General features: G+C 37.7%; 2 protein-coding genes across 9 annotated transcripts in view; both read left to right on the top strand.

The window, feature by feature from the left end:
* LOC306989571 (serine/threonine-protein kinase H1) overlaps positions 1–13974 on the top strand; it is a 15442-nt gene extending 1468 nt beyond the window's left edge. Inside the window, exons 2-10 of one of the 5 annotated variants that reach the window (XM_079595418.1) lie at positions 320–356; positions 501–710; positions 865–1049; positions 2836–3601; positions 9529–9859; positions 10093–10886; positions 13119–13165; positions 13296–13413; positions 13599–13974. In XM_079595418.1, the coding sequence (XP_079451544.1) occupies positions 994–1049; positions 2836–3601; positions 9529–9819 (1113 nt within the window). In that variant the 5' untranslated portion in view covers positions 320–356; positions 501–710; positions 865–993 and the 3' untranslated portion in view covers positions 9820–9859; positions 10093–10886; positions 13119–13165; positions 13296–13413; positions 13599–13974. Of the gene's footprint in view, positions 1–319; positions 357–500; positions 1050–2835; positions 3602–9528; positions 10887–13118; positions 13166–13295; positions 13414–13598 lie in introns of all 5 variants that reach the window. The other 4 variants (XM_079595417.1, XM_079595416.1, XM_079595414.1 and 1 more) reach the window with 4 other exon arrangements.
* Positions 13975–15396: 1422 nt separating this feature from the next.
* epc1a (enhancer of polycomb homolog 1 a) lies at positions 15397–56016 on the top strand. Of its 4 annotated transcripts, none has more exons than XM_079596391.1 (15): positions 15397–15808; positions 37470–37625; positions 38735–38894; positions 44156–44301; positions 45990–46196; positions 47755–47903; positions 48560–48707; positions 48890–49048; positions 49786–49875; positions 50270–50418; positions 50502–50872; positions 52088–52194; positions 52275–52413; positions 52500–52830; positions 54357–56016. In XM_079596391.1, the coding sequence occupies exons 3-15, from the start codon at positions 38795–38797 to the stop codon at positions 54427–54429; spliced, it is 2169 nt and encodes a 722-aa protein (XP_079452517.1). In that variant the 5' UTR covers positions 15397–15808; positions 37470–37625; positions 38735–38794; the 3' UTR covers positions 54430–56016. The 4 variants fall into 4 exon arrangements, with proteins under 4 accessions (XP_079452517.1, XP_079452515.1, XP_079452514.1 ...); XM_079596390.1 differs by lacking the exon at positions 15397–15808 and adding an exon at positions 20068–20429; XM_079596389.1 differs by lacking the exon at positions 37470–37625.
* The last annotated feature ends 16073 nt before the right edge of the window (positions 56017–72089 follow it).

Here is a 72089-nt window from a genome sequence, read left to right as displayed (position 1 = left end):
TTTGTTAAAAAATGAAATATTAATTATATTTTTCTAGCATATAAGACAGTGTGCAATAAATATACACTCTAAAAAATGCTGGGTTGTTTTAACCCAATTTTGGGCCAAATATGGACAAACCCAGCCATTGGGTTACATTTTTTAATTGCATTTTTGATCCAACGTTTGGGTTTGTCCATATTTGACCCAAAATTGGGTTAAAACAACCCAGCATTTTTTAGAGTGTATATATAATTTTTTACATCATATTTTTATTTACAATTGTGCCATGACATTTGCCCTTTTAATAATCATGGTTTCCTCTTTTAACATTTTAAAGGAGTGACAAGATCAAATGATGCCCACATTATTCAGAGGTAAGTTTCTTTTAGAGTTTTTATCAATATCTCATGGATTTTATATGCATTATATTTATATTTTCTACAGATAAACCCCTATATAAAAAGTGTCATTTTCAAACTTTACTGTGACTTTAAAAGTATTAATGGTTTCATCCACAGGTGATCAACTGCCTTTGTTTTAAGCGTTGTTAAAAGGCCCTGAAACAGCCCGTGGATCAAACACCCATCACTCAGGTGTGAGTTATTGCACCTGTGCTGAAAATGCACCGGTCATGTGCAAGTGCACTACAGCTGCTGTTCCCTGCGCATGATCCTCCAAACCAGCCCTGCGTGTCCAAGAGAAGGATCTGTGACGCTTCGTTCAGTTAGGCAAGTGTCAGTTCTTTAACACCATCTGGATGGATTATGTCCATGCTTCTCACCCTGTAAGGTCTTTATAATGGGAAGTAGTTCTGGCAAAGTGTTACCTGAGCCCTCCAAAAATGGATGTTTTTCTCTTATCAACTCTGTTGTGAACTTCAAGAAACAAGAGACCGACAGGGAAAAGTGTGACGAGAAACAACAAGCTTGGCTTTGGAGGAGGAGAAGCGGCAGAAGAGCTTCCCGAGAAGGAATATCAGGAGTCAAGGAACTGGTTCGTCTGGAGGAGAGGATGAGGAATCCTAATGCAAAGTTTCGTGCGAAGTTTGATCCACGAATCACAGCGAGGTACCGATGAGTTCAGAATAGCATACTACCATACTGCAAAAAATAGAATGAGCATGTGTGTAGAATGGACACTTTATTGTGTGCACAGTATCTGAATTGTCTGTGTGTATTTGTAATGGGACATTTTAGTTGAAGTTTAGCAAAAAATGTTGTTTTATACACTGCGGTTAGTTTGCGGTTGGTAAGATTAAAAAATTTTTTTTTGAAAGAAATACCTTATGCTCACCAAGGCTGCGTTTATTTATGCCGTAAAAACAGTAATGTTTTGAAATATTATTACAATTAATGTTGTAATATATTTTACAATAAAAAATGTATTCCTGTGATGCGAAGCTGAATTTTCAGCAACCATTACTGCAGTCTTCAGTGTCACATGGTCAATCAGAAAGCATATACTTTTTTTTTTTTTCAGTGTAACACAAACAGAATTTTGCAAGAATGTTTTTTCAACAACAAAAGTGAACACAACTGTCAAGTTGTGTAATTTGACGTGCATTTTTAATTTTCATTGTTACAAATTAGTAATAATCTCAGCTGCAGTTTGTTAAATCTTTTTCCTTAATCAGGACTCACTTTTTGTTCGGACTGCCAGTAAATAAGACACTGAACATTATAGAATTAACATTTTAATGTAAATTAACTAGATGCCTCTCAGTGAATTAAACATTGATGTAATGAGGTGATGATGTGACTAATATAATGAGTTCATTTGACTGACATGTCATTGTCCACTTGCAATTCTTAGATGAATAGTAGCCAGTATTTATGCAGTAAACAGAAAGCTAGTATTCCATTCCTAACATAACCTTTATGAAATATTCTTGACAATGCCATAAACTTTATTACTTTAGACTGGATGACAGAATTAAGATATCAAACACGACATGTCAATTAAATATCTCTGCTATAATGAATTGCTTTATCATATTTATTAGTCCACCAGTGCCACTCTCAGCATTTAATATCAGGCTAAAAGTAATAATGAAATGTAATTTATGAAATAATGAGATGTAATTTAATTTGATGCATCCAATTACAGCAGCACAATAGTCTATCATAGCAGATGCTTCAGTGTTCAACAGGGTTATTATAGCTAACTAAAACTAAAACCATAAAAAAATATGTATTACTTGAAATAAAATAAATAATTGAAATAAAATAAAAAATAAAAATCACTTAATTATAAATCACCATAATTGATTGTATAACTTATTTTATTTCAGCTAGTTGCCACGGACACATTTATAATTTTAATTTAGTTTAACATGTACTTAAATAAAACTATTAATCAGGCACATATTTTAAAAAATGACAAAAACAAAATTAGACTTTAAGTAAGAGGAATGTATATTGAAAAAATGATATATTATGCTTTTTTAAATGTTAAACGTTCTTAGTTACAAAGTATAAAGTCACTCCAAAAGGAATTATTCTCTATATCAGTGTCACTGTTTCTGAACTCCCTGAAACGCCTCCACTGTAGTCTTGAGTTTTCTTCCGGGAATATGAACCTGTCACAATATTCCTCATTTAAATAATTCCTGCCAAAGACATATGCAAAATAAAAAGCGTGAAGCCTGGTTAAGTTGTGTTAGCACTGTGTTGAAACTCACAGTTATGGTAATAGCTGTGGCATTTCTGAAACGCATTCGAACCGGTTGACCAATCACAACACACTGCTCCAGCCGACCAATCACAACACACTGCTCCAGCCGACCAATCAGAGCACATTGCGCTATTCAGAAGGTCAATGATACTCAAATAACAGTGTGTATATCTGCTCTAGGTATGACATCAAGGCTCTGATAGGCTGTGGGAGCTTCAGCCGTGTGGTTCGTGCTGAGCACCGGCGCTCGCGCCAACCCTTCGCCATCAAACTTCTGGAGGTCAAAGGTCGTGAGGGTCACGAGGCCTGTCAAGCAGAGCTCGGCGTCCTGCGACGGGTGAACCACAGCAATGTCATCCGCCTGGCTGAGGTGTTCGAAACGCCACATCGCGTCTACCTGGTTCTGGAGCTGGCCACGGGAGGAGAGCTCTTGGAGCGCATGCTCGCCCGAGGAACCTTCAGAGAACGGGACGCCACCAAAGCCTTGAAGATGGTGGCCAGCGGGCTGTGCTATCTCCACTCGCTAGGCGTCATCCACAGGGACCTCAAACCTGAAAACCTACTGTACTACCACCCGGGACAGGACTCGCGCTTGATCATAACCGACTTTGGGCTCGCTTGTTGGGACAAGACGCCGGCCTCGTTTCAAAGCAAGGAAGATACAAGTGTCTCAACTCACGACACTAACTGCGGCTCGTCCTTTAGCACTGTAGACTTCGAGAAGAGCCGTCAGAGTAAAGATTGGGCTGTGAGGACACTCTGCGGGACACCGGAGTACCTGGCCCCTGAGATGCTGGCTCAGAGACCCTGTGGCAGCGCTGTGGATATGTGGGCGCTGGGCGTCATCACTTACATCGTGCTGAGCGGATCACTGCCCTTCGACCAGAGCAGCCGCCCGAGGCTCTTCAGGGCCATTCTCAGGGGCAGCTTCAGTTTCCATGGTGACGTGAGTGTCGCAATACCTTTCCTCACAGTTATCATACACACATCCAGTGGCCTAAAAAGTATTTGGACACATAAGACTAGGGATGCACCGATAGGATTTTTTAAATGCCGATAACGATTTTAACTATTGGCTGCTTTACAACATTTAGAGGTTATTTTTGCAAAAAACAAAAAAAAACAAATCTTAAACCAACATTATTTTATGATTATGCAACAGACGTTATACATTATACTACATTACTCTGTGCCTTCACGCAGTTAATTAATAAACTACCGGTTTGTTATATCTGCCTTTTTCATGCTATAGCTGATACATTGTTGCATCTCTGCTTAAGACACACTTAAAATGATCTGAATCTCATTGCATTAAATTACAAATTATCAAACCAAATGCAGCTTTAAAGGGCACCTATTATGGAATTTTGAAATTTACCTTTCATGTAGTGTGTAACATAGATCTAAGTGAACAAAAACATCCTGCAAAGTTTGAAATATGAAAGTGCACCGTATATAAAGTTATTGTCTTTCAAAAGTGAGAGTCGACTCTGAGTCATTTTTATGAATCGTTAGAAGACCGAAGCTTTTTCTCTGACTAGATGACGTCAACTTGTCAAGTTATTTGAATACGATACGCCCACTTATTGCGCTCCAAGGCCAGGGAAAACATCATGGCGACGAGACGCTGTGTTCTGAAGTTCTCAAAAGCAAACTTTTTTCATCTGCCCAAGGAGGAGCATTTGAAGACTAAGTGGCTACAATTCACTATACCACAGAAGTATAGTCCGAGCCTTGTGCTTTGTTCGCGTCATTTTGAAGACGATTGCTTTTTAAATGCAATCAAACTTGGATTCGCGAGCCGGCTGATATTGAAGGAAGGTTCAGTTCCAAGTGTATTTGCATCAGCTTCCTCCTCCGTATCACAACCTGTAAGTGTTATTATTAATTTTTGCTTTTATATTTTATGTAGCATGCTTAATAATTATTTTGTTTGTTGTGTAAGCACCGTTTAGCTTCTAGGTCTTCAATGACAATTGTATTGAGATATGTGAAGTGTTTGTCGTTGTTTTCGGAGTTGTCTAAAGAATAGAATAATACCTCGTAGTAACGTAACTACATTTTTTTTTTGTAAAAACGTTATGTTTATGCATCGGGCTAATGCAAACAAAGACTGATTGTGCTTTTACAATATGATCTCTGGGCTATGCTCGCTAACATAACATTAAATTCTTTATCTTATTTTTCGTTTTTTACTACAAACTATAAAGCAGTGGACTATAATCATTATTATAATACAATTTAATTGATAAAAGCATCATTGCACTCCGTGTTAAAAATAAGTATTATCTCTGTAAACACTGCTGGGTCATCTGACCAATCACCGCAGATTAGCGTCGCGCAAAGGCGGGGTTTGAAAAACGAGTCGTTGAACGAATCATTTGGGAGTCGGTGAGCAAATCAGGTACAAATAAATGCATATTATACGAAAACAAAAGTGTTTTTTGTCATTGCATGCACGTAAAACTGTTGTTGGGGACTCCCACAACAACATTAGGAACATTTTAAATGTCATAATAGGTGCCCTTTAAGTGAAGTGTTACCAAATATTATATCACGATTTAAGAGACTTTTTCAAAAACATAAACAAATCTTACCGACCCAAAAATGTATAAGTTCCGTTTTAAAGCCATAATGACATTTAATACATTTTTAACTGACCAACTGTATCCAGATACTTTTTGGGGCAAACTATGTTATTTTCTTTGTGTACTTTGTTCATAATCTTCATAATCAAAATTGAGCTTGTGATGGCCTAACAGCACTTAGACACCTGGAATGAACCAGAGCAATGAAACATTCAGCCGAGTGTAAAGTAAAGGGCAAACAGAGTTTGTGTGTGTGGGAAGGTGAAATCTGGTCACCTGTGTAAACAGCCACCAGCTACCTGACTTATGTGTCGCCCACCCACACCCGCGTGTGTGTGTGTGTGTGTGTGTGTGTGTGTGTGTGTGTGTGTGTGTGTGTGTGTGTGTGTGTGTGTGTGTGTGTGTGTGGCTTTACAATGCATCCATATGAAGTTGTCTTGTGTGCTTATACAGGCAATCACCTCTTTAATAAACATGTTTTAATTTCCAAATGTAATTTATTTTTATATGATTTTTTGTAGCACATAGAGTCCATCTTGAGATAGTAAAAAAAAAAGAGAAATTAAAGTGATTAAATAGCTGAAGCTTAAAAAAAGATCCCCTGGAAAACATTAGTAGATTAAATACAATGTTATATTATTTAATAAACAAAACTGACATACATTGTTTTGGTATTAAATGCTAATTTTATAATTTTTTTAATTCACATTTTAAAAAATGACTAAAAGGTAACACTTTATAATGGCCTAAGCCTTGTTACATGTAGTTACTATAGTAATAACTATAAAGTATGGATAATTACATGCAACTAACCCTAAACCAAACCCTAATCCTATAGTAAGTAGTACATGTAGTTACACAGGGACACCTTAAAATAAAGTGTAACCAAAAATACATTTATTTTCAAAAATATATGAAAACCGCTGGTTTTAAATACTGGTAAAGAATAAAACCTACAATTGTAAGAACTTGGTATGCAGTTTTATTATTGATTTGCTTTCAGTTTCTGATTTATTCATGTTTCCATGGATTTTTCATTTGCATTCTATTTTTAAACCCTGCGTCTACTTATATGTCCTGTATATTAATGTTAAAGTTAATCAAAAGTTCTCGCACTGTGCGCTGAACACACCTGATCGTTTAGCGCAAATCTGTTTCATCTCTCTCATTTAATACTACACAGATGATACTCACACTTATTAAAGACTCTGGAGAACGCTACACAACAAAGTTTAAAAACAACTTAAAATAAGGACTGAGCCTTTTTTTCATTAAAGCCTCATTGCAGAATTCATTTTTTATGTGCGCCTGGAAGTGAATTCAAATGCTGCGCTTTGGTGTGTAATTAGAAACCAGTCGGCCATCCTTTATAGGTTAAACACATGCAGGCACGGACCCATGTTTCTGCGCAGATATATATTTAACCACATGAATACACAATCACTCTGCAGGACAGAATGATAGATTGAACCGCAGAACACCAGAGGTAGTTGTTCGGCTCTCACTATGTTTTATTGATGTCAGATTTCTCTCTTTTTCCTTGATGAAATTGTTGGATTCTTTACTTCAGTTGACATAGAGCACAGCAAGACTAATGCACCTTAATGTTTTCTTGTAAACTCGTGTTTTTCTGCGTTTCTGTGTGTTTGAATGAAACTTGCTCTTTGAAATCCATTTGTCAGCAACATACTTGCAATTGTCAATTTCATGGCTGATTAATTGTCATTACTGTGTGTGTGTGTGTGTGTGTGTGTGTGTGTGTGTGTGTGTGTGTGTGTGTGTGTGCGTGTGCGTGCGTGTGCGTGTGTGCGTGCGTGTGTGTGGTCCTAAACCCTACATTGTGGTGACAAATGTCCCCAGAAGTGTAGCAATAGCACTAATTTTTGACCTTGTGCATTCTGAGAAAAATTTATACAAAAGCTGTCACTGTACCCGTTAAAAATTTTATATGTACCATTTAGGTATTAATATATACATTTGAGGTACAAAAATGCACTCTTTATGTGTACTTTGTACAAAATATTATAATGTATTTTAAAAGTATACTTTGAATGCATTGTTACAATGATCATTTCCAGCACACAGTTAAAATATACCTAAAATATATTTGTAATAAAGTGCAAATAGATAGAAAAAAATATATATTTTTAGAAAATATACTAAAGTACAATTATTTTTAAGTGTGTTAAAAGTTGTGAAAATAGGTAAAATCATGATGCTAATATATTTAATATATTTAGAGATACAATTTTTGTTAGTATATTTGCAATGTACTATTGACAATATTCAAATACAATAAAGAATACTTTTTTTTCACTAGGGAGGTGTACCTAGTGTGGGGACTTTCTGTTCCCCATGAGGAAAACAGCTTATAAAAATATATATATTTTATATATTTTATATATAGCTGTTTTTTATATAAAAATGCAGAAAGTTTTCTGTGATGGGTAGTGTTAGGGACTGGAATATACAGTTTATACTGTATGACAACAATCATTATGACCGGAAAGTCCCCATAAAACATGGAAACCGTGTGTGTGTGTGTGTGTGTGTGTGTGTGTGTGTGTGTGTGTGTGTGTGTGTGTGTGTGTGTGTGTGTGTGTGTGTGTGTGTGTGTGTGTGTGTGTGTGTGTGTGTGTGTGTGTGTGTGTGTGTGTGTGTGTGTGTGTGTGTGTGTGTGTGTGTGTTGTATACGCTACATTGTCATGTGACCTCAATAGGTTGCATGTTTACTTCAGCATGTGGCATCCAGCTACTGTCTCAGTCCATGCAAATAATGAGTAAGGAAAAAGTTTAAAATCATGAATTCAATTATTTCTACAGTAATTTTGTTTTTATTAGGTGTATTCTTAACATCATGTCCAACCCCCCCCCCCCCCCCCCCCACCCCAGTGATGTGACAACTTCCTGTATTTTGCTTATCCAATCAGAGTCAGAATCATCTTTTGTAAACTCTTTTTGATTCACACAGATCATCATTTATTCTCGCTTGCTTTTCTTGTTTTTCTTTCTGTTATACCATAAAATAAATTCCTCTGAGAGCTTCTCAGATATCAGAGATGGTTATTAACTCCTACAAATTAGCGGTGAGTCTCAGATCTATTCAAAACCGGTGACATTTATTGACTAATGTCTTCACATTCAGACTGCGACGAGGCGAAAATGCCAAGTTATATATCTAATGCAGCTTAAGAGGCAGAAGCGTCGGTGACAGGTCAGTGGTGGTCAGACGCCGGCGGTCCGGTCTCCATTCAGTGCGTGTGTGTGTGTGTGTGTGTGTGTGTGTGTGTGTGTGTGTGTGTGTGTGTGTGTGTGTGTGTGTGTGTGTGTGTGTGTGTGTGTGTGTGTGTGTGTGTGTGTGTGTGTGTGTGTGTGTGCTCAGTGACATTTACAGCCATAGATGTGCTGTTGGTTCTCAGATCTGTGGTGATTTGATGCTGTTCGAAACACAGACTGAATGCAACACCAGCAGTGAAAGGAAAGTAGTGCTGGTTTTCATGCTGGAAAAGTGTGGGCTGGAGGGTTTGATTCAGAGATCAGTATAAGGATTCTGATAAAGATATTTCATTTCTTGGAGTCTTTTCAAGGTTATTGAATCATGCACCGATCTGTAAAACATTCTCTCCAGACAATTGGTGTTAATTTAAAATGAACTTTTTTATTTGAAGGGGTTATTTTAAGGAATACAACTTTCCTTGAGATAAAAGATGCGTTATGAAAATATACTTTTACTTTCACAACTCAAAACCTTCCCGGCTAGGTTTGCTTGTTTATGTATCCACTAGCGGATATAAAAATGCTGCACACCCCTGTTAAAACGTGTGTGTGTGTGTGTGTGTGTGTGTGTGTGGGGTGGGGGGGGGGGGGGGGTACTATTACAAAGATAATAGTATTAGTTCAGGTGTGTGCACACTTATGCAGTTATGTTATTTCAGTGGCATTACATTTTATGTTGTCATTTTTACTTTTAATATTATTTATCTCTGTTTCATTGTTTACATCAGAAGAACCAGGGGTGTTGAACAAGGGTGTGTGTGTGTGTGTGTGTGTGTGTGTGTGTGTGTGTGTGTGTGTGTGTGTGTGTGTGTGTGTGTGTGTGTGTGTGTGTGTGTGTGTGTGTGTGTGTGTGTGTGTGTGTGTGTGTGTGTGTGTGTGTGTGTGTGTGTGTGTGTGTGTGTGTGTGTGTGTGTGTGTGTGTGTGCGTGCGTGCATGTGAAAAATACCTTGATCAATATTATGTATGGACTTTTATTATACTGACAAACTCTCAATCTCTCTCCTTCAGCCATGGAAATCAGTATCTACATTGGCCAAAAGCTTCATCGATCAGCTCCTGACCCTTGACCCCGAGCACCGTATGACCGCTGAGGAAGCTCTCAAGCATCCGTGGCTGGTCAGCATGGCAGCCTGTTCCTCTAACAAGAACCTACACCGCTCCATTTCCCGAAACCTCCAGCGGCGGGCGTCACGGGCCTCCTCTCGCTGCCCCAGCTCGGGCTCTACTGCTGGGTCACGGACATCGATGAGGTCTGGGTTACGGTTACAGCGACAGGTCACAGTGCCTGAAGTGCCTTAGTACAGGCTCAAGTTTTGGACCCTGTGGACAAGATTTCTATGTGAGAGGCCTAAAGTGCTGTCACTCATTTCACATGTGAAAGAGAGAAAATGAAATGACTAATATTATAATTGGACCTCCAGGAACAAAATTAAAGGATCAAAAATGTACATGATCCCTGAAAACGTGTAGATTAACTTTAATGTAGAAATACAGACATTTTTTAAAGGTATATCATCATCTATGCACCCATACTAATATATTTATGATGCATTTGTGCTGATTTCTCTTCAGCAGATCTGTGATCTCCTACTCATGATGAACAGCGAAGGAGTTTAAAGTCTCCTATAAAAAGAAAAGCACAGATCAGCACCTCTGCTCGGTTCTCCCACATCCATCCCTTCATTAATCAGATGAGGAGGAGCTGATTATATAAACTCACTATTCTATTTTAAAATGTACATTTTTCACCCCTGAAGAATCACGCACCGGACTAAAACGCAAACGGAAAGGGAGTGTAAACCTCAAATGGTCTGATCTGCAGATTTTCCGTCCTGCTTTTCTTCATATTATCAGAAATTAAGACTTTTATTCAGCAATGGATGCATTCAATTAATCAGCATATAATGATTCACGATAGCTACAGCACTAGCCTCGAGTAACGTACCTTAACGTTATTGCTTTTATAAAACGGTTACTACACAAGGCAAATATTAAAGCCGAAAAATGTGTATCTATGCTACTTTTATGAAGTAAATTCACTAAAAGCCTTCCTTCCGCTGGAAAAAAAATAGTCCCTGACCGTAAACATCAAGAGAAGTTACAATATTTCACCAATAGATGGCGGCAAAGACTGTCTTTATGAGCGAGTCATTCCAGTAGTTCAGCAGAGAGATATTGAAAGTATAAAATCAAACTTGTGATCACGGAGAAGGAAGACGCAACTGACAGATGTCTATAGGCACGGGAAAACCCATTAACGTTAACTGTTAAAAAGACAAGATATCGCAGCCGACAATAAAAACGGATTTTTTAAATTATGAATATAGGACTGACCTGAAGGAAAACTATGTCTACTGTAAATGCAGGTACACTCGCTTACTCGATCTCTCACAATAATACTCTCTAGCTTCAATGAACAATATCAATGAGAACAAACATGTGTTTACATTGCTAAGAGCGGTTGCTAGGGGTGTTGTGTAGTGATACATAGAACCGTTGGGTGAAGCGGTCATAGCCGTGTTTTATCGTCAATAAAACACAGCTATTGACCAATCCGAATCAAGGATTGGAACTAAGCGTTTTATAAAATGCAGTAGCATTCAGATGTTTTATATTTTTATTTGGAGTGTCCAAACCTATTGTGGTCACGAAGAACAAAGCAAATAATCTTGACAATGATGTGGAATCAGTCTGTCGAACTGACATCAATGTAAGAAGATGGAGGATTGTGTTTTCATTGTGTTCAATGACTTTTGCTCTGTTATAAAGGTGACATGTTTTAAGTGTCTGCAGACATTTTGACTTGATCTTTGACACATTAGGGAGTTTTTCCTTGCCACATCACTGATGCGATTAAGTCACTATACTTTATGTAAAACTTCCTTTTTTAGAGTTATGAAGTAGTTTTATGGTGAAATATGGCAATGCCCTTGTAGAGAAAAAGAAAAAAAAGGCAGTGAGTGCCCTCTGTTGGACAAATATTCAATTGCATGGACTTTTGTTTTGTTTTGCATTACATAAGAAAATGATGTCTCTTTATTCTAATACATGCATCATTTTACAATAATTCTGATGTGTGATAAAATGCTGTTAGGACCAACATTTCCTTATGCTTATTATATTACTGAGAAACAAACAGATACATTTTAATTTTCTCACCATTAGATGTAGCCTAATCATCATTACATTTGTTTTCTTCTACCCATTTGTTTTTAATTAATTTTGCATCTGTTTTCTTTTGCTCTGTTGGGAAATATTTAAACATCTTCAATATACAGCTTCATATAAAGCTGTTTTGTGCATTGGGCCGTTCTGCTCTCAGCTCAATATCTGTTAATGGCGTTTGTGATGACTACTAAAAAACATCCTGACCATTAAACAGAATTAGCAATAAAATAACCATGAAGACCTTGGCTGCTTCTGAATTCCTGTGCTTTATTTACGAATGTAGGAATTCAGTCTGTCAATTAAGCCATGCATGAGGAAAAATTAAAAGATCTGCTTGATAGTTTTCTGCCATTTTTACTTGGCTCCATCATAGTCATTTTAACTAAAACCAGTGTTTTATGAATGCATTAATTAAGTAAAGTAAGGGATTACTCTTAATTTTACTGAAATTAATTACAGTTACTTCTGATGTAATTGCATTAAATGCTGTATTGACTATAGAACAATTCTTTCTTTACGTTTATCAAAATTTAACGTCTAATGTCAAAATGTATGTTTTTAATGTAACCTCCCATTAAATATGTTTGTCAGTTCAAGAATAATGTGATTATTGTTATATTTTTTAAATAACATAATATTTAATTATATAATTGTATATATTTATTTGAAAGAATTAAAAGTGCAGTCCTTGAGCGGTTGATGGGATTTAGTAATTAGTACAGTAATGACACTGTTGAAGATGTAATTAGTAGCTAAAGTAATTAATTACTTTTTTTAGAAGTAAAACTAAAGCTAAAGAAAGCCTTTTCATTATTTGACATTAAATAAATGTCAATTATTTCACGTTTCCAAGGCAATATTAATTATTTTCATTTAGTTTAACTTGATTTAATAATATACACTAAATCTGAAATCAAAATTAATAGAAACTACTATATAGACATATTTTTTAAATATCAATAATGATAATAATAAAAATGTCAATATAATATAAAAACATTTAAAATATGAATTAAAACTCAATGACACTAAAACAACACTGGATCCTAAGGCCTTATTGAATAGAATCTGCATCTCATACGAGTAGGCTATTTTCCACCATTATTTTATGTATGTATTTATTTATTTTCAGTTAGAACTCAATGTTGGGTCATGACCCTATAGTTGAGAACTGCTGGCTTATAATAGATTACAGGTCAAAGGTCAATGAATGAACGAAATGAATTGCTTATGTTGTTGAATTAGATAACAGCATCTGCTAAACGAATAACTGTAAAGGTCAAGCAAAATGTAAAAGTCCCAATTCTGCTCTTTGACCTTCGCCCGCTGTGTTGCTTCCACTTCACCATATGGCGGCTCCCAGCTCCCACACAGTGCATGAGTTGTATAAACCCATACTTTAATGCTGCTTTTTGGCCATTTCTGGACAGTTCTTGTGCCCATTCCCTTCATTGTATGGAAGACAACTCCATGAACAGTGAGTAAATAATGACCGAATGTTTATTTCTGGCCAACTGTATCATTAAACTGTAATAAACTGTGAATTAAAATGAACATGACATTGATGCAACCCACTAAATCCAATTATTTGTTATGTGCGTCTGCAGGATGAATCTCATGAGGAAGTGGAGACAATGCGCATGTCTATTATTGACCACTAGAGGGCGTAAGGAGATCAATGTCTTACAATCACGTGACGGCTGCTATTCTGCATCACAACAAGGAGTGAGTGACCTAGCCTACTGGAGTTCATGTTTAAATAAGGCAAGCCAGAACAGATTCAGTGACAATTAATGCTAAACTAAGGGTTATTAGGCTATTTATGCATAAAAGCTTTTGATAGCACATATAGATAGTCAAAGAATCTAAGTATACTTTGCATATGAACATGTGCCTTTTGTGGATTTCAGTAGGCCTATGAGTAGGCTACAGGAAAGAAGAAGATACAAAAAAAATGTAAAAGAAGAAGAAAAACCAGAAAGAGAGACTAGACAAAGAAGGACACAGAGAAGACGGCTTGTTTGGGAGGGAGATAAAGCATTTTCCCCCAGCGAATGTGTTATATAACTCAGAAGCAACCTCTTAAATGAGAGTCAGACACCACTGCATTAGAGTCAGACAAACTGGAGCAACACTGCTGTACTGTCAACTTCACATATACTGTTGGTTGGTAAAAGCTTGTTGGATTTAACTATGCAGCCAGCTACATGTTTTTATGATAATTCAAAAATGTATTAAAATGAAATATTCAAAGCACATGAATCAGCGTTTCACACCCATCACAGAGGAAGAGCAAGTTATTATAATTAAAGATTACAAAGAACAACTTTTTTGTGTGGAATAACATGCACAATGAATCGTTCCTAATAAGATCAGGGACAGAAAAATAAAAATAAACCTACAGTTGTATGATTTTGAATTAATTTAAACAAAGAAAACAAGTATTTACGATTATTCACTTTTTTTTTTTTAAATAAAAGAGAAGGCAGTCTTAGCTAACAGAAAAACACTTTAAATCAACACTGACCCAACCATTCATAAAAAAAATAAGTTTTTCAGTGTGTGTTTTGGAACCCATGTCAATATTAGGCTACTCACATTTAACTCTAGTGTCAAACAATTACAAATGTGTGGAATTGAAGTGAAGAGTGGTAAATTACAGATCATGTCCTGTCAGTGGGTGTAAAAAGTCATAAAGGCTTCACTACTACATGTTGAGGCAAGTCTGTGATGATTGCTTGTTCTGAGACATTATTAAACTCTGAGTCACACTGTACCAACCCAGCGAGAGTTTTCCTTCCCAGAAAATATTACATACTTTTCATTCAGCGTTTGATTCATTCATTCAGTTTTATTCAGCTCTGCAAATTATGCACTATACTGTATATATATATATATATATATATATATATATATATATATATATATATATATATATATAAAACAGCACTTATATATATAGTCGCATAATCGCATCTAACATAGAATATTGTGTATATATATATTTATATATATATATCGCATCTAACATAGAGGTTTGTGTATGTATATTTATATATAGCTACACAAATTTTTCTTAGATGTGATTAATCATGATAAATCGATTTGACAGCACTTGAGCACTATATATATATAAATAAGTGCTGTCAATTTGATTAATTGCATCTAACATAACAATTTGTAAATATATGTCTGTGTATATATGTGTGTGTGTGTGTGTGTGTGTGTGTGTGTGCGTGTGTGTGTGTGTGTGTGTGTGTGTGTGTGTGTGTGTGTGTGTGTGTGTGTGTGTGTGTGTGTGTGTGTGTGTGTGTGTGTGTGTGTGTGTGTGTGTGTTGTATTGTATTGTATATATTCACATATTTACACACTTTTATTTTTTTTGCGGTTAATCACGATTAATCGTTTCAACAACACTTATGTATTTTTATTTATTTATACATATTATATATGATTATATATTATAATATATAATACAGTAATCTATCTGATCAATGTGTCTCTTTCCAACCAATGAAGATGCAAAAATAATTATTAAATAAAATATCCAAATAAAACACTTAATAAAAGTGATAAATACTTCTAAAATGTCCACCTAAATGCCTGTGTGTGTTTAAAGTTTCCCTGTATGAAGCGAGCACTCTTCCTGCCTCTCTCAGAGCTCGACCAACCCCGCTGCTCTCCACAGGTGATCGCTGTCTCTCTCCAACCAATGAAGACGCGAAACTTATTAACCCTTTAGTGGAACAACCAGGTCTTTCCAGGACTGTGGACTGAGCTGGACTTCATCGTAAAACAAACGTTTGGTCGGTACTTTTGCCAGCAGTCTCGAGTTGAGTTTAATTTAAAGGGAAAGCGCAGTGGATCTGTGCGCGCTGCGGCCGTCGGTGATCTTAGCGCGCGGATTATTATATCATCATCGGGTTTATGAAGACGGATTTTCTGCCGCAACAATGATCCAGATCTCATTCCAAAAAAAGATGATTGTAGAGTTAGACATGCGTTTGCTGTATGTTCTCTTTTCTCCCCACAACTCCCCAATCCCCCTCGTATGGCTTTGGAAATCTGGTCTTGACATGTTTAAGATGAATTATCACCACCCACCCTAGTGGAAAAACTGGTGAGTTACTCTTTTCAGTGTTATTATATACAACTTTTTTATGAATAGTAGAGGTCGACCGATTCATCGGTTTTGCCGATTAATCGGCACCGATTGTTGACTGGTGGAACTATCGTTATCGGCAAAAATATATACCGATAGTTTTTCCTGGTTGCGTCCATTGCTGGAGCAGCTGAGAAGCGCACGCTGTCATTCATTACACAGTGTAAGAGCTGAGAAGGGTCTGCTGGCACGATGCAGTACAAGAGCGGCCTCTAGAGGTGTAATAAAAACTTGTGCCTCGTGTTGTTCATTTCGACACGTGATTCTGCGTGCTGCACTGAGAGCACATGCTGCGTGGAGAGCGCTGACATCAGACGCGCGTTTAAAGCACCGACAGCTCAAATGTATGTAGCCTATACAGTACATTTTGTCATATCATTATAAAGTGATTAATTTGTTGACTAAATGCTGCATTAGTAGAGACAGTAGGCATTTGTTTGCCTTCGAGGCTGAGAGGACGCTAACATTAGTACCTCAAGCGGTTAAAACACTGACAAACATAAACGTAAGTCCGACCCGAATGTTTAATGTCACAATTGTTACCTCTATTTGCATTAGTTCATATCCAGCTGGTCATTTTTATGCATTAAATATGCAGATAAGTTGCATATTTAAAGCTAGAGACGTAAGCAAACTGATATGTTCATACAGCCGACAGAAACATAAACGAATCAGAAAAGCATTCGATTTCGGTTATTTATTTTTTTCATCTTCACTTTAATACAAATTTAGTTACTTTTTAATTAATTAAGTTGGCTTGAAAAGAACAGTTAAATAGTTACATTTTGAATGTAACTGGTTTTATTTGTTATTTAGAGTATTACTTTTTGTTTCAGTTTGAATGAATGTCTTTTATTGACTTAAATAATTATTCACATTTATATATTTATTTCATTTAGCATGTTTTCATGGTTCAATACAGTTTTTTTATAATAAAGTTCAGCACTGTTTTACTTGGAGTGTTATGTTTGTTTTTATCCAGTATCAATTTTAAAAACTATCGGTTCATTAATCGGTTATCGGCAAGTATGGCCCAACCTAGCTATCGTTATCGGTGAAATCCACTATCGGTCGACCTCTAATGAATAGATTAAAGGATTGGGAGATTTTAGCTCCACGTCAGATTATGTTGATCCTGGTTTGGTCAAGAGCTCTTTTTAGGTTTTTAGCCTGTTATTGTGTATTTTCTACCCGATAAAATGTATAATAAACCAAACGCACCACCTTCTGTTTGACCTCATTACAATGATTACATTGCTGTTAAAGATGGACCTCTTTCAATAAGGGTTGTTCTTGTGTTGTGCCAGATTTCTTTTTTTTTTCTTTCTTTTTTTTTTTTTTTTTGGGGGGAGCTCTTGTACTTTTTTTTCATTGTTCATATGCGTAAAATGTAAAGTCACAATGTGTTTTATACATATACTCCTACTAAACCAGCTTAAAACAGTCTAAAACTGTTGGTCTCAACTGCCTGATGTGTTTTAAGGGGGGTTTAGCTGCTCAGACCAGCTGGCCATCCAGCTAAACCAGCTGAGAACCAGGTTGGCCAGGCTGAGAGACCAGTTGAAACTAGTTAACCATTTAAGATGTTTTTCTTTTCAGCTGGAATATAGGCCTACATGCGTATGTGTTCTTTCAGCATTCATTGAGGACGTGTTTGAATTAAATTCCTCAAAAGATTTGCACAAAAGTGTTGTAGAGTTGCAGTCTTTAATTGTATTGTTTGGAGATATTTGTATGATTATTCACAATATTTTATTGTTTATTAGAATACGCTGAAATATATTGTCTGGATTGTAGTTGAGGCCTCGACTACCAAACTGACGAAGGATCCTGTATATTTTAGAAACTTCATTTTAAATATCATTTATATAGTGCAATGGTCCTAGTACTGAGCCTTGTGGGACTCCATACTGAACTTGTTTAGGCAGAGCTTTATTGCTCTATTTGCTGTTTAATTGCATATAAATAAATGACCTTAGAATGCAATTAACTAGAAATGTAGAGGAAGTGATATTTGAAGCATACACATGCATCATCATTTATTTAAATCCATCTCAAAGCAGTGTCAATAAACAGCAGATTGCTATTATGGCATCTTAATCATTAATGTGACAACATGCCCTATAATAAGGGCCATATGTAGCCTATTCAAAATTTATGTTACAATGTGACATTGAGATGCTTTGGGTTGTACCCTAAATTATCTCTAAATCTGTCTATTTCACGAGTCTCTCATACTTGTGATTTAAAAACCACCGAAGTTTTGCAGCCCAGACTCTTAAACTTGGTTGGCCTTTGAGGGTGATTTTTACGGTAGGTTTTATTGTCTTCTTATAGTCTAAATGACAGGGTGGGATTACTTGAAGCAGCATATTGTTTTTGGTTTCTTTGCTTGTTATCTTTCTCAAACCCAGTGAAAAGGACAGTTTGGCCTTTCAGGCGGCCTGCTTTTTAAACTGCGTCTCAGTTTCAATTCCTCTTCCTGCTAAGAAGCAATTTATGTTTATAATGTCATAGTTCAACAAGCAAATGTTTTGTGGGGTGTGCACAGAGTGACATTATCCCGTAGTTTATGACTATAGCATTTAAAAACACTGTGGCACACTGCTGTAGCTGAGGGTTATGCTATAGTGTAAATAGCTACAGGTTTTTTTAGACCAATGATCTATATATTTGTTACATTTATTATTATTATTTACTTAGAACTAGATTGCCCCAATTTTTTTTTTTTTTTTCCGCTAACAGATGAGCAATTGTATATTTAACTTTCAGCATGCCCACATCCGCCCTATTTTCACTTCTCTTTTTCTCACTTTCTGATATCTTGACTATATGTTAGTTTCTGGTCTCTTCGTTAAAAATAATGGCCAGTGATTTAAAATTGTCATTATGTGCACGATTTAAGAACTTTAGTCATCAGGATGAGATCGTTTAGCTGTTTAGGCTATTACTTATTTAATTAGTGCGCAAAAAAACTATAGTGTGGAATTATGTCAAAATGTCATTCATATAAAGATTTGCAGACATAATAGTTTTCTATTAGACTTCTGGGTGACACTATTTTAAAGTGTTACATGGTAGGCTACTTAGCCTACTAATAACAGTAAATTATGCATAATTACAACTAACCCTGACTCTATAGTAAGTAGGCCTACATGTAGTTAATTAATATTAGCCTACACCGTACAATGTAACTATGTCACCTTAAAATAAAGTGGAACCAACTTTTGTAGTTGTCACGTACTCTTAAGTTTGCAGCCTTATGAAACTGTTCTGTGTGTTATTTCTCAATGGCATTACACCACCATGTGGCAGTTTATTGAAAGCCATTCATATGAGTTTACACACTGAAGATGACGTGGCTTTAGCCGCCATTAAAAGTTATAAATTGTGTTGCTTGTTTCCATTTGAGCCATTATTGATGCAATTTGTTCTCATGTTTGTGGAAAATTCTGGAAATTACTTTGTTTTTCTTGTAAAACGAAAAAATGTATTGTCCAAATTTTGTGTAATTTAATGTGGTGACTGCGTGGCATGTTTTTTTGGGGGGGAGACAACTTAATAGTGTTTTAATTATCTTCAAGCCTTTTTCGAACCGTGTTTGTTAGTTTCTAGTATGCATTTATAAACAGTGAAGTCATCTTCATTTCATTGGTTTAACTTAATTTGACCAAAAGAGGGCGCCGTCTCCTAACACAAGATACAACTGATTGTACCATAATTGACGAAACACACGTTTGGAATATAAAGATGCTCTCTATACAGTTATTGTAAAGTTTCAGGCTAAAAGAAAACAAGTCTATTTTGAATTGTAAAGTGACAATGCATAGGCTACGCCCCAGGAGTGTGTTTGTTCATATTTGCAATAAAATTTAACCTGCAACCTATACCAGTGTTCAAACAGCACATATGCCTATGTTATGATGAGATATTGTGCGTTAATTTAGTTACTGTGTCGATTTAATAGGCCTGTATTTAACAGCTATGGAATTATGAAAATTAATTCAGTTGAAGCATGTGACATAAATGTATGACATTGTGTAGGCAATTTTTTGGATGGTTAATAAAGCCCCTTAATAATGAAATAATATCTGATACTAGTCTAATGTGTGTGCGCGTGCACATGTTTCGTGACCGCGCTCGCGTGCACGAGCCGTGCGGGAATGGCTGAGGTGCGCGTTCACGAGAGTTTGTGAGGGAGGAGGGAAGAACGCAATCGGCTGAGGAGTTTTTAATGTCCGCCATGTTGTGAATGGCGCACTGAGGCAGCGAGAGAAAACACACACACCCGCCTCTGCTTTTCCTCGCTGGATCTCTTCTATTCCATTATTTTTTCTCATTCTCCAACTCCATCCACCCTCCTCCATGAGATCTGTGGCGGTTTTATGGGTGATTGTGAGGGGATCGGATAGATTTATAGAGTAAAATGAGTAAACTGTCGTTCAGGGCGCGGGCGCTGGACGCTCTCAAACCGCTGCCCATCTACCGATGCGAGGATCTGCCCGACCTGCACGAGTACGCGTCCATCAACCGCGCCGTGCCGCAGATGCCCACAGGCATGGAGAAGGACGAGGAATCGGTACGATTTTAACCATGCAACTTCCGATTTTCTGCGATACAAACTTGTTTTTTTCTGTCAGTCTGCGCAGGTTTGGATGCAACAAAATGGCCGACTGTTTGTGAACCGTTTTACACGGTGTTGTGGACCCGTTTTGCAGTTTGCACCGAATTTAAAGTGTGGTATATACAGTTGGATTCATTTGATGGCTATTAGTGGTGTGAAAGTAGGGTTGTGTCAATCCGTTCGGACCCGAATCGTGCAGCAAAACACAAAAGGAGTCATGTGACCGTGGAGGTACCGACATTTTGTTGGATTTTTTTCTGTAGTGGCGACAAACGGCAGCCAGAGGGCGGGAATTCCCGCTGTCATGGGAAATCTGGAAATATCAGCGAATTTGAAAGCGATAATTTGGTCAAAATTTTAAATTCTGTAATCCTTCATGTTATTCCAATTCCTTATGACTTAATTTCTGATGTGGGAAGCCCAGACGGAGAATAGGTTTTGACAGCCTCAGTCCCCATTCACTTCCATGCTTTTTCCCATACAGTGAACGTGAATGGTGACTGAGGTTGTCATGTTGACTAACGTCTCCTGAGTTCTTCTAAAAGTTATATGGTTTGAACAACATGAGGCTGCGTAAATAAAATAATTTCTTCATCTTTTTATTTAATTTAAATTGAATTCGCAATCTATTTAAGAATTGTCTCTCGTTTTTTCCACGCTTAGAAAATGTACTATTTATGTAGAAAACTATATAGTTATGCTTGTGAAAATATGTATGTTACATATACAGAAAATCCTTGAATGCATGTAATCATGAATGAATGAAAAATGTATTTGTCTCTAAAGATGTGGGGACCTTGGAGAGTGAGGCTGAGCTGAAGGGCCTGAATGAGATTCTTTGCATTGTTATTAGGCCCCGGGGCCGCTAGCATCAGTGACTGGATTTACATGCATCTTAATCAGAATTGAATCACTCCCCCAATAACGCCAGTGCCTTAACCAGAATAAGCCAGAATTCTTGTTACTTTATCTATTAAAAAAAGACCCCTGGTACATGCAAATATTGATCTGAATTCAATGAGGTCATGTGAACACCTTGCATTTTTACAAACATTAAAAAAGAAACACCATGGCCTACATTTTCAATTTATTGCATTATTTTGTGTATTGTAAAATATGTTAATGAAAAATAGTGAGAGAATAAATTCCTGAGTGAGCTTCTTTAGTTTTTCCAGAAGAGAATATTCTTGGTTTTCTAATTTGCACTGGTTGGATCTGTGTATCTTTTATTAGAATAAACTTCAGAAAATGTTTTGCATGTAAACGTGGTCTATGACAGCGGCATGTCAAGTGTCTCTTGTACTTGCTTGATGTGGAGGTTCATAAAGAGTGGCTGTTTAATGTTTGAGGCTGTTTGGTTGGTTGGAAGGATACGTTTTTCTTCTTTTTAAATTTGGTATGCACTGTTTGAAGAATTCAATTAATGCGAGATTTTTTTTTAATAGAAATACAAAATAAGCTTGAGGCCCTTGTGAAAGATGAAGCATGCATGCGGGTGTCAAGAGCCTTTTCACACTCGTGCTCTTTCGTTTGAATGGAGAGGCCTAGTTTTTAAGTGTGCTTGTTTTAAAGGGTTATCCTAGTTCATCCATACATTTAAAAATTGTCATCAATTACTCTCCCTCATGTCGTTTTCAAACCCATACGTCTTTTGTTCATCTTTGAAACGCAAATGAAGATATTTTAAAGGAAATCTGAGAGGTTTCTGTGTCTCTCCATTGACAGGCCACACAACTACCACTTTGTCACTTCAAAAATTTCATGAGATCGTAAAACTAGGCTAATCCACATGAATTGAGCGGTTTAGTCCAAATTTTCGGAAGAGACTGGATCGCTTTATATGACAAACATTGAAATTAGGCTTTTATTAACAGAAGTTTTGATCAGCGAACATGAACAGAAATCTGTTCGTCATGTAGCCTAAAGTGATCGAGTCTCTTCAGAAAATTTGGACCTAACCAACCACTCAAATCATATGGATTAGTTTTACAAACTCTATGAACCTTTTGAAGTGTCATAGTGGTAGTTGTGTTGCTGTCAATAGAGGGACAGACAGCGTTGTCGTGTAAATAAACCGCCAAAATGCCTAGCCTAGCCTGTGTGTTTAGTTGAAAATTGTGTACTGTAGTGTAAACCTTGGTTGAACTTGGCACTAGTTAGGGTTGTCACGATACTTGATTAAATGTTGTTCAATAAAACCATATGATTACTTGCTTTTGAACCAATTATTGCCTCGTTGTTATTATAGGCTATGTATTTTAAGCCATTTGAAAGGCTATTGTTAGCTTGGGTCTATTTTTATTACCACAAAAAAAAACATTACTCGTTTTGTTTAATCACGAAAATAATCGTTAATGAGTGACAGCCCTAGTATGTAAGTGTGCATTTTCTCTACGAGTCAACTTATAGCCTAGCCTTAATACTGGTGGTCTGGGTGACCTCTGGCTCTGATTTTCAACAAGCCCTGGTGATTCTTGGAAAAACAATTGAAAACCAGTTTTGTTTCGTTGTACCATTTGTTGTATTTTGGTGGATGCTGGCAGGCTCTCTTTTTACTACGGGCAATATTTTATGTCAGCAGACGTTTCAAGCCGTTTCAAATCTTGTGATGACAATTTCTCTGACAGCAGACTTTAGGACGTGTCTAACTGGTTAAAGCTCTGACATACAGATTGTTAGGAATGTGTGGCAGAGTGGGTTTCTCCCAGCGGTTAAATGTTTGGTTATCCATAAAGGCTGGATTAATCTAATTTACTGTCTGTTTAGTTCTCTAGCTGTTATGTCAGCGGGCACAAGTTTTTACAACTCCCTGAAGATGTTTTTCAAGCACTGCCATTAACACAAACTTTGTCCGAATATAGCCATATGTTTTGTTCAGTTTTGTGGCTTTTTTTTGTCATTTAAATGCCCAAACCACCATTTTAGTGGATTTACTGTGAATACTGGGAGGTGGTATTAAGATTAAGTGCAAGAACTTCCTCTCTGAACAGCGTGGGAACTCCTTGAGACCATAAATAACTCTATAATTGTGCTTTTATTAGCGTGTGATGACTGTGCTCTTGATATGCTGCTTTTTCAAAGGTTACCAAGTAGCTTGTTTGCAATAGTTGAGTTCTTTTTAAACCTCTATAATCATTCTGTACAAAAATGTATTTTAAATGTCATATTATTTTTGTTGTTCGGGCAGAAGTTTATCAAGAGAAAGGGTCTGTCTGACATGATTAGGAACAAACATCAATAATACCATAATATCGTTATATAATAATGTATTTCTCACAGTTTTCCGTTGCTCATTTGACCACTTCTTGAACAGGTAGCCACCTAGAAAGGTGTAGCCTTGTTTGTTTCTAGAAACATCTCAGATGAATGCAAATCAGCATCAGCATAGCGGCTTTGCACTCTGTTCAATCACATCCATCATTATGTGATTTTAACATTATAAATTAATTAGGCCTATGTATAAATACTGCTCTCCAGTCAGGGTTGGACATTTCATGATGCGGGCAAAAATGCTCCTGATGTTTCCACAGTTCTGTTTTTGTTTTGTTTCTGAATTAATCCGTGTTATTTAACAAATCGGGCGAATCACTGATTTACTGAGCCATTCATAAAAAATAATTTGCTTTGTTCCTGAATGAAGCGTTCGTTTTTAACGAATTGAAGGATTCAGTGACCCAACCATTAACACTTCCTGCTGCCTACTGGTGGCTTTAGTTTACCATCTAAAAGTATGCCGATTTCATTTTTATTTTATTTTATATTTAAAACATTATTCTCATAACATAATGCAATTGTAATAGCAGTCCAAATGCATTAATAAATATCACTTTTTGTCAGATTTTTTAATAATTTAGCCTAGTTAACACTGATTTCATTTGATTGGTAACACTAGCCAGTAACTCATTCTCATTAATGAAGTATTCAGAGGAAAATCTGTTGTTTTCATTTAGCACATCTATTTATGAAAGTTTGGTTTAATTAAATTAATTAGGCTTAAATTCATATAAATTAACACAATACTGCATGCATGGTATCACGATACTACTTCAGCTGGTTAAGTATTGTAAGACTTTTTTATGGTATTGTGACAACCCTACAAATAATAGGAAAAAATACAATATAAGAAATTAAATAGTGCATTAATATTTTCAGATACAGAAGTGTACAGTAACTGTAGCATTAAAAAAATGTAATAAACAGATGTAAAAAGCAAACAGTACACAGACTTTCACCTTAATTAAACCCATTAATTTAATATAGGCTATAGCCTACTGATTCTTATTAATTAAAGCTACTGAAGTTATTCAGTCAAGAGCAGTGGGTGTTTGATTAACATTAGTGACAGACAGCAGGTTTATTAGGCGGCTGTCAGTTTCAGACTTAAAGGAGAACTCCGGGCAATTTTTAAGTGAATCTTGATCGTTAGGCTATACCTTTGTGAGTACTGTCTATAGAAAAAAAAACGAACCGGATTGGTGCTTGCAACACGGAGCTGCTAATGCCCAGAGCTCCCACTCAGTTATGGGGGCATATTCATAAAGTGTGTTTTTGTGCCTCTTAACAGACACAAAATGCAATTAAAATGTCTGTCCAACATGAACAGGGTCCTTACATGACAACAAGATGCGTTTAGCAACTTAGCCATTGTTTAAATTCACCTAAATAGTGTTATACCATACTCCCGTTGTAGCTGGAAAAAGGTAAATAGAAGTGTGCAGGAGGAGGAGTGTCGTGTGTGTGAAGAGTGATGATCGGAGTTGCTCACAAATGAAGAAGAAATGGTTCTTAACGTAACTGGAGAATAGGCTATAGAAGATTTTGAACACATGGAAGAGGCTTTTGAGTTTGATGGTCGTCCTTATTTATTCGAACCCGAGTATACAGACGAAGAACTAGCCTCACACTCTTCAGTCATCAATACCTTTTCCCGGCTACAACGGGAGTTCCCACGAGACTTCAGCGCGAGACTACAGCTAGCCGTCAAACACTATTTAGGTGAATTTAAACAATGGCTAAGTTGCTAAACACATCTTGTTGTCATGTAAGGACACTGTTCATGTTGGACAGACATATTAATTGCATTTTATGTCTGTTAAGAGGCACAAAAACACTCTTTATGAATATGCCCCAATAACTGCCGCTTTAGCTGAGTGGGAGCTCTGTGTTGCAAGCACCAATCCGGTTCGTTTTTTTTTTTTTCTATAGACAGTACTCACAAAGGGATAACGATCAAGATTCACTTAAAAATTGCCCGGAGTTCTCCTTTAATGGATGGATCTAATAAACTGATACACATCCGAACTGTTTACATTCACTTAAGATACAAACAACTGTTTATGTATGCTAAACCTTGTGTGTATTTGACAGTTTAAGCGCAATAAGATGCGAAAGAACTTATTTCATTACTCTGTTTGACAGATTTTTTAGTGTGCGCTTCATGTTAAGGTAGCCTAATTAATTTTAAGATAAATCACGGTCGCACCACATGACTTTTTTTAAAGGCTACGGCCAATTCATCTAGGCCTAGATGACAAAAACACTAAAATGTAAATTTGTATATGAATTTGTATGTACACAACATCCTTAATGTTTGAACAATTGCAACAGGTATTATTATTTTTTTGTATTTTAAAATTGGCCTGTCGATAATCCTTATACGTCATTGACCCGTGTACACACTCAGAAAATCTTATGTCAGAATGGCATGCAATTTTTTTTTTAACTGGCTTTAAAAAAACAAGCAAATAATAGCCTAAGCTTTTGTGATGGTGAAAAACTGAAATGTTATGTAGGCTAGCTAAGCATAACCCTGCCGCTGTGTTGTTAACTGGGATGTGAATGTACATCGCGCTTTACGGTATGTTGGAACCGCCAGAACTGCAACTGATAGAAATGAGCACTTTAGCACGATACTATGACAGGGCTCGCAAAATCGCCCGCCCGACGTCCCGGGGCTATTGTGTTTTCCAGTCGGGCTACCAAAATGCATAACCGGCCTGCCCGACGGGCTATCTAAAATAGTGTTCGCTTCAGTCTTGTTATAATCAGATTCAGCGCGTTCTTCGTCTTCAATCCGCAGTGGCGCCGAACAGAGCGCACGTCAGAAACAGAGGACAGGGTGTGTGTGTGTGTGTGTGTGTGTGTGTGTGTGTGTGTGTGTGTATGCATCTGAGCCTCATTGGTCTGTCACTGCTCGTCAATGTCAGAATATTAGAGATTACCAATCAAATCAAAGTAGGCGGGATTTATATTCACAGAAGCTACTGAGCGCGAATTTGAGCAGAGCGACTCGACGCTTCAGTTTATGGTCAAGTGCGATAATGTAAGTAGCTAAACTAAATATTTCACATTTGACTTTTTTTTTTAGGTCATAAATGTTAAACAAATGACAAATTATCAGGCAAACGAATTTACTTGTCTAATTTCGCCATTTTGAACTGAAAATAGGCCTTTGTAACGTGACTCGTGGAATGTAATTCGTTTACGGTCATTGTGAGGGGACGAGAAACAAAGCCGTTTTCATCTTGTTAGGCACAATATTAATAACGAATGTGTACATGTTGAGAATTAATATAGTACAATTTGTAGCCTTCAGTAAATTAAAAAAGTTCAGCTTTAGGAAGGGAAGAGACAGGGCAAGATGAGGAGACAGAGAAAAAGAAAGAGTAATGGATAAGAAGTGAGAGCAGGTATTGACAAATACTGCCCGCTGACATGGTTTTAAAGCTATTTCTTATCCTTTTTTTGGCCTTCAAACGACTTGATCAGAGAAATAAAAAAATTGAACCCCCTAACAACCTTACATTTAGGACCTATTTGATTATAAAGCCATGTCTACGGCCCTGTATTGAGATCAATAATGAATGTGTACATATTGTGAATAAATTTAATAAACTTAGTTAGGCTACCTAGCTTTCCTAGTAGCTTTCAGTAAATGAACGTGTCCGAGAAAATGATTCATAAATCAACCTATCAGCTGACCCCAAGTTTACTTTCGTCATTGACAGACAAAAATGAAAAGCCTATCAGTCAAAGCTCAGCTTTAGGACGGGAAGAGCCAGAGCAAGAGAAAAACAAAGAGAAAAAGAGTGATGCTGATGAGGAGAGAAAAATAATCAGCTGTGTGACATGGTTTTAAAGCTATTGTTGTCCAATTTTTTTGGCATTCAAAACATCTTAAAATGCACATATGTAGATCAGAGAAATCAAAATCTTCTCGGGCCCACACATTTCACTTCAGAGAACCAGATGTATATTTGTATTGATGATTCTAATTTGATTATTTTATATCCAATTGTTGATATTTGTGTTTTGAAAAAGTTTTTGATTCATGTTTTGACTCCTAACCAATTTTCTACATTAAAAATTGTCTTTTTATGTGGGCTAGTAAAATTTATTTCGGGCTACCAAAATCTGAAGAGTGCCTGCCCGAAGGGCTACCAGCGATTTAGAAATTTTGCGAGCCCTGTATGATCTCTCTTAAAAGGCAGATCATGGAGACATTTTTATTATTTACGGTTTAATATCTTTATATCGCATTCCCCTAATGCACCTGAAATGTTTGTTGCCGCACTGCAAATAAACCCTGTGTGACATGGATAAGACATCACAAATCTCTCTGAATTTCCTTTTACAATGTCATTTTGAGTTTGTCTATAAATTTCTTAAAGACAGAAGTTTATTTTTAGACCTGTCATTTTGTCTTAGTTATAGGAGAGTAGAGAGGCTCTGTTATCACCTGAAACCTCAGTGAAATCTGCAAATTCCTCCTGCTTTGTCAACTAACATTCGTTTGTAACAGTGTTAGCTGTTACCCATGTGATATTTCATACACACTCCTAGGGGGCGCTTGTGCGCTAAAACTCCTTTGATTTAAACTGGTAGTAGGGTAGAGGAAGTCAGTTGTGTTTGGAAGCGGGAAGCATGGTGTTGTCCTAGCACCTCCAGCAAACACTTATTGGGAGTCCAGATTGAGAAACTTTGTTTCCAGGTCAATTTTGTAAGTTTTGTTTCTTCTATGTGGTGCATTTGTTTATTCATGTATAGGTCCTATATAGCTAATGCTAGACTTTTGTTCCTTTTTGTAGATGGACTCTTTATAGGTGACCTTATATTATGGTGTGAGGAATCGGTACGATTCATTAAAGCCCCACCTTTTGGATATTGAGGTTTACCAGAAAGAGAAGGTTTTCATCCATTTAATCCTAATGGATTAATAAATGTCCTGAGGGTAATGATTAACCACGGTGGATCGTAACTTTGTAGACTATTTGCGTTTTTTGAAGGTCAATGTTGCTAGCCATTGTGGTACTGGGACATCATCACAAACATCATTGAAAATTGACTTTCATTGCAGTGAATCTATTCTTTCCCAAGGAATCTGCAACCCTGAACTGATTATATATATAAGTTTCTTTATTGTTATTGTCATTTCCTTATTTATTTTTCTTTAATTTACTTTGAAGATTTTCTATATTCTTTTTGACTTACTGTACTGGTTTACCAAAAGTATTTTTCTTTTTTTTGTATATATATTCATGCTTGTTCTGTTTATGATTTCTGATCTATCAAATCATTACCGCAACAACTTTATATAAAGATATAAACATTTCATTCTGTTTTTTTGTATTTGTTTGTGACAACACACTGGGAAATATACATAGATAGGTGTTAGTAGCGTTAGGTAAATAGTTGGTGGGCCCCTCCTTTATTTCAGATATATATAGCTGTGGTCGTTTATATGGACAGTGGTTATATAATTGGCGCCCGAACAGGGACCCACAGACTTCATATACGTTGGTGAAAATTTCCCAGTGTTTGTCACAAAACAAACTCTAAAACCGTTAAAAATAAAAAATAAATAAAATGGCTAGTCAGGAAGGTCTGGATGAGGATGAGCCTGTACCCGATCCAGATTTCTCATCTGCACCATTTAGTACCCACAGAGAACCACTACGAGAGCTGATTAACACGTTCAGTGACCTGTACCTTGATTCAGAGGAAGAAGTGCTCATGGACGACCGTCCAAAGGAAGTCCAATTTCTACCTCCACCACCACCTGAAATTTATGATGAACCGACACACCACCCTTCCACTGCTGTTTCAGGTATGTTAGAACATCTCTCAGAACGTTTCACCAAACTTGAGGAGCAGATTACCGATATCAATCAACGGGTGAGTGAACAAGTTTCCTTCATTGATGTTGAATCACAACGCAAAGCTACAGAAGATAAATTGCTATACCAAATAGACCGTGAGTGTAGCAGAGTGAGAAAACATCTAGAACTGAGCGTTCAAGATCTTGGACAGTCAGTGCTAGACTGTTTGAAGAGAAGAGACCAACAATTGGATCAGAGATTACAATCTTTCCAGCCTTTTATATCCACCCCAATTCAGCCCATGAATACCAGTACTGTTTACAGATCACTGAGAGATCAAACCTACAGTCTTCAGCCAAATACTCAACCCGTCATGGACAGTTCGAATCAGTACAACCCACCAGTCAAACTTGAGTTCCCTAGTTTCAGCAATAGCCCGGACGAAGATCCTATCTCCTTCATTGAACGATGTGAGGAGTATTTCGCTGTACGACCTTTGAAGAATAGTGAAATTTTGGCTTCTTTAACTGCTGTACTTAAAAGTACTGCAAAAGATTGGTGGATGGCGGAGAAAGGGAATGTCCGTGATTGGAAACAATTTAAAAAATTGTTTCTGCAATCTTTTCTCAGTGAGGATTATGAAGAGTTGGCAGTAAGGAAGCTGATGGAGAGGAGACAAGGTGTAAGAGAAAGTTTCAGAGACTTTGCTTTTCATTATCGTGCCCTTTGTTTGAGATGGAAGAAGGACATGTTAGAAAGAGAGGTGGTGCAAGCTATTTTACGTAACTGTAATCCTCGACTTGCTAGCTTGCTACGTGGCAATATAAAAGATGTAGGAGAACTTGTAAAAGTAGGTACACAGATAGAACGAGATTTTTTTGAATCCAAGAAATACTGGAGTCAAGTTAATGGGGATGAGCAAAAGAAGAGAAATCCTTCAGATCACGATTCACACCGCAAACCAGCAGCAGCCAATACTAGAGTTGTCCAGACTTGCCAAAATTCTATGCAACACGACATCAGAAATCTTATCATTCCTATAACCTTACAAGACACCCATGTAACTGCTATGGTGGACACTGGCAGTACTTTGTCACTAATCCAAAAGTCATGTTGGAAACAGTTAAGCCGACAAGAGGTATACCTACCTGGTGGAGGACAAACTTTTCTTTTAGCCAACGGACAACGCCAAACCGCTGTTGGAAAGGTGGTGTGGAAGAGTAAAGTACAGGGTCGTCTAGTAGAGCTTACCCTGTATATAATGAATGACACTGACTTAACGGTACCCATCATACTGGGCATGGATTTTCTGTTGAAATCAAGAATGGTCTTGGACTTCAATAATGCTCAGTACGGTTTCTTTCCAATAGAAGCCGCTGAAACACCAGTCTTCTTTCCATTCCTTAATCAGGACATTCATCCTACCATTAACTTTTACCTTGCCATTCCTTTACAGCCTTGCAGTGATGAAACACTCCATTCTATACACCAACTATCAGAAAAAGCAGACACCGACATGCAGACGCAGCAAGAGCTGGAAAATCTGATGTTAAGCTGGCCTACTGTTTGCAACCAGGAGATTGGATATACCAACTTGATAAAGCACCGCATCATCACCACAGATGAACTACCTGTTAGAAAAAGACCATACAAGGTTTCTATCGAAAAACAGAGTTTTGTTGAAGGTCAAATCAAGGAGCTGCTTGATAAGAATATCATTCGACCATCTTGCTCTCCATGGGCATCGCCAGTGGTGGTGGTACAGAAAAAAGATGGAGGATCAAGACTCTGTGTTGATTACCGTGGGATAAATGCCAAAACTCATCTTGATGCATATCCAATGCCACAAATACAGGACATCTTAGAGTCACTACATGGGGCAACTGTATTCTCTACACTGGACTTAAAGAGTGGTTATTGGCAACTAGAAATGGAGTCAGATAGCATTCAAAAAACAGCCTTTATCACCTCCTCAGGGTTATATGAATTTCTACGTCTTCCTTTTGGACTGAAAAATGCAGCAGCATCTTTCCAGAGACTCATGGAACATATATTGCGGGAGTTGAAAGGTAAATGTTGTATGGTTTACATTGATGATGTTGTGGTGTATTCCAAAAATAAGCAAGACCATCTCCAACATCTCCAACAAGTTTTCAATTGTTTCCACAAAGCAGGTCTCACTCTCAACCTCAAAAAGTGCAATTTCATTCAAAAATCTCTTACTTTCCTGGGCCATGTTGTTTCAAGAGAAGGAATCAAAACCGATCCCACAAAGGTGTCAGCAGTTAGTGCATTTCCCATCCCACAGTCTCTCAAAGACGTTCAACGGTTTTTGGGTATGGCCGGTTGGTACCATCGGTTTATTCCCAGTTTCTCAGAGAAGGCTGCTCCACTTCATGCTTTGAAACAGAAAAACTCTACCTGGATTTGGACAGATCAGTGCCAACAGGCATTCGATCTTATCAAACTAGACTTAATGCAAGCTCCCGTTCTAACCTCTCCTGACTTCACTCAACCATTCCGAGTTCAAACGGACGCCAGTGAATTTGGTTTGGGAGCCGTTCTTACACAAGAATGTGCAGGGAAGGAACACGTTATTGCTTATGCATCCAGACTACTGAGAGGGGCAGAAAGGTCATACTCTGTATCTGAGAAAGAGTGCCTAGCAGTGGTGTGGGCAGTGGAGAAATGGAGGCCATACCTCGAAGGGAGACTATTTGAAGTATTAACTGATCATGCTGCATTAACATGGGCATTTCAACACCCCAAACCATCATCACGTCTCATCAGATGGACCATAAGACTACAAGGATTTCACTTCACTGTTAAGTACAGAAAAGGGCAGTGTAATGTGGTACCTGATGCATTATCCAGAGCTCCAAGTCTCACCATTTCACCTAACATCATTGCTGTAGCTCAAGCCTCTAATTCTATCTCACCACCAGTCAGTATGCCAGTAGATTTATCACAGATAGCCATCGCTCAGAACAATGACCCAGAAATACAAGAAATGGTTTCCAAAGTATCATCTCAGACCACGCAAGACACCTCCCGAGTTCATTATGTAACAGAAAATGGATTTCTATTCCGTAATGTTCCAGATGGCCGTAAAGGTCAAAAACTTCAACTTGTCATTCCTTCCATCCATCGTCAAGCTTTTCTTCATTATGCTCATGACAATCCTCTCAGTGGACATTTGGGAAAACTTAAGACCTTGCTCAGACTGCTGGAAACTGTATATTGGCCAACTATCAGAGCTGATGTTTGGAAACATTGCAAAGAATGCCAAGTTTGTCAAAAATACAAACCATCCCTGTCAAAATTATCTGGTCATTTACAGTCTATACCCATTGTTGAACCTGGTTACATGATGGGCATTGATCTCATGGGACCTTTTCCAAAAAGTGCCAAGCAAAATGAATATCTACTTGTTATCGTGGATTATTGTTCTAAGTGGGTGGAGATGTTTCCTCTGAGGTCTGCTAAAACTCCTCAGATAGCCAGAGTGCTGGTAGAGGAGATATTTACCAGATGGGGAACACCAGCCTACCTGGTCTCAGATCGTGGTGCACAATTCACCTCTCATCTTCTCGGCCTGGTGTGCAAGCAGTGGGGAGTCATTCAAAAACTGACCACAGCCTACCATCCCCAAACTAATCTGACGGAGAGAGTCAATCGAAATTTGAAGACCATGATTGCATCTTACGTTGGAGACCACCATAAGCTGTGGGATAGATGGATTGCTGAATTCAGGTTTGCTATTAATACAGCCTGCCACGAAAGTACAGGTTTTACACCTGCTGAAGTAGCGCTTGGACGAAAATTAAAAGGTCCAATGGAGAGAGCTCTACGTAAACTGCCTGACCCTAATGACCCTGCATATCCCATTCTTGACAGACAACAAGAACTCCTTACTATAGTGAAGGAGAATGTGAACCGAGCCCAAGCCAAGCAGAAGCGGTACTATGACCAACATCGTAAGCCAGTGCATTTCCAAGAGGGAGATGTGGTTTGGGTACGGACACATCCTTTGTCTAGAGCTGATGAGGGATTCATGGCAAAGCTGTCTGCCAAATGGAAAGGCCCAGCAAAAATCAACAAGAAGTTAGGGCCCGTTAATTATTCTGTTTCTTTTTCTGATCCAGACAGCACTGACACTTATCACGTGCAAAATCTTAAGATTTGTCATGGCTATGACAAATCTCTTTTCTGAAGGGAGGAGTATGTAACAGTGTTAGCTGTTACCCATGTGATATTTCATACACACTCCTAGGGGGCGCTTGTGCGCTAAAACTCCTTTGATTTAAACTGGTAGTAGGGTAGAGGAAGTCAGTTGTGTTTGGAAGCGGGAAGCATGGTGTTGTCCTAGCACCTCCAGCAAACACTTATTGGGAGTCCAGATTGAGAAACTTTGTTTCCAGGTCAATTTTGTAAGTTTTGTTTCTTCTATGTGGTGCATTTGTTTATTCATGTATAGGTCCTATATAGCTAATGCTAGACTTTTGTTCCTTTTTGTAGATGGACTCTTTATAGGTGACCTTATATTATGGTGTGAGGAATCGGTACGATTCATTAAAGCCCCACCTTTTGGATATTGAGGTTTACCAGAAAGAGAAGGTTTTCATCCATTTAATCCTAATGGATTAATAAATGTCCTGAGGGTAATGATTAACCACGGTGGATCGTAACTTTGTAGACTATTTGCGTTTTTTGAAGGTCAATGTTGCTAGCCATTGTGGTACTGGGACATCATCACAAACATCATTGAAAATTGACTTTCATTGCAGTGAATCTATTCTTTCCCAAGGAATCTGCAACCCTGAACTGATTATATATATAAGTTTCTTTATTGTTATTGTCATTTCCTTATTTATTTTTCTTTAATTTACTTTGAAGATTTTCTATATTCTTTTTGACTTACTGTACTGGTTTACCAAAAGTATTTTTCTTTTTTTTGTATATATATTCATGCTTGTTCTGTTTATGATTTCTGATCTATCAAATCATTACCGCAACAACTTTATATAAAGATATAAACATTTCATTCTGTTTTTTTGTATTTGTTTGTGACAACACACTGGGAAATATACATAGATAGGTGTTAGTAGCGTTAGGTAAATAGTTGGTGGGCCCCTCCTTTATTTCAGATATATATAGCTGTGGTCGTTTATATGGACAGTGGTTATACGTTAAATAAATGTTTTCTGCGTGTTGATGCTGGATATTCATCTGGTGTAGCTGGTTTTCTTCTAAATCTTAACTCATGTAGTTAACCCTTGAACACAGCTGTTTTTTGTTTTTCAGGATTTTGATCAACAATCCGTCATGAATAACTATGATGGTGGTACAATGACAATTATTGTTATATTAAATGTAATGTATCTGTGCTAATCAGCACTAAACAGAATTGCAATAGTTAGCAATGGGTTGGTCTGCTTGAACATTTATGAAATCGTCAATATTGTAGCAATTGTTTGGTGCAGATTTGTGTTCAGTTGGCTTTTACGTGGCGGCGTTTGTAGCTTGTGGTGAGGTATTTTCAGTGTCTCTAGTGGCAACAAGTGGAATTGCAAAATTGCTTTTTTTAAATGTTTGAATGAATTTCTTCTTATTCACATTTATTTGTATTTTCATCGCAGTTGCCAAGCATGATGCTTTATTTTCAGTAATGTGATTTGTGGTTATTGTTTAGACAATGTTGGTAGTCTATGCAGGGCCTTTTACGCTTGGCAGATCTGTCTGCTTTTGCAAATACAACAATCCAGCAAGCCGGTTTTCCCAGAGATGATGGTTTCCTCCTTCCAGCGTCATTCCGGTGTGTCGTCTAGGCTAGAGGTCATGGCAGCATTCCAGACAAGTTTGACCTGCTTGTTTCCCTCTAGTTCCCTGACAGAATGCCAGGACTTTGTAAATGACTCGGCATGTTCTGTAAGATTAGCATTGTTGCTTCAAACAGCAGTCAGGGCTCAACAACACTTAAGGATTTTTGTTTTCTACTGTCCGATCGGGCCAATGGTTCAATGTTAACATGTTTGGCGGCGCCATCAAAAAGTAATAAATAGATTGAAAGTAAAAAATAGATCAAATAAAGTAGGGCCAGTTATATTTCAAATCAGACAAAAAACATAAATTTTGTTTATGAAAATAACGTGTAAAACTGACCGTTCCGCTATGTTTCTGTCTATTGAAATTTGAAACACATTCTGGCTTCCCTATACATTACAACATCAATGATAATTTACATTTACGCATTTGGCAGAAGCTTTTATCCAAAGCGACTTACATTGCATTTCAAGGTACACATTTACTTTCTTATCAGTTCTTGATGAGTCCAAACGTGGACGTCAGTCACTCTTCGTAAACTTTGTTCAATGTGAGTGCCGTATGCTCAAACATGACAGTCATTTACGTGATCGTCTCCTGGGTGTTGATAGTGCTTGGTCACACCTGAACAGCACACATTGCAATCTGTGTTTAAACTAAACTAATTTGCGCTTGTTTTTAAGCCTTGCCATTTTAAACATTCACGCTCATCCGAAGCGTGCACTCAGACCAGCGCGCAATTATATTGAGTTCTCTTTCCAGTCTTGCTCTTGAACGTCAGTGAGCCAGTAAGCATGTCGAATGATTGGCTGTGGCGACACTGGCGAGATATCAAGGAAAAACACTAGTTTACGCAGGTTATGCCCAGAGACTTGATTCATACCACATGTGAGGCTGTAGTGTGTAAGCACCCATTCCCCATAGATGTAAAAGATGAACGGTGTGGCTACATTTCACCAGGCTCGATGCCAATCGCGTGCGATGCAATATTTCCAAAAACTGTCTTGGTTTTATTTTTGCCATTTGTTGACTTTTTTTTTTTTTTTTTTTTTTTTTTTTTTTAGGTAATAGCCTATATAATTTAGGCTAACCTTGTTAAAACAGATTTCATAAAATTGGTATCGGAAAAAGTATCGTTAAGGAACCAGTATTGATATCGGAAAAAATTTAACGATACCCAGCCCTACTCATGTACATTATCAGTGCGTTGTCTTAAAGTGACAGCAGCCTAATATTCCTGCTGTCTCCTTTTAATGTTAATCCAACAAGGAAATCACTCACTGCTCTTGACTGAATAGCTTTTGTAACTTTAATAAGGATTAATCTTTAACATGAAACATGCAGTTATTTTACATGTGATTACTTATTCAATTGCTGTACCTGAAAACTGCTTTAGATGCCTGAAAAGCACTGTTTATTTCATTTGTGTCTTTGCTTTATTGTATTTATTTGTGCTTTTGCTTGTAGATCGATTAGCCTATTTGTTCTTATTTTCTTTATTTTTATTCAACAGTAGTCCTTTTTTTCCATAACACCAAACCGTACCGAAACCATGACCCTTAAACCGTGATACAAACCGAACCGTGAGTAATTTGAACCGTTGCACCCCTAGTTAATACCACAAAAAAAGTCTACTGTGCGTTAAAAAAAAAGTCTACTGTGTTGCAGACTGGAACTTGTAGTTTAGATAGCCCTATTGCAATTAAACTGAAATGCACTGTTTTTTACAATGGCTTCAGACATGTAATTTATAATGCATTGTTTTTGTTTTTTTTACATTTAGTTACATAATGTGAATGTCAAACTTATGTCATTAAAAAATAATAATAATAATAATCGAATGAGTAATTTTTTTGTCAGCTGAACCCCTTAGACCTAAAATATTTAATTGAAATACTCCCTGAAAAGAACTACAAAATATGTCTGTCTGAATTCATAATCAGGATTTGCTCACAAGAGATCCTAGTTATAAACACTTGGAGATCGTGTTTTGGTCTCTTTCAGAGCTTTTTTTGTGTTATATGACCATTTTGTTCTCTCTCCCCTCATCTGTTTGTAATTATGATCCTCTAAGGTCAGTGACGGGGTCACTCTCGGCGGGGGGAGCATTTGCAATCCGAAGGTTATTCAGAGGACTGTGCCAAAGGAAGTCTGGCTTTTGTCTGCTGATAATTGCCTCCTTTCGAGAGACCTTTCAATGAGGGCTCGCAGCTGAGTCATTTAAGACGAGGTGTGTGTGTGAGAGAGAGAGTGTGTGTGGGAGAGAGAGCGAGAGAAAGAGAGTTGTGACTAATTAACTATTGAAAGTTAGTTTTTAAACTATGGCTGGCAGGAACACAATGTTAACTTTTTAAGCTTTCTACTGCTATTACTTCACCAAGTTTGTCTGAGCTCCTCTGGTGAAATGCTTCTAGGCTATCATGCGTAATGTTTTTTTATTATTATTTTATTTCCTTATGCCAAGTGTAATCATTTCAGATGAGCTCCTGGGGTGCATGACGTCAGGCCAACTGGCCAAATGATTTGGAGGATTTTTGGAGACTGCTCTTTTGTGCTTTTTAGAGTAGGTTTATATGATGGTTTATGGGCTACTTATTTAAGGGATGTTTCTGAAAACCGGTTGAGGTTATTGCATTAAAATGGTTTTGCCATTTTCTCTGAAACCACAGCTCATCTCTATTGTGGTCTGATCTATATTACAAATTCAAGAGGTAAAGAAAAGCACAAAAGTGTTGCGTAAATGTAGTTGTGTTGTAATGATCAGGTTAGATGCTCAAAGACAAAACTGGCTTTGTTTTTGAAGGATTCTTGCGTTGCCTCTTCTGAGTCGGCACAGGTTTTTGTATAAATGGGGTTACTGGGAGAAAATGAAGGCAGATTACTGCGGCATTTTTATCATCTTTGTGGAAAAAATATTGTGAATTGTTTGAATCAAGCTGGTCATGATGACGATCAAAATATGTATATGCTGCTTCTGCATATTGTCAAGTGTTTAGTAAATATCTTTGGCAAATGGCAATGTTTGAGTCTTTAATGATTAATTCAAAAAACTATTTGAGTCTTTAATGATTAATTTGGTACAATTTGAAGTGTTTATAAACCACCGTTTAGAACAATTGCAAAATTTTAATCAGAATATTGTGGTTCATTTTTATTTATTTAATTATAACTTTCGAATGGATTCGCTGAAATTAATTAGACTTTGCAATGCTAATAAACAATGCGACAAAATAGTATTTTGTACATTATTTTAAGACCCGTTTTTTTGTTTTTGTTTTCCTCTACTTTGTGAATGGGAATGTTTACTAAAGCATATGTCTCTGTTTATGGTTGCTATAGGAACACCATCTCCAGAGGGCGATTTCCGCCCAGCAGGTGTACGGAGAAAAGAGGGATAACATGGTGATTCCTGTCCCAGAGGCCGAGAGCAACATCGCCTACTATGACTCGCTTTACCCCGGAGACTTCAAGATGCCAAAGCAGCTCATTCACTTACAGCGTGAGTACACGGATGTAAATGAGCATATAAACGACTGAGGGATTTATTTAATGAAGCAGTGTTTTAGAGTGGTACCAGCAAGGGTTGTTATGAGGGACAGGTATTGAAGCGTTTGAATGGGATGAACAAAGTGATTGGAGCCTTTGTCACCAAAATCGGTCTGCCAATTCCTAAACAGCAGGTGTTTTGTATTGGGTTTTTTTGTTCTTTGTGAGTGTTTGTGGATTGCCGGCTGTGCCATCTGCCACGTCTTACATTTTGGTGCTTTCACCTCACCTCATCAAATGACCCTATCCTTTAAACTGTGTTTATTTGAAAGCATGGACTGTTCTGAGCATCAATGGTGGGTGAATTAAGGGAATTTCCCAGCCATAAATATTCTCAATGGCTTTTAAACTGTATCCTGCATCATTTATTTAAAAAAAAATTGTTTTTGTTCACATGACAATGGAATTACTAAATGTTGATGAGTAGGGCTGGGTATAGTTACCGGTTATTCGATATCAAGCGATTAGTTTTTTTTAGATTCCATTTTTTTATGAAATCTGATTTAACAAGATTAATTACATATTACCTAAAAAGAAAAAAACTTTGGATTTATTTTTTCGTTTTTTTACAGACTTAATTACTCTTAATTGGGGGGGAGAATATAGCCTATGCCTCGCGCTCAAGCTCACACATAAAGCTTGCTGGAAAGCACTGGCAAAAGTAGCCTAATGATTATGAATGTGTCGGGAAGAAATGGCAAGGAGACATTTTAATTGTTTATTGATAGTGTTTTCTGAGTCAGTGTTGGCTGTAAAGATGTTGACGTTGCTGTCTCATCTCCGCAAAACACGTGCGCGCGCCTAAAGAGAGAAATGAACCTTTAATTTTGATTACATAATCAGTGAGTATTTGTTTTTAATTAGAATTGGTTAATTTAAAAGTAGACATTTCAAGCTTTCTATATGCCTATTTCTCATGTCTGTGATGCAAGTAGCCTGTACTTTGAGTTTCGGTTCATTCACTCCGTTCTTCTTCCAGTCGAAAACGGAGCAACTTTTTGCTCTTACGTTTATTCCGTGCACTGTCAAGTGCTCCATCAGATTTATTGTGTTGCCGGTCTTGACAGCAATTATCTTGTCGCAAATATTGCATCGCACTCTGTTGGGATTGAGCCGGTGAAATGTTGTCACACTTTTTCTTTTCCACATCTTTTACATCTATGGGGAATGGAAAGCTTGCACACCACAGCCTCACGTGTGAGCCACATCTCTGGGCATAACCGGCGTAAACTATTGTTTTTCCTTTATTTTGCCACAGCCAATCATGCTGCATTGGCTCGAAATTTGGTACCGAACAAGACGGTACCAGTCCCAGATGAACGTTATAAGCAACCCAAACTCACAGGATATGCTGAGATGGAGTTAGAGACTGAATAAGTTAATGTGGAGCAGCATCGGTGAACTGAGACGCACGTAACCTACACGCATGCAAATAAATTAAGCACTCAATAACATTATCTATGCTGTAGTATGTTTTTAAAATGGTTTTAATACATTGTGCAGCCTTAGAAAACGGTCTAATAATGCGGTTCATGGATTCTCGTCCGTGGAATACGCCACTTCCGGTATTTTGTTACTCGGCACGGGCCAATTAATTGCAATCGAGGATTGTTTTTTAAATTGAGTACTCTAATTTAACCATGGAGACGTGACAGCCCTAATTTTATTGTAACTTAGTACTTCCCAGTAAATGATTTGTTGATATAGGCTACTTAATGTGTGCCATGTTATTCGTCTGGTTTAGTTTGAATAGGTTCGCTGCGTGGGGTAGTTAATATTTAACTGACATGACTTAATTTCTTGGCTGTTTCGTCTATCTTGAGTGTGTGTGTTATAGATGGAGTGACTGGTTGAGTTTAAGTGAGTTTGGCGGCCCCTGGGGTGTCTGTAATAGGAGCAGGAGGTGTCCTGCTGTCAAAGAGTGTCAGAGCACACGCTCTCACACACACACCAGACAAGAAGGGGGAGGGAAAGTGGAAGTGAGGATGAGGCACTGGGAACTGTTGTGGGAACACTGTTCAGATGGGGAAGTGTGTTTAAGAGACGTCTCTTGGGTTCTTTGAGGGCGTCTGCCAAACATACAGGATGATCAAAATGTGTCTTTGCATCGCTCACTTTTTTTTTTTTTTTGACTTTTCAGACACAGTCTGGTCTATACTGGAGCTTAATTTGGACAAAGTCTTATGTGCCATTTAGGAGCCAGTAAATCTGAAATCGATGCTGCTACCATAATAATAGACTATCATGCAACAAAGTGGTAGCCCATTTAGAGAAATTAGTCTGTGAAAGGTTGTACAGAAGAGAGGGATGCTCCAGTCAGGATTTTTTCAGCAGATACGACTACCAATTTCATGATTTTAAGGCCGATTCCCGATCTTTCACGCTTTATTTAAATGGATAGTTCACTCAAAAATGAAAGATTTGTCATTTACTCATCCTCGAGTTGTTTCAAATCATTCTGTATTTTTCTTCTGCTGAACACAAAATATATTTTGAATGTTAGAAACCAAACAGTTGGACTCGATTGACTTACTCGTACTGGTGAATGTTGCAGTGTTGTACAGTAAAAGTTGTGATTATATACTTAAATCTTTTTGTCTGGCTTTGTTTCAAAATCCTGCTACTTTGAATATTAAACACATGTTCCCTCATGCTCTTTTAAACTGGCTATTTTGGCTAGTGCTTGCAAATTATCTGTGCAAAAGGCTTCTGATGATGTGTAGATGTAAACAAAACAAAATTGTACCTTGATGAAACCTTCAAAGAATAAAAAAGTGGCCATGTTGTCAGACCCGAGGAACATAAAAACGTAAACGAACTAGGGATGCACCGAAAAGAAAATTCTGGATGCGCTTGGCCGAAACCGGTAATTATAAAAAAATTATCTTAAAGGGGGGGTAAAATACTTAGTTTCAGTCAATATCATGTTAATCTTGAGTACCTATAGAGTAATAGTGCGTCCTTCATATCTCCAAAAAGTCTTTAGTTTCATCATATTTATAATAAAAAAATACATTCTATCCGGTAAAAGCCGAGGTCCTTGATTCTGGGCGTGGGCGGAGCTATAGAGTCATACCGTTGTACTTACATGAATGGGGTGTTTTATCACTGGGACCGCGCCAGGTTTTAATTGCAACCGGTTTGCAAATCCAGCGACGACCTGGGCCTTGTTAATAAAACATTCGTCACTGAAATGACCAGAACACAAAACCGCACTTGCCACACTCCTTTGCTGTCCCGGAAATACAAACTGCATCCACTGTTCCAGTAACACTGGGTTCTTTGGGAAGCTGAACAAGGTAAACTTTCCCTCACATCCCAAAACACACTTTTTTGGAGACATTCTTGACATCAACCATTCCTATTTAGCGCTGCTGATGATGATTTCCGGTAGTAGCGCGTCAATGAGCGCGGTCTTTCTCTCCTCTGGTCGACGTGTGCATGAACGCGCTTTTCCGAGAGCAATGCTCATATAATGAGTTCCACTCTGGGCTACGTCATTAGATCTACGATAGAAAAAAAACAGCCGAAACGTGTTGCAACCCGGAAGTATGATTTTCAGCACAGAAATTCTCTGTTATTCGTTCAAAATAACTTTTCAAACTTTGGCCATTATTAGCATGAGAATCCATCTCTTTAACACTGTAAACAACTCTGAATACATGAAACACCATTGTACCCCCCCTTTAAATAAATGTTTTGTATGTGTGTATTATTATATTATTAGACTTTTAAATTAAATGCAATAATTTTGCTGAAACTGAAAAAAAAACTACAAGCCAACAAAATAACCACACTTTTTTTTTTAAAGTAACACAACCCTATATTAAAAAAATATTATATATCAATATACTATTCTTCATTCAGTTATATGCAACAGACTCGGATAACAGATTTATTTTTTGACTATCCTAATTATCAAAATAAAGTATAGTCCTAGAAAACTATTATTGTCAGAGCATGTGAGCAGATGGCAGGGAGTGGATCAGTGAACGAGTGGTAGCGTCATTTTACCAGCGTTGCCCAGCAAGGCTATACCATGTAACGGCACAGGGCTATTGCAAACACAGATGTACTACAGAGAAATTTCATATCGGCATTCGGCAGGTTATTTTAGTGGACTTTGCTTTTCCAGTGAGCGTGAGCAGTACATGAGTGGAGCGTTTGGGCCGTAAGCGACAGAGCAGGGCACACCATGCACACGGAGCGCAACATTGAGCAGAGAGCGTCGCATGCCCACATACCTTAAAAACTTCAAAGAATAGCCCAGGCTTTTATTTTCCCAAATCGCCGAACTGCACCGGCTGATTTCTGTAAATGAATGTAAAACTAAATGTATATTGCAGCACAGGGTGAAGTCAGTATATACATAACGACGATTTGAGACAAATAAATGTGAATTTAATATAAAACTATAAACCTATAGATTATTGGAGCATAAAAAAATAAAAAAACAATGTGACAGCCATTGGCTGTACAATACTAGTTACCGGTAATTTCCATCGAGCCTATGAACTTGTTGCCCGAAACACATCAACAAGAAAGAATGAAGGCTACCCTGTAAAATAACTGCAATTATGTTATAAAAAATGACCCTATTCACTATCATCATCACCGCAATCCTCGTCTACAAGTTCATTGGTGAATTCCTCCTCCTCGTCGCTCTCCTTCACTTCTCCTTCTCTGGCCGCCGCTAACTCTGCCTTGCTTGCGCTAACAGCTCCCGCTCAGATGCTGTCTTGCGTGCGCAATCTGCACCACAGAACTGGCTTAAACAGGCGATCTGACGGGGTTTAGAAGATTAAATACAACCCGAAACTAAAAAACAGACCAGGCCTCTATTTGAGACCGGCCTTTATTTATTCAAATCTGTATCCACACACCAGGCGTGTAAAAGAGATGGGCGTCTATTTGGGACTCGGCTATTATTTGAAGTTTTACGGTACACACGGAATGGAGAGTGGAAAAGCGGAGCTGCTCATGAAAATATGCTTTGCGAGAGTGTGAAACCTGATCACCGAACACTTGAGGGGCGGGCGGCATATTTTTGGCTTACATTTTCGGCCTTTTTTATCTGTTTCGGCCAAAAAAGAGAATTTCCGGCAGGTGAAATTTTGGTGCATCCCTAAAACGAACATCAACTTAAAGCTTAAATCAGAAAGGAGACCAAAGCTTTGTTTGAGCTTGTTTAACCTCCAGTGTCTCTCTCCACAGCTTTCAGTCTGGATACGGAGCAGCCGGACTACGATTTGGACTCGGAGGATGATGTTTTTGTGAATAAGCTGAAAAAGAAGCTGGAGGTGGAGGCCCTGCAGTTCGAGGAGATGATTGACAGATTAGAGAAAGGAAGCGGACAGCAGGTTATTAAAAAGATTCACCGCTTACAATATGAACTGCATATAAAAGTATAAAAAAACCTTGGGGATTTCAGACAGTGACGCTCAAAACTTTAAATTAAAAACTGAAGTGATTCTGTTAAACCTTTCTGTCTGAATTCTGGATGTCTGTGTGGAATCCTTAAACTAGAAGTCCAAATAGAAGTAGAACATTTAAAAGACGAACAGTTGTTAGCTAATGCTGATAATCTTAAAATATATATTTTGTTATTAAAGGGGTCCTATTGTTTAACTTTTTCAACTTTAGGTAGTGTATAATGTTGCTGTTTGAGCATTAAAAAGGTCTGCAAGGTTACAAAGCTCAATGTCCACTCCAAAGGGAGATATTTTATTTATCAGAATCCACTTTCCAAGAACTACAACGAACGAATGTTTGGACGTTTACAACGCGATTTTCCTGGGCTTTATGAAGTCATAATGTTCCTTATTTAAATAATCCACAAAAACTTTTCCTGAAATGGAGCAGTTTCTACTTTGTCTGGAAAATCTAAGTTGTGTTTTCTATTAACAGTTCTGATCTAAGTTTTATGTTGTTGCTACACTTGCCTGCTAGCCAACATTAGTGTTGTTTACTATATCTTTATTAAGGCTGTTCACTGCCCCTTAGGAAAATTAACCATGTTTTTGTGATCGTTACTGTTTGTATAAACCATAGTTTTCTGACACATATCATGATTAAATGGTGGATAACATCATGCCTATAATGTACAAGAAAAACATGCCACTCGTGAACGTCCTGTGAAATCTGTGCTTGCAAACTCCTTGCATGATATATCCTTTCTGGGTGCTCCTTTTTTAACATTGTCAGGGTCTGAATCTGGTTTGAAATTTCCGCCATCCTTTATATTTACTCTAGTCTAGAGCAGAACTCGCAGTTATGGAGAGGCGGGACATTTCATGAACACTCGCTAAGCACTGCCAATCCCACTGGGCCAGCTAACAATCACAGCACATTTTATATTTTGGAAGCAGGGGCTTCATCGAAACCAGAACTACGACCCCTTTAACTTTTTTCCAGAATTTATTTTTTGTTCAGCACGGATTAATTAAATTGATCACATTATTACAAAAGATTTATATTTCAAATAAATGCTGTTCTTTTGAATTTTCTATTCAACAAAGAATCCTTAAAGGTTTTCATAAATATTAAAGGGATTGTTCAAATATTAATTATTTACTCACCCCTATGTTGTTCCAAATCTTTGTTTACTTTTTATGTTGAACACAAAATATCTTATTTTGTGTTCAACAGAAGAAAAACTCATAGGTTTGCAACAACACAAGGTTGATTAAATGATGACAGAAATTAAACATTTGGATGAGCATAACATTGATAATAAGAAATGAGAAATGTTTCTTGAGCAGCAAATCAACATATTAGAATGATTTCTAATGGACCATGTGACACTGAAGACTGAAGTAATGCTGAAATTTCAGCTTTGCATCACAGGAATAAATTACACTTTTATAATATATTCAAATAGAAAACCAATTATTGCAATGGTAATGCACAGTATTACTGTTTTTACTTAATCTTACTAACCCCAAACTTTTGAACTGTAGTGTATATTTATTTATATTGGTCTGTCGTTATATTTATTCATTACATTTTTTTTATTATTATTAATTAATTCCGTTTTTCTGTACCACAGCTGGTGACCCTACAGGAAGCGAAGCTTTTACTGAAGGAAGATGACGATCTGATCAGAGAGGTGTTTGAGTACTGGAGCAGAAAGAGGAAACTGAGTAAAAATGGATCCCTCATCCCAACTATCAAGCAGGAAAGGCGGGACGGATCCAGTACCAGTGACCCCTACGTGGCCTTCAGGCGCAGGACCGAGAAGATGCAGACGAGAAAGGTGAGCGATCCTAGTCACAGCTGTGGCCCTATTGATGTTTTATTCTTAATCCTTTAATGCTGATCCTCTAACGGACTGGACAGATGAAAGCAACTCAATACAGCAGTCACTTTGATCGACCTGTCAGGCCTAAAAGGAGCCGTATTTGACACTTAGCTTTTTTCCTTGAAGTCCGCACAATTTTGTAGGTACAACATCTACTAACTGGTCAATGCTAGACAGCCATGTGGGGTGAACTGAAGACGGAGTCTGTTTGAATATTTTAGTGTGCTTTTATAGTACAACAGACTGTTCCAGACAGACTTTAATATCATGCTTCATTTCATTGCATGCTTTTTAAATGACTATGGAAAACATTTAATGCATTTACAAACGTTCTTGTTTTATAAAGCTATAGCTCTGTGAGCCCTTTATCTTTTTGAAGTCTGTCTCATAATAATGACTTGTAGGAGTTTGCCTTAAACAATCAGGCATTTAGTTGATGATCATCCTTCTGTGTTGTCTTTTCTCATCAAACTTTCCCATTATTTGAGCATCCCTGAACTGGGAAAAAAAAGATTCTTACATAGTAGTGACAATATCAGTTTTTTTTAGGATGACATTCGAATTTTAAAATGTGTGCATGTATTATATAAATGAGTCATCTCCAGGAAGAGTTGATGTCTTGTTTTACTTTTTATTTTATTTTATTTTTTACTGCAAATTTTATATATATTTACTTTTATTTTATTTATTTTTACTGCTTGAAAAATTGAAACTGCCAACCGCTTTTTACCTGATTCATACTTTTTTTTTTTCATTTATGTCCTTGTTTCTATTGTTTTGCTTTCTTTATTTTATTACTGACTGTTTAACAGAATAATTGCTTTAAACAGTTGTGCTCAAAACACCCTTTTACACACCTGGTCACTTCATGTGTTCGATGTGTGTAAATGCCCTCCAAAATGCTTTAGAGACCGATTTAAATCTGATCACTCAGTCAAACCTCTTCATGAGGTGGTTTGAGACTCATTCCAATCGAAACTGGATCGAACTTTTGAAGGCACATGTCAATTTTACTCCTCCCAAAATGGTAAAAAAGTAAATGTGTGAGTGTGTTGGTACACGCCTGGTACTGCAACATCACATTTGCCACAAATTTGGCCCGTTGGAGATGAGTTGCTGACTCTCTCGCCATTAAGCCGACGCGCATTACTGCCGCAAATGAAACTGAAAATTTAGCATCAGATCCTGAAGCTCAACACGGTCATCTTTGTTCAAGGTAGTGAGACTAAATATTCAGATCAGTAAAAATTCATGAAGTGACCAGGTGTAAACGGGACCGTTATTTTTCTGTGCTCTTTAAATTGATGTAAAGAATTGTGAAATTGAAAATGTATTGATGTCAACAACAGTAATTTTGACAATTTTGATTGTCGAGACTTCAATTCGATATAAATCAACGGTTAAAGTTTTATAAATCAGTGACTTCAGTTTCTATGTGTTCTTATGCAATTAATGCCTCTAAATAGCAGTTGTTAATATGAAGTGTACTCATTTTTCCGCCATGACTCCCCAGAACCGTAAGAATGACGAGGCGTCTTATGAGAAGATGCTCAAATTAAGAAGGGACCTGAGTCGAGCCGTCACCATCTTGGAGATGATCAAGAAGCGAGAAAAGAGCAAACGAGAACTGCTTCACCTCACATTGGAGGTTGTGGAAAAGAGGTACGTGGACAAACTCTCAGAGCTGCGAAAGTGTTATCAGTGGTGTCGAGTGCATGTGTTTGTTGTGATGAATGTACATGATTGAGCTTAACTTTGCTTTGTGTTTTAATATGCCTAACCTGCTTGACTCTAGAATTTTCCTTAATTGCTTCTGTAATTGTGTTTTACTGTGTGTGCATTCATGCATAATGAGAACGGATCATGTATTTTTAATTGGCTTAGGCATCATTGCATACCCTAATTAAGGGGCTTGTTTTTAATGGCTAAAAAAGCGATTATGCATCACCTTGCTTGTTCATAAAGGGCACATGATCAGGCTCCATTATTCATTTGTCATCTTTAATCACTGAGATCTGTTGGGAAATTTGTAATGCATATGTAAATATCAGGGATGTCCCAAGACGATATCAAGGATCGGTATCCGGGCAGATTAAGCTTCTTTTTTTTTATTAGCTTTTTTGAAACTCCTTGCCACATCTCTGTTTAAGTAAAATACAAGTATTGGATTGGGACTTGATATTGACAGATATTCAATGACTCAGATCGGGGGCACAAAAAAGTTTGATCGGGACATCCGTAGTAAATATACCTCTCAACAGTTTGAAAACACCAGTTGCAAAAATTAGTTTTTTTAAATGTCCACTCTTTCCCTCCAGGAACACCATGCCAGACTTTGGTTCAGAGGTGATGGCAGAAGCACTAGCTATGGTAAAACCTGTTTACAAGATTCCCATAATGCCCTTCTCCAGCAGCAGTCAGTACCGCCACCAGGACCACATGGACTTCAAAGACTACAAGAACAAGGTGGGTACATCATGTCTTCACACTGGGTCAAAACTGCATTGTTGAGAGAGAGAAAACCAAAACTGAAGCAAAACTGAAACTACCAGCTTGTGGGAAATGCACTATACAAATAACCTTGGGCTCATGTGACTTATATTCTGGAAAATACATGTACTTACATGCACCATATCTCTTTCTTTCAGCCTGAAAAGACAGAGGTGGTCAGAACAAAGAGGAAGTACGAGAAGAAACCCAAAATCCTGCCTCTCTCCGCCCCATTGCATACTGGCCCCTCCCTGTTTAACCCCAAAGACCTCAACCAGTACGACTTCCCCAGTTCTGATGACGAGCCCTTTTCACAGGTACACACACAGGGACTAGATATATCACAGTTTAAAGGTAAAGTTTTTAATTACTGTAACGCCTACAATGGCTTAATCAATGGCATCATTTGGGGGCAGAACTACATTACTGTTCAAAAGTTTGGGTCTGTGTTTTGAAAAAATCTCTCAAGTTCACCAAGACTTAAATTTATTTGATCAAAAATACAGTATAACGGTAATAGTGAGAAATATTGCACTTTAAAATAATATATTTTCAAATGTAATTTATTCTTGTGATTCAAAGCTGAATTTTCAGCATCATTACTCCAGTCTTCAGTGTCACATGATCCTTCAGAAATCATTCTAATATCTTGATTTGAAACAATTCTAATTATCAATGTTGAAAACAGTTGTGCTGCTTACCGTAATATTTTTGTGGAAAACATACTTTTTTTTAGGATTCTTTGATGAATAGAAATGTCAAATGAACAGAATTATTTTGAAATCAATCTTTTCTTACATTATAAATGTTGTTACTGTAAATGTCTTTACTTTTGACCAATTTAATTCATTATTTCTAAATAAAAGGATTCATTTCTTTAAAGAAAACCCTTAGCGACCCCAAACTTTTAAGCGGTGAAGTACCTGTATTTTACCTGGTTGCACATAAATTTGTGCACTTTACATCTAAATTAATTGTGCGTTGGTTTGTAAACTTTGGACTTCATTTTTTTATGCAATCTGTGCATAAAAGACATCCTGTTCCCGTTGTGCAGATGCATTCTGGGTCGTCAGAGGCCGAGGAAGAGAACGAGCCCGATGGAGTGTTTGCCTTCAGGCGGAAAGCAGGATGTGTTTATAACGCTGTAGGTGTCGAGCACTGACCTCAAATCTCATACCTTGAACTTCCTCTGTTCCACATCATTCCTCTTTCCTCTCCATTATTGTTCTACACCACAGTGTATCCTGATGTGCGTTATAGCCATGTAAACACTAAAGTTGCTAAGTTAACAAACAAGAATGCGATAATCCCTTCACATAGATGATCCCTTTAAATGCTGCCAACATTGGTGGCTCTCTAGGCATTGGAACAGAGCCCATGTTTACACCCTTACTGACACTGAGGCAGTTTTAAGACTTTGACCAAGTCACAATCCTTTATTCCCTGCATTGTATTTACTTTACAGCTTTATTTAACCCTTTTCCCTCTGTGTTTTGAAGGTCACGTTCATTCTCGTTTGGTTTCTGTTGTTCCTGCAGGCCCGTTTGGATCAGAGCGGTGACTGGCCCTGGTCTGGGGAAACGGAGGGAGCGTCATGTGACCCGCGGTTCCGTTACTCCCTCACCAGTCTCACCATTCCCCGCCGCTGTGTCGGGTTGGCACGGCGACGGCTGGGACGGGGCGGCAGGTCAGTCAAGTCTCTTTCAGTCCCATTCGGACTCCTTGAATTGTTTTTCATGTTTTCTTAATCGGATTTAATCTGTTCCTCAGGTTTCTTCTGGATCGGGCCTATTCGGATTTGAACGGATTATTCCAAAGTCTGGACTCAGAGCCGGACCTCTCTTTACCTGCTTCTCCTCTCCATACGGAAACCACTTTCCAGACTGTTACCTCAACCAACACATCCTCTTTATCACAATCCGCACCCTCTTCCTCTCAGACTTCGTATTCAGACCTGAGGCAAATCCTCAGAAACATCAAAACGTGCCGCTGGAGGCACTTTAAACCACGGACACTAACCAGCCAATCAGGCGCAGGGGATGCACTGTCCCGGAGACCGTTCAGGGGTTTGGTCAGGGGCGGCGCAGGGCCGGGTGGCAGTACACTGGGCAGAACAGCGGGCATGGGACCACCTGCAGTCGGTGAGTAAACTCAAACGCTAGTCTGCATGCAAAGTGCTGGAACTGTTTGTTTGCTCATGTTTAATTCATCATCGTCAATGAAAACTGGAAATAAACTCTGCATGATTGACGGTTATTGTTATTGAGAAAGATCAGTGTTTGCTCCAGCGATGCATGGGAATGTTATTTTGGGCCCTTCAGTGGCAGTGCCCTTTTCAGCAGGGATATATATATCGCATCAATATTATCTAGTTTAATTTCAGAAGTTTTGTGTACATATTTGCTACAATTAATTGTTAGCCTTTATCATATTAGCTTATTAGCATTAGCTTAAATTGGGCACCGGCAAACATTATCAGTGTTTTAGTAGTTTTCTCTACATTTGACTAAAAAAGCAAAGGGATTATGAGCTGTTTACAGAACCAAATATTATATAAACCATTTGATTTCAGGTTTTTTTATTTTATTATTATTAAATGCAACTTCTTAACTTGATTCCTAACTCTACTTAAGAGTCTATAAATGTCTGCCAACACTTTAAGCAATGACAATAATTTTTTTATTACAAAATATTTAAATGAGGACAAATCAGTTGACAGTTGGCTCCTCATTGTCAAAAGAAAACCAATAAACCAGAAGCAACTGTTCATCAGAAGCACAGCTGCATCTTTTCATAAAACCTCATTAAATGCGTCCAGCATTAAATGAAACTCTTTCAGAGGATGGAGAGAGCACGGCGTTTGCAAATTACGTAGTCTATTCTCCGGTTTCATATTTGTGTAATGCTCCAGTGATCAGCTGCGTTTTTTTATTTATATTGACATGGTTGCAGCTCACTTGTTTTCCTCTCTTTCCTCTGCATTATTATGAGAATATATTGATTGGTCAAACTTTCATTTAAATCTTGTAAAATTGTTTGCAAAAACAATTCTTGAGAGTTTATATGAAATGGAGTTTATTTGCAGAATTCATCAGTTCACATTTATTCTAAACAAATGTTTTTCTTTGTATTATTTCATCAAAATATAATGACTTTCTCCACCTCTTAGACAGCATTTCTGTTTATAAAATATAAATTCGTATATTACGATTAACATCATAACCCTAACTAACACAACCCCTGTGTTGCAAATATCATTGTGTTTTCCTTAATATTTCTCTTTCATTCAACAAGAGATGCTGTGGTATTGTGGTTCTGTATGTCAGATGTCTAATATTTACGTGTGTGTGTTCCAGCGTTCACAGCTGAGCAGTATCAGCAGCATCAAGAACAGCTGGCCCTTATGCAGAAACAGCAGCTGGAGCAGATACAACAACAGGCCAATGACACGGGCTCCAGTCAGGTGTGTAACGCAGAAGCACCAGTGTCACTCACGTCTGAAAGTGTGATGCTTTATATAACAATCTGCTGGTGTGCCCTCAGTCTCTTGTGTCCAAGACGTTGGACTCAGCCAGCGCCCAGTTTGCCGCCTCTGCACTCATGACCTCTGACCAGCTTTTGACCCTAAAGGTCAAAGAGGACGGCACAGGAGGTGGAGTCAACGGTGTCGTCCAAGCTTCAGGTTTGTGTTTTGGACGAGCGTAAACTCTTTCATTCGCATTTGCTCATCCTGAAATGCATTATAATTAATACTTTTCTCTTTGACAGGCGTTTACAAGGGGTTGAGCATCTCCGCCACGTCCTCTGCTTCTGTCCTCACTAGCCAACCAACGTCGACCGCTGCGCCGCCCACCTTCCTTTCCTCCACTAGCAACTCTAACACAAGCACCGCCCACACGGTCCATAACCCTATAGGCAACAACACAGCCAACTCCACCTCTCAGGTCCTGATCGGCAACAACCTACGCCTCAGCGTCACCACGCCCTCTATCGCCAGTCTGAATGCCCGACACCTTCCCAGAAGTCTCAGCAACGTGCCACCCGCTGCCTTGAAGCTCGCCGCCGCCAGCAACTGTCAGCTCCCCAAAGTCAACACTGGGTAAAGAATTACATGCATGCAATTTAGTTTCTTTTTGTAGACTTTTTGTTCGAATTAAAAAAATGATTGCTCACTATATTTAGCAACACAATCCAATGGAAGCTTGCTTTAAATTTAAATAAACCGTAAATAAAAAATACATTCATAAATGGTAAATCTAATTGTCTGTCCACAATGAATGGGAGAAATTGCTATGCTCACTATGGCAGCCTTTTTTTTTTCTCTTGACTAAAGATTCAGATGTATGGTAAAATGTCCCTATTTTAGCAGATTTAAAGGAACACTCCGACTTTTTGGGACTTTAGCCTATTCAACGTATCCCCCAGAGTTAGATAAGTTCATACATACCTTTTTCATCTCCGTGCGTGCTATAAGTCTGTTTGACGCACCCACCGCTAGCCTAGCTTAGCACAAAGACTGGATGTAAATGGTTGCAGCTAGCATACTAATCCAAATAAGTGACAAAATAACGCAAACATTTTCCTATTTACATGTTGTGATTTATATAGTCACAGAGTGTGCAAAAAACAAAGTCACATGAAACACAGACATATTTTAACCGTATAAATACTGGGAACTATATCCCCTGAATATAGGGCGGAGTGATAACCGCAGCGCACCTGAAACGCGCTCTGAACGAACTCTCTGCTCCTCACCACGGCGCGTCTCAGGTGCTGCGGTTATCACTCCGCCCAAGTAGCAGTGCTTCGCCTTCAGAGAATATAGTTCCCAGTATTTATACGGTTAAAATATATCTGTCTCATTTGACTTTGTTTTTTGTACACTCTGTGACTATACAAATCACAACATGTAAATAGGAAAATGTTTGCGTTATTTTGTCACTTATTTGGATTAATATGCTAGCTGCAACCATTTACATCCAGTCTTTGTGCTAAGCTAGGCTAGCGGTGGGTGCGTCAAACAGACTTATAGCACACACGGAGATGAAAAAGGTATGTATGGATTTATCTAACTCTGGGGGATAAGGTGAATAGGATAAAGTCCCAAAAAGTCGGAGTGTTCCTTTAATGGAGCTGTACTCCAGGGGAACTGCCTTGGCTTAAAAGTAACTCTCTGTGTCTCATCTCGAAACCCGTGTCCTCCGCAGGGTTGCATTTGTCGGCCGCACACCTCGAGGCTGCCTCATTTCAGTAAAATAACTATCATTCCAAAGTCATAAAGAAATGACAACAATGTACACTTCACAAGAAATAACACTCAATTTTAAAATGGTTATTTTTCTGAAATGAGACGGCCTTGATAACGTCTGCGGCTGCAAAAATGTGACCTCCGGAAAAAGAGACTTTGTTTAGATCCCATAATGGTCACATGATGTTTTTTATTTTTTATTATGCAATACATTTTAAAAGGTCATTGTTTTCCAAAATCTAAACTCTTCTTGCTTTTCTGCTTTCTCATGTTTACATGGGCGCAATGTTGGAAATGTCGCGTTAAGCAAGTACATTAGTCATGTTTTATTTGATCATTTACCAGTGTTATTGATCCGTTTTCCTGTTTGTTTGCAGGGAGAATCACGAGCAGGAAAAGCAGTCCCTCAACAGTATAGCAGAGAACACAGTGGCCATGGAGGTGACGTAGTGACTGGGTGGCGTTCTTTTTTTCATTTTTTTTTTTTTTTCATGCCCAGTCCAGTCTTCTGGTGCTGTGCACCAATTGGGTTTGGGGAAGCAAAAGGACAGCGGGTTTCCACAACAACTGTCTGAACGTGACACAATTTCGTCTCTTGTTTTTCTTTGTTTTCACCCCTTTTTTTAGTTTTGAACATATGCTGTTTCTGTTAAGAAAAGAGATGTGTAAATTAAGAATATGGCTAATATTCAATGTACAGAACTACATATTTGTAGAAGCCCACCACCACCACCCTTGTATATACGCTACTTGAATACAGAACTGTTGAGTTGTGATGTTTTGCACTTGGGGAATCAAAAAGAGAAAAAAGCGAATGAGGGGGGAGTGTGTGAGTGAACCGTGAGGTCAGGTAAAAGTGAGTGTGTGAATAATCGTGCATGGTGAGGAAACCTGCTGTTCTACCTATTTATTGTGCTGTGTTTACAATGATTTGTTCATTATGTTTGTTATTTTCTTTAGTTTTTCGTACACTGTGCCCCTCAGTTGTTTCCTGCGGTGTTGTAAGTGTTTAGGTAGCTGTCAATTCCTGAATTTCCCCGTTTCGACTGGTTCACACTGTGAATCGGATTGAACGTTAATGGTGTCATGCCATTCCCCCCAATCGTTTTTTATTTTTTATTCATTTTCCCCTCTTCTTCTGCGAGGGATGGGACATGTGGGGGATTGACGCCCTGTAGGTTCAGGGTTTATTGGGAGGGCAAATCAAAATTTTGGGGGGTGGTTATAGGAATCTTCCATTTTTATCATCCCAAATAATAACAAAAAGACAAGGGATGAAGTCTTCACTTTGGGAGCTTCCAAGGCTTCCGGGTCAACTAAGCACTATTGTTTTGAATTGTTTTTTTAGTTGATTTATTGCTGCTTTTTGTATAAATTCAGTTCCTTTTTCATACGATGGAAACTGTTTGGTTTGTCCCCGTTTTTATTTCTTTGTACAACAGAGTTATTTTTGTATCTTGTTTTGCATTTTGTTTTCTTGTGGTGAAGCGTCTTTTGCGCTTCTTTAATGGAAGACTTCATTCTTTGTTGCTAAACGTCACGCGCAGCGGCCGATAAGCGCCCGACGCGGCTGCATCCGAGTCATCATTCCGGTTTATGACGCAAGACCAAGGAGCAAAAGAGGTGGATGCCAAACTAACGTCATCTCCTTGGCCTTCTCCTCTAAACGCATTAATCCTGCAGACTCTGGACTACTTCAAGGCCTGACAAAAACCACAAGTTAAAGGTTGTGCCTTCCTTTGGGAACGTCCTGCTCAGTCTCTTCCGTGAAGAGGATGCTCCGGGTCAAGGCCGCAGTGCCTGCGGTACACACTTGTCCGGAGCTCGGATCTCCGATGCCCAGTCCACTGGCTGAACTGAATTATCTTCCTCCAGGGGTTTCTAGTCTGATCTGGATGGAGGCAAAAAAATGAGAAAATATGGAAAATATTAAAAAGAAAAAATATTATTGAATAAGTGAAGAAAAAAAAAGATATGTGACAATTCAAACATGAATCAGACAATAAAGCCCAGGTTATATGTGAACTAATGAGTTGTCTTTTTACTGTGTGAGTAAGTGTATGGATGGACAATAGTATTCAATACTGTTCATGAGTGCCATGTTTGTCTTGAGCAATCCTCCCACTGTTCTCCAGGTCCCGCACATTCTTTGGTTTTCCAGCATCTTCTGCATATTAGAACCCTTTTCAACAATGACACTGATTGAGATTCATCTTTTCACTGATGATAACTGAGGGACTCGTGCACAACTATTACAAATGGAGAAATCTTTCACTGACGCTCAAGGAAACACATTGGATTCAAAGCCAGGCGGTGTGAACATCTGCACAGGATGGTTGGGGGTGTTATTTTGTTTTCCAGGAAATAAGTATGTTATGTTGCTTCTGGACAGTACTTACATTTTTTTTTTATCTTTAAACAAAAGAAAATTTTCCCCCAATCCTCCTGTGTGAAAGTTTCCACCCCTGGCTTGATGTGTGTTCTCGAGAGCACCACGACGCATGCGTGTTGTTGACGCGAGAGCAGACATTGTGAACGTGCTTTGGGAGATTCATATTTTGTAATGGAAGTGATAGTTTTCTCACACCACTTCATACAATTTATGTCTTTACTACATTTCTAGGACTTGTAAGTAGCTTTGTAGTGGCGTAGGCTGTCAATGGAGGGACAGAAAGCTCCGATTTCATCAAAAATATCTTAATTTGTGATTAAAGATGACAGAAACTCTTACGGGTTTGAAACGACATGAGGGTGAGGAATTAATAAAAGATTTTACAATTTTTGGGTGAACCCTTCAACATTTAACGGAATTAGCTTCATTTTATTAATTTAACATTTTAATTTAAATACTCAAAGCATTACAAAAAAAAAATTGCCAATTGATGAAGATATCAGGAGAAAACTAATTTGCACAGTATCCCACCATAAAGATTGCAATCTGTAAAGTTCTCAGAGAGGGATGCATGACTTCAGGCTGATAGTTTTGTGTGCGCGCACTTGAAGATCCCGGAAACTCCCAATTTACACAACCTCACATTACACATCATGCCACAAGACCGGATCCCAGAGTGCATGAGGAGGAGTGTACGGGGCAAATGGTGGAGCATTGGAATTGAAAGCAGTTTATACGTTGACATCAACATGCTTGAATGCAATTACACTTTCAGTTTCCCTCAGCTTCTGACCATCTTTCGGGGCAGTTAGTCAACAAAAAGATGTACATTTTCTTCAATAATGCATGTTCCTGGTTTCAATGTTCCAATTTATGGTCCTATTGGTCTTATTCTTTTTTTTTCTTTTTTCTTTTTCTTATGAATAAGTCACATTTTCAACATTTTCTTGTTGAACATCATGTGAAATGCACCATAAAATGTGTTATGAATTGAATTGATTATTCTACAGGCCTTGGGGCAAGAGACATGGAGGACAGTCCTCTTTTAAATGAGTCTTGAATCTTGATTGAATGTCCAAAATGTGGAGTCATTGAATGAAAGCAGTAGGGGATTGATTTTCATCTTGTGAAGAAAATATAATATTGCACACATTGCAATCTATCAGATTCTGAGACTGTATTTTCTGTTTTCTCATCACTGTTTTTGCATCCCTTGCATAAGCTTTTTGTTTGTTTTTTTGTCTATTTTTTTCTTCAGAGATCGAGCGGGCTGAATTTCAGTATGAATGCCAAATCACCTCTCTGTGTGCCAGAAAGCCAAATATTGTTTTTTATCGGCCACAGTTGAGAATACTAAACTCGCCTGTTACCATAGAAACATATTTAAAAAATCAATTGAGTGTTTTAGGTTGAGTTTCTTCAATCATACTGTAGCTTTAGACTTGATGTTTCATTGTTCATATGATCATGTGCATGTGGTCATTGTGTTTGGATGTCAGATGGAAGAGTGAGCGAGAGCTGTAGAGTGAGAAGGTCCCTGTAATGACCCTGCTAGTTCTGTTATGGTCAATCATAGCATGGAAATAATCTGTCTGTGGTCTCAGCACAGCTCAGTAACTGTGACTGCATCACGCTGTATACATTTTTGGTATTTCTGTAAAAAAAAAAAAAAAAAGCATTTTATTTAAAAATGTATATAATAAAAATAATGCAATAAATATTTATATATTTTAATTTCAGCTAATTAGGTACTGATACCAAATACACAATAATATATTTAACAAATTATATGAGGAGAGGCCAATTAACATGTTTAAAGTAAGCAATTATATTTATTTCGAAATATTTTATAATGAAATAAAAATTCATATTTTTGTATTTTTTTTAACAAAATATATATTGTAGTTTTTTTATCAAATGTATAAGAAGAGAGGCCAATGAGCAAATATAAAAAAAACATTTATATTTTAAATAAAATATTTATTATAAATATTAAAATTATTTATTACATTACCATTTAACTCATATAACCCCTCCTTGTTTCATTGTGTTTGCCTGCAGCAGTAATGTGGAAGGCTCACAAGTTATTGTTATAGTCTAAAACAAATGTTTTTGAAATTGTTCAAATATATAATGCATCTACCCAGGTTGTTTTGAATGGTTTCTAGGGCTTTGGTTACTTTCTGGAATAAATCTCTATGATATTTAGTGTCTAATAACTGGGGTTCCTCCTTCGATGCAATTCTATAAGCCTTTTCCACTTTTTTTATGGTTGAGCAAAGTTAGGAGTTCCCTAAAGAACCTTGTTTATCTTAGTGTGAATGATCTGAAGAACATTTTTCCATTATAAAGAGCCTTTTGTGCAATGGAGTGGTTTTACAAGATGTAAAATAAGTCTTTGGTGTCCCCCGAGTGTGTGTGTGAATTTTTCTCTCAAAATACCCCACAGATATTTGTATAGCATGTTAAAATTTTCATAACCCTTTTTGAGGGTTAGCAAAAATGCAAAAACGCACCGTTTTTGTGTCTGTTCCTTTAAATGCAAATGAGCTGCTGCTTCCGGCACAGGGGGCGGAGCTTCAACAGCTCGTGTCTTTTTACCTCACACAGACATGCACTGGAAATGTCAGTCAAGCCTTTTATGTTCAAACCAGAGTCAGACAATGATGGAGAGACTCGAGGAAGTGACAACAAGTAGAAGCAACAGGACATTTCTGAATGGTTCGTTAAAGAATGTATGCAGCTGATGTGGAGTTAACTATCTTCTAGTCATTAATTAGCATATTCTGTCATGATAATCTATAAATCGTGGCGGGGTTTATGTAAATTGTAGGAGGAATGTCGTGTAGTCCCTATACAGCCGTTTGTTGTAGTCCTTAAAAAACGATTTCTTTAAAAGCTAAATCCTTTGCGTTGTAACTTTGCAGATGTTGTTTATGCTCAAACAGCAACATTACACGCTAACTAAAGTTAGAAAAGTGAAATCATAATCAACCACCGCTTTAAAGGAACACTCCGACTTTTTGGGACTTTAGCCTATTCAACTTATCCCCCAGAGTTAGGCTAGATAAGTCCATACATACCTTGTTCATCTCCGTGCGTGCTATAAGTCTGTTTGACGCACCCACCGCTAGCCTAGCTTAGCACAAAGACTGGATGTAAATGGTTGCAGCTAGCATACTAATCCAAATAAGTGACAAAATAACGCAAACATTTTCCTATTTACATGTTGTGATTTGTATAGTCACAGAGTGTACAAAAAACAAAGTCACATGAGACACAGACATATTTTAACTGTATAAATACTGGGAACTATATTCCCTGAAGGCGAAGCACTGCTACTTGGGCGAAGTGATAACCGCAGCACCTGAGACGCGCTCTGAACGAACTCTCTGCTCCTAACCACGGCGCGTCTCAGGTGCTGCGGTTATCACTCCGCCAAGTAGCAGTGCTTCGCCTTCAGGGAATATAGTTCCCAGTATTTATACGGTTAAAATATGTCTGTGTCTCATGTGACTTTGTTTTTTTGTACACTCTGTGACTATACAAATCACAACATGTAAATAGGAAAATGTTTGCGTTATTTTGTCACTTATTTGGATTAGTATGCTAGCTGCAACCATTTACATCCAGTCTTTGTGCTAAGCTAGGCTAGCGGTGGGTGCGTCAAACAGACTTATAGCACGCACGGAGATGAACAAGGTATGTATGGACTTATCTAACTCTGGGGGATAAGTTGAATAGGCTAATGTCCCAAAAAGTCGGAGTGTTCCTTTAAAGGTGGAACCATCAATGCTAATAAACAATCCTTATTTTAAGTGTGATTATGACACGATACATGAAGCGCTCCTACAGAACGGTCGTTAGCAGCTTCACGGCGAGAACTCGCACTTGGTTGAGATTATTTCAAGGTGAATGTTCGTGAAGGCTCAGGTGTCTTCTGGCACTTCATTCTGGAGAGCAGAGTAAGTGCTGGAAATGCTTATTGACTGTTTGTGTGCGATGGACTCCGTCCAAGTCTCTCAACGTGCGCTTTGATCCGAGGAGGAAAACGTGATGAGCCAACGAGAGCCTCGGATCAAAGATGCAAAGTGGTGTGTGTGTGTGTGTGTGTTTGAAATCTTTTCATGTGATTTCTTCAAAAAGATAAATAAAAATAAATAAAAGAAGCAGTTTTTTGCCACTCTAAAATGAGATTCTCATCAATACAATGTCATGACATGTAATTTCAGGTTGTCAAATCTAACATCAAATCCTTTGGAAAGTCGAAAACATTTTCGAAATTGATAATTGAGATCTGCACACTCGTATGCATTCAAGGATAATGTTAATGCTTTTGCACCACTTGGCATTGGAAGAAATGAAAGTGGAAAACCGCGAGCCCTCGCTGCATGCCTTATAAAACGCTCTGATCTGAATTGATTTACAGTTTACAGGTTGATAATAACATGCTGCTAAGCTAATAGCATGGCACTCTAATAAGCATAAATTTGCATAAATCCGTTTTTAATTACACTGAGCAATTTTGATCTGTTCTTTGGAGTATTTAACCAAATGTTTATTCATAACCTTTTCACTGAGCTTGCCACAATGCGGTATGGGAAGGAAACACGCAAGGCATCATAATGAAATGTTTAACTGTTCACTAGCCTTCACTAGCCACTAGACCTCTAGAATCATTATATAGGCAAGCTATAAAAATCCTTGATAAAAAGCCTTTTCGGTACCACCAGTGCAAGATTCTAGAGAAACACAATTTATTGAGCTTTGAAAATTTTAGACTCTTCTCAAACTTGACTCGTGTATAAGATTCTACATGGCCTGGCCCCTGCATGTTTATTGGTCTTTGTTTGTAATCGCCCTGCAAATTCTATAAAATCTACCAGAATAGCTTCTATTTTTGATTGTAACATACCTTTTTGCCGTTCAACCTTTAAACAATCTGCCTTTTCTTTTAAAGCCACTACACAGTGGAATGCAATAACTGATGACATAAAGAGCTCCAGTTCCATTAAGAGTTTTAAATCACAACCGAAATCTTTTCTGAAGACCACTCAAATCTGTACCCACTAACATTGATGTGGTGCTGACAAAATGTGTTTTTTTGTGTATGTGTGTGTAGGGGGTTGGGATGGAGGAGTGTTATTTGTATGTACAGTATTCTTGTTTTGTTCTGTTCTTAATGGACTGCAGATGTAAATTAGCCTGTGGCTAACTCTGGTACAATGCATCAAATGGTAACATTTATGTTAGAAATTGTACATGGTCCCTAATAAAAATAAAAATAAATTAAAAAAAAGTTTGTGTGAGCCTTAAAATGCTCCCTACGTAGGCAGCTCACTAGGTGTAAGTGCGGTGCATGTTAAAGCTATAACCTAAAGTTAAATCATGACAGTGGAGAATCCTGCTGTGTTTGTGATACTCTCACTTTTTTCCGAGTATTTTCAGCTGATTGAAGGGTGAGAAAAATGATTTGACCTTTCTGGCATTTCCCAGGAGAAATTGAGAGGCAGTGATTTCCCTCACTCACAGAAGACTGCCGTTGCTATGGTTATACCACAGTACTGTTTGCATTAACATAATCACAATATTCTGTATATATGAGCGCCAACTTAATTGCATTAGTTAAGGTGAATGTAAACAAGCCAATGAAAAATATGAAGGTATTTTTCGTCATTTTAAAATGCATCCGCACGTCCTTCATTAACGTCAGAGAGACTCCTCATAAAGCATGCAGGGCAGTATGTCTTCTCGTTTTATCTGAGTAGATGAGAAAGTTGTTTGATTTTTCTAGTGCCTTTGTCAATACGACGGCCAACAATGACTCATCACAACAACAAAGACCCTGTGAAGATCAGAGCAGAAAAAAAGATGAGACTCTGAAGCTGCCTCAATGCAAAATAAAAAAAAGTAAAAAGAAAGAAATACTGTGAAATTCATTAATTGTTTTCAGGCTAAGGCACATAATCCAATTTGTCTGCAGTCTTCAGATGGCATTGTGGTGTGGAATGATTGATTAGATGCTGGAGTATGAGCTATTCATCAATGCCTATTCAAAATGGCAGTTTGATTATTCGCTAATAGAGCCGTAGTGCTGCAGTCAGAACACATTACCTCTGAAGACGCCATGGCAACGGCTTCTTTCTTCCAAGGTGATCGTTAGGCTTGCAGTCAGGTGACAGAAGGGATGAAACGTGATTGGTTAAGACGACCTCCTGTCAATAAGTGACAAGTCTATTATGTGTCACTGTTCAATAAGGGAGCTTGTTTCAAAACGTTGAAAATATTACAAAAGCAGTAATCAATGGCTCATTACATGATGGATAGATGGATGGATGGATGGATGGATGGATGGATGGATGGATGGATGGATGGATGGATGGATGGAACGAACGATAGATGGATGGAATGAACGATGCTCGTTTCAAAACATTAAAAATATTACAAAAACAGAAATCAATGGCTCATTGCATGGATGGATGGATAGAACAATAGAAAGATGGATGGATGGAACAAACGATAGATAGACAGATGGATGGAATGAACCATGTTTGTTTCAAAACGTTAAAAATATTACAAAAAACAGTAATCAATGGATGGATGGACGGATAGATAAAAAAGTTTCTCATGTTATATAGTTATTTTATTATTATTATAAGTAATGTAGAGCGAGGCGGTTGTTATAGCGAATACAACCCCGACAGGCTGATCAGGCCCCCGACGCGACCCCGCTAATTACATGGCTACCTATCAAATACAGAGTCAATAATTTGACAGAAAATATTGATTTAAAAAGGAGTTTATTGATTTAAAAACGATTGTATTGCTTCCGCTAAAGAACACCGTGTCCATGGCAACGCTCTGTTTTTCATGGCAACGGTGTGTTATCCTTAGCATTCTACATTAGAATTCAACCAAGCCATGTAATAAAAACTATTAATATTTTGAATGTTTAATTTTTTATATTTTCAATTTTCATTATAATATAATTTTAGTTTGATTTACTTATTGTGATTTTGTCATTTTTATTAGTTTTTTTTTTCTATTGTTTTTTTCGTTTATTTTTATTTCAGGTTTAGTACCGTAGTAACTTAAACTTAGGTGCCAAGACAGTAATAAATTATTATTATTTATTTTTTTAAGTTTTAATGTGTTACATTTTTCTTTTAATATTTGCTTTTTAATTACAGCTTTATTTCAATTAACGACAATTATATTAACAATAACAGCACATGGACATCAAACTGCAAAATATATATTTTTTCTTTAACTGGAAACTTTATTTTTGACTTTATTATGAATGATACAGATTCTTCTCTTGGTGCGTTGTGAGAGCAAAACGAGTCTTAGCGGTGTGTGGTGAGAAACTCCAGAACAGCGGTCTGGGAAAGATTTCGAAAATGTCATTTATTTCTTTATTTTTGTCTGAGTGTCTGGGATGTTTGGCACAGGGTGTGTTTTGGCTGCCAGGGAGAGGATTTGTACGCACCTGTTCAAAGAGTGAAGAGGCAGAGAGACTGAAGGAAAGGACGGAGGAGAGGATAGATGGATCACTGAGAGGACTCACACAACAGAGTCTCTGTGTCTGATGCACCTGCCTAACCCTCATCCGCCCGGAGAGAGAGAAGAAGAGGAGAGGCGCAGACGGATTGGAGTAGATGCCCTCAACTCTCTGTTTTGGTTAAAAGTGGATGCACAAGAAACAAAGACTCTCTTTCACCGCTGAGATTAAAGAGAGAAACTTGCTGCCATGATGCAAGACTGTTGTGGGTGGTTGCCAGGGCGTTGCTATGCAGTTGCTAAGTATCTATCTATCCATCCATCTATCTATCTATCTATCTATCACTCTATCGTTCAATCTAGATCTATCTATCGTTCTATATGCATTAGCATTAGCATCTTCTCAACTTTCTGACATATAGGTTCATATTAAATCATATTTGCTGTCTGTCTCTTCATACTCACTTGTTTAAGATGCTGAGAGCAGGGAGTCTAAATCTTTCCAGCTGAGCATGTCGGTCTGATCGATGCAGTGGTCGATGTTTAGTGTGCTACTGAAGAAGAGGCTTGAGGATAATGACGGTAATTGGCTGGTTTGATAGATCGTCAGATTCATTCGGCCAGTTTGCATAGAAAAGAAAGAGAATAAACCCTGGACTGCATTTCATACAATGAGCGATAAACTATTCACGCTGCTTGCACCAAACATATCACGACACTAACTATCTAATGTTGAGATCATTTCAAATATATATAAAAAAATTTTATGCAGAATTATGTAGCTATTGAGAAAAATACCATAAAAAATATTAGTGCATTTTATATGTAGATTGGCTCGGTCTTCCCCCCCCCCCCCCCCCCCCCCCTTGAAGTACATTGTGTGTGTGTGTGTGTGTGTGTGTGTGTATACAGTATACTGCCATTTGGTTTTAAAAAATTTAATTCTTTGAGATGCACTGGCCAGAATGTTAATGAATTCAAACTAACCTTTAAATTGTTTTAAATCTCCGAGCAGGCAAAGGCTTTAACAATCCAACATTCGTCTTCTTAACTACTTCTTCTTTCTTTTGTTTTGTAGCTAAAGTACGTTAAGCTGTTAATCTTCTTAAATTGTGTTCGAGTTGCAAACTTCTCATCAGATCAATAGTTCAATCCGGTGGGACGGCTGTGAGCCAATGATACGAGTGACTCTTTGAGAGAGAGAGAGAGAGTGTGAGGGAGCGAGAGTATGGATGCAGTATGGATGTTTGTAGAGCAGTATGGATGGGTGGTGGAAAGGATTTATTTAGCATCTGTTTTTAGGGCTTTGTCACAAAGGCTTTGTTTTTTTTTTTCACTCCCACACACACAAGACGCGCAAGAGAATTCAATTTGGTTGTAGCATCTCAGAGACAGCCACATCTCAGCACCGAATTCAGACCCGGTGGGGAGTGTTATAGATTTCCATGAAATAAGACAAGTTTACGGGTCGCAAACTAAATAAACGCTCCAGACAACGTATTTGTTATGAAAATGTCTTTGTTCACAAACCACTTTTCATTTTAACAGAAAAGCAAGCATAGCCTATAGGCTACTGTATGTGTGATTTGGCATGGCAGCCAACTCAAATAATAAACAATTGCCAAATGCTGCAAAATCATGTGTTTGGACCAGGCCAAGTTCCAGAACAAACACAGAGGTTGCTTCCGAAATTAGTGAGGATATTTAGTCTCATCCTTTGCTATATTATCACTGTCCTATCACTATGTGGTTATCACTGTGCAGGCTAGCCTATATGCAGATGCACGTGGCCGCTTGTCAAGCATGGAAAATAAAAGTTTTTATAAAATTCTGAATATATTATATTCAATATTACGTCGCCTAATCAGCGCGTAAAGAGTGCTCCCATAATCACTAAAAAGCTGTCGCTCATTCATCACGGTCTCACAAACTTCCGTTAATCAGTGAAGCTAAAACATTATGAATCTCTTATTTATACATAATGTCTACACTTTGTTGGAGAGGATTTGCAAGCAAACAGAACTCACTGGACAAAAAGGGAGTGGATTCTAACTTGAACACCTGTGGTTGGCCATTGCGTTCAACAAACATGTCTGTGATTTCATTATTATGTCATTTGTCATTATATAACTGTGATTGACAATGCTAACCGCTGAATGATAATAATTTGTCATTCTCCAGAGCGTATCTGTGTTTGCGCTCTGGAGAATGCCAAATTATTTTCATTCAGCAGTGTCGTTTATCAACTGTTTTACGCTAATATTTAATTTTTACAAAGAAGACAAGAAAGCCGGACCGGACCGAGTTCTCTTTCGCCTCTTCTGGCACTTGAACTTTTTCTTGCACAATTTTCTCAAAATGCCAGTCTTGAAATGCTCAGTATTCGGATGCTGTCGTTTTATCTTAAGCAAACAAAAAACAGAAAGAAATCCTGTGTGCGTCATATATTGGTTCCTTGCATTAGGTATTAAAGTGACAGTAAAATGTTAATCAAACAACTAAAAAGACAAAGAGAAAATCACTCGTTGATCTTGACTGAAACATTTCATTTATAGGGTGAAGACTGCTGTGTCATTTTACATTTGATTCTATTCACTGAGAAGTGGGTTGTCGTCGCCATCGATGGGTTCATGGTAGAGCCATGCAGGCCGGTGACAAACAAGGCTTCTAGGCTGCTCAAAACTGTTGTGAAAACACTTTTCACAGAATTTACAAGTCCTCTTCCCCATGACTGCTTAATAGGTTCAGTCCGTTCTATTTCTTCAACATGGCTGTCATGGGAGCTGCTTTCTTGGCCCCTAGTTAGGATGAATAGCGGTCCGCCCAAAAGCTCAAAAAAATTCACAGCATTTTCTGCAGGAAATGCATACTAGTACTAGTATGATTTTCCGAACACAACCAAATCTTGTGTTCTAGTATTAGCTCCATTACAGTCAGATCAGTATTAGTCGAAACCTCCACCCATGAACTCAAGCCCCTGTCATGCTATCCGTTTACTCCTCTAATCTCTGTATTTGCTTTTGGATTATCAGCACCCCGTCTGTCGGTTATCAGATTGACATGTAGGATATCACACCATGTAGGAACTGAGGAGATCACTGTGCTACAGTATGAGCAAAAGACTGTTAGTGTTTGTTATAGGCCTACTGTAAAATCATGAATGGATCTCCTTCAAGTAAGTCATTTGTAAGAAGCTTTTGTCTAATTTCTTTATTTGATATCCATTCAGCAGTACTACTATAGCAACTGTCATTTGGTGGAAGCTATATGATGACTATGATACATTACTGTCAGGAATGTGCATCTAAACGGGAGATAATGTCCAGGGCAAGGGTATAGCGCCCCCTGTAGTCAATAAAGGGCAGATGCCACTTACCCTTAGAAAATATGCATTGTTGTGAAACAGTTTTTTTGTTTTTTTCATGCCTTAATACACTTTAGCTTTTCTGCTTAAATGCATTAGTGCATTTCATTGTTTAATGTGTTTTACTTTGACAAAAACAATACAGCTCCTATCAGTTTTAGCTGAGAATTGTGTCCAGTCCTAGAGTAGATCTTTAGTGTTTACACTAATCCCACCCTGCCTTCTGTTTACTGATCCAAACCTGTCAGCGCACAGGAATGCTTTTGCATTACAGAACAGGTTCACAAACAATACTGTTTATTTTAGAAACACTGCACTGTAAAAAAAAAATGTAGGCCTACTGGTAATTTTCTGCCAGGACATTATCCAGTAATTTTACAGAAATTTAACTTAGTGCAATGCGTGATTCGAAATACAGGTAAAACACCCGTAAGAAAAACCCATTCGGAAAATTCCTTCATATTTACAAATACATTGTGCCCTATTTTTAAAGACTTTAATTTTTTAAAGACATAAATTTTAGTTTCTCATAATTTTTTTATCTCTTGTTGAAAAATATTTAGCTTTAATATATATATATATATATATATATATATATATATATATATATATATATATATACACACTGTATACAGTAGTCAACATTTGAAATGGATCAAAAAAGTTGATAAAAGTTGTCCCAAGACAAGAACGGGTATTGTTCAAAATTCATGTATATCTTTGATGAAAGGTTTTGATCCAATGTTGACTACTGTATGTATACATATATATATATTTATTTTTTCATCCTCTTTTTGTCTTATTAGACGTTTGCCTCTTTTCAGTTACAGTACATCACTTACATCCCCTTCAAGTGCAATATAACACTAACGCTGTGAAACCGACTGCCATCCAAATGAATTATCACTTATCAAGTGCGCTCTGCTCTTGCCAGGACATCTTTTAATGTTATGTAAGCTGGCTTTGTAAGTTATTAAAGAATATTTGTTCACAGCACAGATGTTTCGCCTGTGAGTGTGAAAAGACAGTGAGAAAAAAGCAAAGAATTGTGATGATGAGGTAATAAATAGAAAGAGTAATAAAGAATGACAACATTAAATGCAGTTGCTCTTTATTGTACAGTTGCTCTTTCAGTCCATAAATGTTCTGCCATTAATGTTAACCAGCAGGACTTGACTTTCAAAGAAGACTCAAGAAGAAGTGACAACATGTAGAATGCAACAGGAGTTTCTCTGAATGGTTAGTTGATGAATTTATGTTGCTGATGTGATCTTCAAGTCTTTGATTAGTATATTCTGTCATGATAATCTTGTGAACTGTATTGCATGAGAAAAGATGGATGTGACAGCTTGAGCAGACTCACACATGTGCTCGACTACAACAACTCTTCCTCTTCTCAACATGGACTGTGTGTTACCGGGGGCGGGGTTTATGTAAATTGTAGGGTTAGTGATGTCACTAACCCGGGAGGAATGTCGTGTAGTTCCTACCAGCCGTTTGTTGTAGTCCTTAATAAACGATTTCTTTAAAAGCAAATATCTTCCTTTGCTTTGAACTTTGAGCGTTGTAACTTTGCAGATGTTGTTTATGCTCAAACAGCAACATTACACACTAACTAAAGTTAGAAAAGTGAAATCATAATCAACAACCCCTTTAATAGGCTATATATATTTTTTAAAGTATATTATGGGATACATGTACAAAAAAAGGCCTAGTTTCATGAAAACAGGAGAATATAGCCAATTTTTTATGGGTCATACATACATCTGGATAATTTTAGTCAAACATTTACCCCATTTATTTTAATGCTGATTTTCTTTTTAGATAAAAAATAAAGAATGAATCAAATTGAATATTAAAATCAGCATGCATTAAGGGCAGTGCATCAAATACTACCATCATGTGCACATTTTATAGGCCTAGAGTAGAGATAATCTAATATTATGACAATTTTGGAGGGAATGTGTTTGTGTTATCATGCAAAAATGAAACAATTATATTTTTCTGAGGTAATAATAATAATGACTGACTTTGGAGTGAAAAATTTGATTTAGACATATTCTTTAGTTTCATGAGAATGACTGACTGCTCTACCCATTTATGAATTAATATGATCAAATCTTTCACATAACTAATGATGCTATTAGTCCACTTATTGCTGAAACAACTAATATATGCTTCTATACTTCACAGAAAGATGAAATAACATCAACTAGCCTAAGTTCCAGTGGGAGACTCTTTGATGTCCTAAAGCGCCTTTTAGTGGTTCAAAAGTGTATTGCAAGTTTATTTATCAAATAATTTTGAATAAGTCAATTTGGTCCTAGTTATATTGACTCATCCATGAGAATTAGAAGGAAAACTGGTCCGTGGAAAATGCTAATCGTTAAATGCCATTTCACACCCGGCGAAGACCCTGAGCACATCAACAAAAACACACCAAATATTCCCAAATGTGTAATGTGTGACGGCAGATGTGGTGCATTGCAGACATATTTTGTATTAGCTTTACATTCCGAGGAAGCCGGGCTAGCTTGATCCGTCACTGCCTGCTGAGATCAAACAATTAACCTTCAGTATATTGAAAGCAACAGGAGAATGCTAACACGAAACCTTGCAAATGAAATAGCAGCAGTTGCTATAGTAACTTGTGCTGAAGTCTAAAGGCATTTGCGCAACTCCATAAAACATGTTTCAGTTGCCAAGGAGCATTCGTCATTTACTCAAAGTTTTCAGTGCACTGGATTTACTGTAAACGCTTTAAAAAAAAAGGTGGAATAAGAGTAGCTGGGAAGATGAGAAGTCTTTATTGTGTTTTCCTGAAAGCATGGAATATGATTGGTTTGAATTTAGAAAGATAAGTGACCCTTTTCTTTCTTTTTTAGTTATTTATGTCGACTAAAATGCCCTTTATTTATTTTTTACTACAGTAAAACACTAAAAGAGCAACATATCCCATTAGATACAAACATTTACATAACTATTAAAGGGATAGTTCACCCAAAAATGAAAATTAGCCCATGATTTACTCACCCTCAAGTCATCCTAGGTGTGTATTCTTCTTTCAGACGAATACAATTGGAGTTATATTACAAAATGTCCTGGCTCTTCCAAGCTTTATAACGGCAGTGAATGGTCCATCAAACAAAAAATCCATCAAAGCGCATCCATCCATTAAAGTCCCCAACACTGCTCTGACGGGGTAATAGGCCTTCTGAAGTGAAGTGAAGTGTTCCTGTAAGAAAAATATCCATATTTAAAGGAGTGGTTGAGTATGATTTAACTTTTCTAACTTTAGTTAGTGTGTAATGTTGCTGTTTGAGCATAAACAACATCTGCAAAGTTACAACACTCAAAGTTTTCAACTCAAACTTTTTTTTTAAAGGACTACAACAAACGGCTGGTAGAGACTACACGACATTCCTCTGGGGTTAGTGACATCAGCAACCCTAAAATTTACATAATCCCCGCCCCCGGGAACACAGTCCATGTTGAGAAGAGGAAGAGTTGTTGTATAAGAGTACATTTGTGAGTCAGCTCAAACTTTAGCATCCATCTTTTCACATGCAATAGAAAGTCACTCTGTGTGCATCTCACAACATTTCTTATACGAGCGATTTATAGATTATCATGACAGAATATGCTAATTGAAGATAGTTAACTCCACATCAGCAACATAAATTCATCAACTAACCATTCAGAGACGTCCTGTTGCTTTCTACATGCTGTCACTTCTTCTTGAGTCTCTCCATCTTTGTCTGACTCCGTTTTGACATTAAAGGCGGAACAGTTTCTGTCATTTTAACGTGTCTGCGTGAGGTAATCGCAGCTGCTAACACACGCGAGCTCTTGAAACCCCGCCCTCTGCAGCAGTTCATTTGCATTTAAAGGGCCAGGCACAAAACGGTGTATTTTGCAAACCCTCAAAAAGTGACAACTTTACCATGCTATATAATATATTTTGGGTATTTTGTGCTAAAACTTCACACACACACTCTGGGGACATCCAAGATTTATTTTACATCTTGTGAAAAGGGCATTTTACCACCCCTTTAAGACTTTATCGACTAGCTTGCGGCAGACAGCCGTACACATCAAATTATACACATCGATTTACAGTGGAAGAGTAACCGATTTATTATTTTAAGGATTTTACCTATATTTCAAGAAATGTGAAAGACATGAAAATTACAGAAAAAAGTATTACATCACTTTTTTTTTAACAAATTGTCTTTCCTCAATTTTCCGAGACGCTTTGCTTGATATTTTTGGGATACAATTTGTTCATGTGTCCATGTGTTCTGCATTATTATAGTTTGTCTGATGGGATGTACTGCCATATATGCCTGTTATAACAGCTGCCTGCATAGCGGAGATAATCTATAGCTTTGTGCTGAACATAATCCTTAAACGACAACAATGAGTTTGTTCAATCCTGTCACGGTACCTTAACTCCTGTGGGATGTGGTGTAACTATGGTAACGGGATGTATTAGTCATCATCACAGAGTGAAGTATGTGACAGGTCTGGACACGAGAGAGATTGAGAGTTATATTTATAATCAATTTGACATGCACACCATCACACCCAAAAATGTGTACGTCCTTCCTGTGCTCCGGTAGGGCCTGTAAATCGCATGCTTACATAAGACATATCAAACACACACTTGTCTTGTGTCTAATGCTGCTTAAACATGATACTGCACTTTTATGTTGACATACCATGGTCCTCTGATGTGTCTAAAAAGTGCAATCTAAAATGTGCATAATTATAAAAAAAATTGTATTCTTAATAATTTATAATGGGCATTGTTATAAAGGCACAACACACTCCTCTTTCAGGCATCACAAGATA

Source organism: Phoxinus phoxinus, assembly GCF_949152265.1.
Source record: "Phoxinus phoxinus genome assembly, chromosome: 21".
Classification (NCBI taxonomy): Eukaryota; Metazoa; Chordata; class Actinopteri; order Cypriniformes; family Leuciscidae; genus Phoxinus; species Phoxinus phoxinus.
The sequence above is the reverse complement of the archived record's forward strand: the minus strand, read 5'-3'. Positions and strand labels throughout refer to the sequence as shown.

Bases quoted from the DNA above. Each gene is read 5' to 3' on its own strand.
- epc1a (XM_079596388.1), top strand. From the start codon at position 20,277: ATGAGTAAACTGTCGTTCAGGGCGCGGGCGCTGGACGCTCTCAAACCG. The intron at 38,895-44,155 runs GTGAGTACACGG...CTCTCTCCACAG, and splicing joins GCAGCTCATTCACTTACAGC to CTTTCAGTCTGGATACGGAG. The intron at 50,873-52,087 runs GTGAGTAAACTC...TGTGTGTTCCAG, and splicing joins CATGGGACCACCTGCAGTCG to CGTTCACAGCTGAGCAGTAT.